The 72,089-nt window shown below is 43.3% G+C and overlaps 1 pseudogene; it reads right to left on the reverse strand.

The window, feature by feature from the left end:
* Window positions 1-8,019: 8,019 nt before the first annotated feature.
* Window positions 8,020-46,088, reverse strand: LOC137959466 (solute carrier family 40 member 1-like; annotated as a pseudogene).
* Between the last annotated feature and the right edge of the window lie 26,001 nt (window positions 46,089-72,089).

A 72,089-nucleotide genomic window follows, 5' to 3' on the forward strand; every position in this document is an offset into this window, starting at 1 on the left:
AAGCAGAAGTGATGGGGTGACAAAAGTGAAACCTTTTCTTTGGACTTTGGTTTCAAAATCGTCAGCTATGGTAACAAACTTGTGTGAAAGAGTCGGAGATAAAGAATGTAACAAAGTTTTGTTACCTGTAAGATGCTCAGAGGCTCCTGAATCAATTATCCAGGATGAAGAGGAGGCAGATAGCATACCTAAAGCAGTAGTGGCAGAGGGGCTAGGAGAAGAGCCTAGCATGGTCTTCATTTTCTGAAATAATTCTTACTCTTCATCAGTAATAATTTTCTATCCAGCTGGTGTTGGGGGATGGTCTGCTTGCGCATCACTTATGAAGGCTTGATTAGCCCTTGTTGATTCTGACTTGTCATTAGCCTTATAGCATATTTCTTTATAGTGGCCATATCTACCATAGTAAGTGCATGCCCTATAATGGCCAAGTAGTGAGGCCATATTTATCAACCAACCAATTACCAAAGTATCATTCTTCTGCCATTTCATATAAAAAATATCATCTTCATCAATAGGTGGTCCTCGGGTAGTGAGGTGACCAAGTAGGTCTTTGGTTATGATAAACCTCCTAACCGAGGTGGACCAACTCAAAAAATTTGATACCCCATGTAAGGGTATGGTGGTGATTTTCAGTATATCACCTTTGATATTCATATTCTCATCAACCATGAAAGGCTCTTCTTCTTGAAAAAACTTCAAATAATCTCACCAAGTAGCACTTCTTCAATCAACTCGGTATATGTAAATATAGCATCAATGCTAAATAATTTTTTTTTTCAGAAAACTGTTTTGATAGCTCCTTCTAGATAGAGGGGCATGCATATTAATAACATAATAAGATGAAAGCATTCACATATCCATCCTTGAATCATTATCTAAAAATTAGAACCAGTAGCATAAAAAAAAATATTTTTGAACACTAGTGTTCTTCCTTCATACAAGAGCCTTCTTTTAGTGGTGTTTATCATCACTTCTCTAGAGCATTCCTTTGTTGAGGGATCCTAAATATGTTGCTCTGATACCATGTTGAATTTAGGATCCATTTTCCATGATCACGAACAAGAGAAAGAAGAAAGAAAATGAGAAAAGGGAAGGAAAGCTCTCGGTAGAGAAGAGAAAAAAATAAAAGGAGAAGAGTGGGCTGCACCAAGTAAGGAGAGGGAGAGAGAGAACCAACTCGGGATTGAATGTGTGACTTGATTAATTTTGACTTAAAAGACCTCTCTTTATAGTAGAGGATGAATTAGAGTCCTTATACAACTTATCATTCAATCCTAATTACATTCCAACTCTAACTCCTCAATATAAGTAAGTCTAACTAAACAACTAGAACACCAACATGAGTAGAACTAGGAGTCCTTTATTATTCACGTGAGTGGAATGGATAAGCCAGCTCGTAGCCTTATCCTTGTGGGCCCTTCTTGATCTCCCAGTGCACCTTGATAAGATTGCCAGCACGTGATATCTTTGTGGGTCCCACTTGATCTTCAAGTCTTTTAAATCAATTCAGCTTGTGCTTCTTGCTTTCTTAACTTGTTCTTGCTTTGGGAGAGGACTCTTCTTGGTGTCCCACGTCCTCTAGGACTCTTCTTGATGACCTACATCCTTATGGTGGGTCCCACCAGCTGGAGCACCATGGTGGGTCCCACATTGTAACACACCTCAACACCCCTTGATGCAGATAACAATAGTGCTATTCAGATTGCTACCAATCCTATTTTCAATGAACGCACCAAGCACATTGAGGTTGATTGTCCTTCTATTCGTGACTTGAGGTAGATTGTCCTTCTATTCGTGACTTGAGGTTGATTGTCCTTCTATTCGTGACACCTTGGAGCGTCGAGTGATATCTCTTCCTCACATCTCTTCGGATCTCTAAATGGCTGATGTCTTCACCAAAGCCATGACCCAACACCGCCATAATTTTCTGGTTGGCAAATTGTTGCTCGTCGACTTAGCCACAATAATTTGAGGGGGGATGTTACCATATTTTGGAATTTGTATTAATATTATTTTTTAGATACTTACATGTATATAGGTTAATAATTAATATGGCTTAGATTGTAATTAAGCCCATGGACTGTTGTAACCTAAAACTAATCTTATGTAAAAATAGAAAGAGAAGGGAAAGAGGAGGGACGCTCTCCTCTTTCTAGGTGTCTCATTCTTGGCTGTTCCATCAAACATTGGTGGTAATCTTTGCTGCACTATCTATCAATATGTTTGAAAATTTTTGCTAAAACAAATTATTTTGTACAACTATAAGGCCTTGTTAGTGTATTGTTTTGGGAAACGTTGAAAAAATATTTCTAGTAAAAATATGTCTCTAGGGACCGTTAGTGCCTCATGTTTCCTAGAAACACTTTTCTAGCTATAAAAACTTACCAGGAAAATTTTGTGGTAAGGCATTTTATGCTAAAACAAATTACTTTCTAAAACCCCAAGGCTATGTTAGTGCATTTTTTCAGGAATAATTGGAAAAGTATTTCTAGTAAAAATATGTCTCTAGTGGACCATTAGTGTCTCATGTTTCATGGAAACACTTTTCAAGTTGAAAATTCTTATCTGGAAAATTTTCTTGAAACAAATTACTTTCTAAAACTATAAGTCCTTGTTAGTGCATTTATTTTAGTAAACGTTGGAAAACTCATTCAAGTAAAAATAATTCTCCTTAGACCATTAGTGCCTTATGTTTCCTGGAAAATCTTTTATGGCTGAAAATTCTATTATGCACTCAATAACATTATTATTTTAGTTGTTTTCTTTAATTTACTTTATTTTATTTCAGTTTTAGGTCACATGGGTATTTTTGGAATTATGTATTCATAGGATATTTTTGGAATATTTTATTCATATGGATATTTTTGTAATATTTTATTAAACCCTAACAAGGTGAACATTATTTAAGGGGTAAGAGTAATGAGAAGGATAAGCTTTCAAAATTAGGTTAAATCTAGTGTAAATAGACTTGAGATCACCTTCTTGATCTCGAGGTTAGGTTTTCCTCAAAAACCCATGTATTGTCTCATCCTCCATTGATCTTCGTCTTCCCCATCTCTTCCTACTATCCCTACAGTAATGCATGGAAGACCCGTAACCCATGGCAGATCCCAGATCCTCCCAAAGAATCCTTGTGTCAGATCCGAGACCGTAACAACTGGTATCAGAGCGGGAACACAATGGGTTATTCTATATCCCAAGAAAGATGGATTGCTATGGGTAAGGAATTGGAAGAAATACGAGCACGGTTAGATGCTTCCATTGAAAGTTATGGAAGGGAGGAACTCGCTACTATCGCAAAACAAGTCATATGACCTGAATTCTCCGAGCACGATAGTGACACAGAAGATGGAGTCAAAGCTGTCTTGGGCGGGCCGAAAAAATCACAAAGTTTGTCCAGTTTACCAGCCGAAGTCTCTGAGGAAGATTTGGGAGCAACCTCAAATCTGAACGGACAGAGAGGCTTTGCGTCACAAAAAATAAAGATTTCCACACACGAAAATCCAAAGCCGAACGATGTCGACGATTTGGGGAAATTGGAGGGGTATGCTGAGCAGGGAACTACAACGATGGGTAAACCAAAATATTTTTCTGAATCAGACAAATCAGAGTGGGTTTCTGCCAAGATCTTCTCAGTACAGGCGGATTTGGGTTCAACCTCCCAAATCCCCTTTTCACGGCCAACAGAAATTTTTTCCACTCAGCAGACGAAAGCCTTCCGATCTGTCTCAGTCATGGCAAATCAGTTAGGGTATTCCACCTCTATCTCTGAACATCTATAAGCACCAACAAAAACAAGAGTCCACCAGAAAAAGTGGAAGCGCCGTCGGAAACAATTTCGGTGGGATGTGACTTCCGGCCACCACCTCTCACGCTCTCTCTCAACCTCACTCTAGGTGTTGGCAGTGCAGTGGAAAACGAAATTCCAAAAAAAATGGGGTAAACTCTTGCGACGAATTTCTTCAAATTTCGTCTTCTCTTTTATCAACTCCATCTATGTTTTAGATAATTCCTCTCCAATGGCATTGAAATTGTTCTGTGAAAATTTTGGGGCTGAGAAACAGAGGGGTTACTCGCCTGAGCGGGAAGGGATTGTCTTTCTTCTTGTTGCATTTTATTTTGCAAATTATTTTGGCAAAGTTGATTCATTCGGTAGTTGAAGTAGCCAACGAATGATAAAATTTTGACAGAATTTCAGGTATATAGGGAAAAGGGAGGAACACGGACAGTTGTATGATGGAATGCCTAGGAGAAAGGGGGAGTACTACAATTCTACACTAAGGAGTTTTGGAATTTCGGGATTGATAGAAAAAATTGTTTGGGTGCTGTTTTATTTTTGTACTGCTGAGAACAGCAGCAGTGAGACTCTTCCTTATCAATTTGGCAATGTTGGGCTTATTTTTTTGGGTTCCATATTTGTTGCTTGGGTACTGTTAGGAGACAAGTTTCATTTCCGTGGGAGTACAGCATATGGGAAGGGAGCCATCGTGGTTTGAAATGGAGATAAAACCTTTTTGGGTGTAGTGAAGATGTTTGGTTGGTTGTATAATGATGCTATTAGTTTTGTTTGCACGAAAGGTTGTCATTATGCACTGCAAGTGAGAAAACAGAAATTCGAATCATCTTTGACCTTTCCTTTTCCATTGCTGTCCATGACTCAGTTGTTGCAGGAAATTCTGTTGGAAGATGGAGTCAGGTTCTTGCACTTGGGTTTCCACCGGGGGGCATTGCCAAGCGGTTTGCTCCAGAATGGGAGGGAGATGTGACTGTTGTTATGTACTATGGCCTCAGGCTTGCGAGCGGGAGTTATACCTTCCCTCTGGCATTTGCAAAGTTCACAGCAATACCTGCACTGCTAGGTCAAATGAAAAAGGAAGAGATCCCATTCAAAGAGTCTATACTTATTTTGATCATGAAATGGTACGGAAGGGCTAGTTTGCCTGAGCAGGTTACTCAGTTTCTGAGGTAAATGAAGGATCTCTCTAACTGCCAACCACCATTCAGATCCCATAATGTTGTTCTTGATGTATTAGTTTTCAAAAAATGCCACACACTTACTCCATCGGTTCTTGCTCCAATTCTCCCTCCAGGTATTCTTCCAACCGTTTATCCATTCTCCATTGTCATGCAAGCCTTATGTGCCATGAAAACGGTTGGTACTACAATTTTGCTTCTTGGAGATTCAGAGCTTTGTCATACCCAATACATCTTTGGTGTGGTTATTTTTGGTAGTCCAGATGCACAAGTAGTCCACCATTCTGGCCATTCCATTGGTTTTGGCTCAGTTGTTTGGTCACTGGGCTGTTTATTTGTCCACTTTCTGCAGGGGGATGATTTTCATTGAACATGTTATAGATGAGTTTTTCTTGCTTCTACCAATTGAAGAACAGGTTGATGTCTCTCTCACTTTGTATGGCATTTGGATGGAGCACGTGGCACTACCACTGACGATAATGAGGCCTTCACGTATGACTTTGGTTGGAACCAGCCACATGATGCTAATGCTCTTCGCAATGGGCTCTGTGAAGGCTTGGCGAGAGCTAGATCTGTAGTGTTGGGTATTTTTAAGCAGATGCCCTCTGCTTTAATGCAGTTTTCAAGGATGTTCAATCTAAGGTTAGTGCTATAGTTCTTGGACAAGCAACCCCTGTTGAAGAGTCCAATCCTCAATATGACAAACTGACACACTATATATATTTGAGCTTGAGGATCAGTTCGCTGAGGCCCAACAACAAGCCTTTCGACTGGTATAGAGACAAAGAGATGGGAGAATCTCTATTGGACTTTGGGAAGACAGTCATGCTATTGGGTGCTTGTGAAGGAGATTCTCTTGGTAAAGCAGTTTCTGAGCCTAGGTCAAAATCCGACGTGTTATCATTGAAACTCCTAGAGGAGGCCCATAATCTGCTAATGAATTTTGAAGAATCTTTGAAGGATTATGTCCGAGTAGTGCACTCTATAAAGGTTACAATGGCTGATCGAGCCAATGCTTTCACACAGCAATGTGAGTGGGCTGAAACAACACAGCTGCAGGAAGATTAACTTGGACACGTTGTTGCTGATACAAATCTTTCTCCCATGCAAAAGTGCTGACCACATTCTCCTTGATAGGCTTGCAGGAAATGGCAAGTTATATACGACACAAACACTGCTCTACCTATCAAATTCTGCAGAATATTGCTTGAGAACCCGGGCATTTGCATACAGACAGCTTGATTCATCCGAGTACCACATCTGGAGCTCAATCATTGCAACAGCCTAGACTATAGTTGGTGCAGAGAGAGAGAATGCACTGGCAAATGAATCTGAAATGCTTGTGGCAGTTTTGGTTCTCTTAGGTGTGGCAGTAGTTACGTACAACCTAAAAAAAAAAAAAGGGCATGCTCCAATTTTTGGGTGTCCAGCGGGCGAACATAGAGATCTCAGATGCTACTTGGGCACAGGTGGAGACGTCGGCATATAGACCCTACTTCCGAGCTTGAGGACAAGCTCGTTCTTCCAGGGGGGGTGTAATGTTATGCATGCAATAACATTATTATTTTAGTTGTTTTCTTTAATTTACTTTATTTTATTTCAGTTTTAGGTCACATGGGTATTTTTGGAATTATGTATTCATAGGGATATTTTTGGAATATTTTATTCATATGGATATTTTTATAATATTTTATTAAACCCTAACAGGGTGAAACCTATTTAAGGGGTAAGAGTAATGAGAAGGATAAGCTTTGAGAATTAGGCTAAATCTAGCGTAAACAGGCTTGAGATCTCCTTCTTGATCTCGAGGTTAGGGTTTTGCTCGAAAACCCACGTATTCTCTCATCCTCCATTGATTTTCGTCTTCCCCATGTCTTCCTACTATCCCTACATTAATGCATGGAAGACCCGTAACCGATGGCAGATCCCAGATCCTCCCAAAGAATCCTTGTGTCTGATCCAGGATCGTAACAAATTCTTACTTGGAAAATATTGTCGTAAGGCAATTTTTGCTGAAATAAATTACATTTTAAAACTATAAGGTGTTTTTTAAGACTTTTTTCAAGAAAAGTTGGAAACTCATTTCTTTTAAAGCTACGTCTCTTGGGGTAATGCCTCATTCTTCCAGGAAACACTTTTCTAGGTGAAAAATTCTTACCAGAAAAATTTTGTGGTGAGACAATTTTAGCTATAAAAAATTAGTTTCTAGAACTGTTAGGCCTTGTTAGTGCATTTTTAAGGAATCATTAGTGCCTCATGTTTCCTGGAAACACTTTTCTACTATAAATTTTTTACATGGAAAATTTTGTAGTAAGACAATTTTTGGTGAAATAAATAACTTTCCACAACTATAAACTCTTGTTAGTGCCTTGTTTTAGGAAACTTTGAAATCCTATTTCTTGTAAAAATACGTAGTTAGGGACCATTAGTGCCTCATGTTTCCTCAATACACTTTTCTTGTCAAAAATTTTTACATGTAAAATTTTGTTGTAAGGCAAGTTTTGATGAAACAAATTACTTCCTACAACTTTAAAGCCTCGTTAGTGAGTTTTTTCAGGAAACATTGGAAAAGTATTTCAAGTAAAAATACATCTCTAGAGACCATTAGTGTTTCATGTTTCCTATAAATCACTTTTCTAGCGTAAAATTCTGTTATTCCCCATTTCCATGGATGGATCCACCCGACGATCTTCTCTCGGGTCCTGATTGGAATACGTTTGAGAAGATGGGTTGAAGTTCTTGTAATTCTGGATCATATACAAGGGCTCGTAGGCAGGGTACCAAATGAACCCGTAGGGAGACATGGAGAGGAAAATGGAGATGATGAGGGATGAGGAACTCGGGATGAAGAAGGTGAAGAGGCATTGGTGGATGAGAGCTCGTGAAGAAGAAGATGAAGAAGGTGAAGAGACATGAGGATAACCAAGCTTTGAAGGAAGCTTGCACTTGGACCTCGTTGGGAGAGAGAGAATCCAATCTCATGCCTCGTGAGAGAGAGAACCCAATCTCATTTACTATGCTCAATGATTACTTTCCATCAAAATGATGCCCCTATAAATAATAGGAATGCCCCCTTACACAACCAATGTAGACCCAAGTTCTGAATGAAATTACATAAATGCCACCTAAGAGAACATTAAGAAAATTACCTAAATTATCCTCTACATCTACCTGCTACTCTAGCCATAACATTACTCCCCTCCTGGAGAACGAGATTGCCCTCAAGCTCGAAGGTAGGTGTGCTTGTCCGTGCCGATGTCTGGATCCAGGCACAAGTGTCAATTGTGGTAGATGTGTCAACCCGCTGGACTACAGAAGTAGAGCATCGCAGTATCCGATGAGCCAACAACACAAAAGCTAGAGATGGCAGCATACGACAGATTGTGTAGAGAATCCCTGTGAGCGTTGCTGAGGAAAATGAGATGATGACCAGCTTATTGAATTCCGGAGGGTTGGAAATAATTATACCAAGGATGTAAGTCATCAGATCCAGTAGGGAGTGAAGGGAGTTTTGGACTCCACCACAACACATTGATTGGATTCAAGGACTAAATCTTGCTTTAGGTGCATAATAGATAAATCAAACATCCACAGGCCATGCCGAGAAACTGCAACTTCAGACATCAACATCCACGCTGAAATATGGTCACTTTGAACCCATATTGATGCAACACATACCCCCAAAAAGCACCACTGAGGCCATATAGACCCTAGTCCTGTTCTCAGGTTTGAGCTAGGAGAATGCAGGACTGGGTATAGAAATGTTGCAATTATCCCTACAACAACACTTACACCTCGAGCTATTCCAATAACATAGGCAGGTAGCTTTTTCCATTCTAAAGTAGCTGTCATCACTGTCCCAAAACGGAGAACTGTAAAATATAGTAGAGCCAAAGCCACTCCAGGAAGCACCACTTCTTGCTTTAGGTAGACAATCCATGCATCAATACAAAAAATATTTTGTGATCAAACAAGTTACTTTTCTGACATACCCGTTTCTCAATGATGATGAAATTGTCGCAGAATAAAGCAAGTCCTTTTCCTAAGGAATTAAAGAACTCTCCCATGTGGCATCAGATGCTAGTTCCCAAGTCCTTTGGCTGGTTTCACTCAAGGCCAGATATCCATTATATACAGAAAGCAAAAGCCAATATTGTAGCCAAACAAATATAGTGTTCCAAAGAGCCAGGAATTCAGAAGCCAATATTGAAGCCTTGAGGGAGATAAAACTAACAATCAATCCAGTAAATACAGGAGCCGTTAACTTGCAGATGAGATCAATCCATCTAATAGTGGAGTTCATTTTTGTTAGGACGTTGTGAGGTGTTCTACTTGAGATCACAACCACCCATTCCCTTTCAATCATAATGGTGCTAGCCATACTTGAAAGAACAACAGTTGCTCCAGTCAGATTGGTTAAGATGAAAGAAAAATAAATGCTGAGAAAGTTGTTGACTTCAAGCTGTGATAGAACATAAGCAAAAAGACAAATAATCCAGCCACTGTAAAGGATATATTTTGCGTCAACAGCCATGCTCGATGAACCTGAATGTATGTAAATCGGTCTATGCATCTGCCAACAGTTGGACCCAATAATGCAACAGATGTGGCTTCAACGACACCATATACAGCAGCAAAGAGCAAAGAGTTCAGCTAGACATTAATCCTGTATAAACATACTGCAAATTCCCGCCTTCTGATTTGGAGCCTAGCAACCCCGAATTGAAGGTCATGTACAACACCACGAACAGGGGCCTCATCTTGTTGAAGCCATTTCAATCCGAAATCAGTTGTACGAGACCTCTCTTCTGCCACCAGAGTCACAATTTCAACTTCAAAATTGAAAGCTCTGGGTTTTTGGGGTGGCACACTGTCGTCTGTCTGTGTCCTATGGCGAACCTCGGCAAACCGGTGCTGAAGTGTTGAAAGTGGCTGGTGCTCGGCGGAATTTGTGGCCCATAAGCTGCCAAATCATCCAGTGTCATGGGTTGCATCGCTGGTGGAAGTGGGATGGCGTTCCATGAAATAGGGGTTGTAGAATACCCCTTCGAGGTCCACCAAAAGGGGTGGCCGCCGACTGATTTTGGAAATTTAGGGAGCTTTTCCGAGACAGAGAAAGCCGGGATTTCAGGCGACTTCGGTTTGGGAAGACGCATGGCTTCCAATGAGAAATTGTTTTATGACAAATCCAAAATCTTTGTTTTTCCACTCCAATTGCTAATCCCCCTCCGATTTCGAATGTCACCACCGCTAGAGAGACAGAGCGCTCGCTGATTTTTGGCTTTGCCGATTTCTCTGATTTCGTTTCTATGGCATTAGCAGAAATCCGAGCATTTTGTGCGTCAATTCGAAGATTGAATTGAAGCATAAGCTATCTTATCTCCTTAATATCGGTGCGGATTGCGGTGAAGCCGTTTTGTGTTTCAATCTGAAATTTCACCAGCAGAGTGCGGCAATCATTTCGAGAACATGAATCGTCGACAGAGGTCCGCTCTGATACCAGGTTGTTATGCCTCATTTCCATGGATCGATCCACCCGACGATCTTCTCTCGGGTCCTCATTGGAATACGTTTGAGAAGATGGCTTGAAGTTCTTGTAATTCCAGATTGGATACAAGGGCTCGTAGATAGGGTACCTACTTAACCCGTAGGGAGACATGGAAAGGAAAATAGAGATGGTGAGGGATGAGGAACTCGGGATGAAGAAGGTGAAGAGGCATTGGTGGATGAGAGCTCGTGAGGAAGAAAACGAAGAAGGTGAAGAGATGTGAGGATAACCAAGTTTTGAAGCACGCTTGCACCTGGACCTAGTTGGGAGAGAGAGAATCCGATCTCAGGCCCCGTGAGAAAGGAACCAATCTCATTTACTATGCTCAATGCTTACTTTCCATTCAAATGATGACCTATAAATAATAGGTACGCCCCGTTACACAGCAAACGCAAACCCAAGTTCTGAACGAAATTACATAAATGCGACCTAAAAAAACATTAAAAAAATTACCTAAATTATCCTCTACGTCTACCTACCACTCTAGCCATAACAAATTCTTACTACAAAATTTTGCGGTAAGGCAATTTTTTGTTGAAACAAATTACTCTCTATAACTGTAAGCCTTCTTAATGCCATTTTTTAGGAAACATTGGAAAATTATTTCTAGTAAAAATACGTCTCCAGGGACAAATAGTGCTTCACATTTCCTAGAAACACTTTTCTAGTTAAAAATTTTGAGGTTGGGTAATTTTTCCATAAACAAATTACTTCTTCAACAATAAGGCTTGTCAGAGCCTTCTTTCAAGAAACTTTGGAAATGTCTTTCCATGAAAATTCACCTCAGGGACCCTATGTGCCTCATGTTTTCCAAAAACAATTTTATGGTTGAAAATTCTTTCCAGGAAACTTTTGTGGTAAGACTTTTTTGCTGAAAATTACTTTATATTGCTATAAAGACTTATTAGTGTATTTTTTAGGAAACAATGGAAACATATTTTTAGTAAAAATATATCTCCAGGGACCATTAGTGCCTCATGTTTCCAGGAAACACTTTTCAAGCTGAAAATTCTAACTAGGAAAATTTTGATGAAACAAATTACTTTCCAAAATAAAAAGTCCTTGCTAGTGTATATTTCTAGGAAATGTTGGAAAAATATTTCTAGTAAAAATATGTCTACAGCGATCATTAGTGCCACATCTTTCTCGGAAAACACTTTTCTAGCAGAAAATTCTTTCCAAAAACATTTTGCGGTAAGGCATTTTTTGTTGAAACAAATTACTTTCTACAACCATAAGTCTAAGTTAGTGTATTTTTCAGGAAACGTTGGAAAAATATTTCTATTAAAAATAGGTCTCCAGGGTTCATTAATGCTTGATGTTTCCTGGAAAAACTTTTCTAGCAGAAATTTCTTACTAGGAAAATTTTGAGGTAGGGCGCTTTTTGTTGAAAGAAATTAGTTTCTACAACTATATGGCCTATTTGTGCATCTTTTCAGGAAATATAGGAAAATTATTTCTACTAAAAATACGTCTCCAATGGCCATTAGTGCCTCATGTTTCTTGGAAACACTTTTCAAGGTGGATTTTCTTACTAGGAAACTTTTACTCAAACAAATTACTTTCTACAACTATCAGGCCTTGTTACAACATTTTTTTTCCGTCAATCCACTTGCCAACTTTGCGTAAGACGTTAATAAGGTTCCACAACTTAACAATTTGTGTCCTTTTTCAGGAAATGGTGCAAATTATTTCTAGTAAAAATATATCTCTAGGGACTAATAGTGCATCATGTTTCCAGGAAACCCATTTCTAGCTGAAAATTCTTACCATTAAAAATTTTGTGGTAAGATTTTTTTTGCTAAAATAAATTACTTTCCTCATGAGCCATGGATCTTGTCACCCTCCTCTCTACTCTTCCTTCCATTACCTTACTTGACGTTGATATAGAATAATGGAATGATGAAGACAAAATTTCAGAAAAGGAATTGGGGAAAAACAAGAGAGAGCTTGAAGGAGCTCTCGACCTGTTTATTTAATTTAATCTAAGCTAGAGTAGACTCAATTGCTACTTTCTCATTACCCTAGTCGTCCCCTTAAATAGGTTTGAAGATGCCAAAAACACTTTAGACCCCTTGGGTCAATGGTTCAAAACAATAAATGCTAAACCAACCCAAACCAAAGATAAACCCAAACCAAAGACAATTACATGGAAATTGAAAATCACATTAATTAATTCCTATACCTGTTGGTAACTCGTGATGCTATAGAGTCCATAACATCACCCCCCTCCTAGAGAAAGAGCTTGTCCTCAAGCTCGAAGGAAGGATATAGGAGTCGAAATGGTGATAACGGCTCACATGTGGTGTCACTGGGGTCGGCATCTGACCACTGGACGAGAATTTCCCAATCACCCTAAATGTGGCGTGCTTTTAAAACCTGAACTAGAATAGAAAGGACTCTGCCCTCATGTAGTGGCGGTAGTGGAGTGTGCAGTAGGGGCGAGTCACCCTGGAATGGCTTCAATTGGGAGACGTGAAATACATTATGGATCTTTGCTTTCGTTGGTAGGTGCAAGCGGTATGCCATGGGCCCAATTTTGTCCAACACCTGAAATGGACCATAATATTTTGGAGACAGCTTATGGCGCTTGGATGCAGTCAGGGACAGCTGGCGGTAGTGTTGAAGCTTTAACCACACATAGTCTCTGGGGAAATAAGATACCTCCCGGTGGTTCTTATCATAATAGAGCTTCATAGAGTGCTGGGCCTCCTAGAGATGAGTACGTACCTCAGTGAGCATAACATCTTTTTTAGATAACGCTTGGTCCAAAGTGACGACCTTGGATGCCCAAGGTTCATATGGTAATAGACGAGGTGGATCTCTGCCATAAACTACCCTGAAAGGAGTAGTTCCCAGTGCTGTGTGGTAAGATGTGTTATAGCAAAATTCTGCCCATGAAAGCCATTTCACCCACCGTCTAGGTGCATCCCCCACAAAACAACAAAGATACATTTCAATCGTATGATTGACGACCTCGGTTTGTCCGTCCATTTGTGGATGATATGCAAACAAAAATGCCAATTGGGTGCCCTGTAATTCGAATAATTCCTTCTAAAAGATACTGGTAAAAATGGCATCCCTGTCACTGATAATGGATGTGGGAATTCCGTGTAATCGGACAATGTTGTCCATAAATAATTGAGCGACCTGAGCAGCAGTATATGGATGTGCCAAAGCAATGAAGTGACCATATTTTGAAAATCGATCAACAACGACGAATATCGCTGATTTACCTAATGAAATGGGAAGGCCAGAAATGAAGTCCATTGAAATGTCGGACCATATTTGAGTCGGTAATTGCAGAGGTTGCAGTAGGCCGGCAGGAATTAAAGATTCGACCTTGTTTCATTGACAAATCTGACAAGCAATTACATAATCAGCAATTGTGCTCTTCATGCCCTTCTAGTAAAAGTCCCGACTGATTTGGAAATATGTTTTTTGTCGACCCTCATGTGTTCTATCATGGATAGAGGACATGATGGTATGAAGAAGTGGGGACGTATGATGCATAAAAATCCTGCTTTTGTAGAGTATAAGACGATCCTAAATCGTCCAATGAGGAGCTGTTGTCCCCTGTTGAATATCCTGATACAATGACATGAGTACCGGATATTGATGTACTTCCTCATGAATAGAATCTAGCACAAGTAAACGTGGGTGACTGATAGCATAAACTTGTGTTGCTGAAATATCCCGACGTGACAAAGCATCAGCCCCCAAATTCGAACTACCTGGCTTATAGTGAACTGTCAAATCGAAGCCCATGAGTTTAGTTAACCAATGCTGCTGTGGGGATGTGGTGAGGCGCTGTTCAAGAAGATACTTGAGGCTGCAATGATCTGTACGAATGAAAAATGGTCGTCCCCATAGATAAGGTCGCCAATGTTGGAAAACCTTGGCTAACCCAATCAATTCCCTCTCATATGCAGCTAACTTATGGTGGTGTTGTCCCAACTGGCGGCTGAAGTAAGCAATGGGGTGTCCCAATTGTTGTAACACTGCCCCTATACCTCCCCCGGATGCATCACATTCCACCACAAAGTCTCCCTCAAAATATGGTAACTGTAGTACTGGCGCTGATGCTAAGTCCTCCTTTAACAGCTGAAAGGCCTGATCCGCTAAAGAAGACCAGTGGAAGGCATGTTTTTTGAGAAGGTTGTTGAGTGGTGCTGCTATCTGGTCATAAGATTGGATAAATTTTGTATAATATCCTGCTATGTCTTGGAAGGAATTGTTCGTCACAATTAAAACATAGGCCCTTGGCCTTTCTAGCCTCCATTTCCTGTTTAGTCAAAAATTTACGTGGAAGAGTGTGGGGAGGCACACTGGTAGAATGATCTACTCGGTTAGGGGTAGAGGACCCAAAACGTGGACCAGATGCAGTACCCTGTATTCTGTTGTTCCAAAATGGTTTTTGGTGTAAAGATTCTTTTAGAACTCTCTGTTTGTGTTCCACAACTCTGGCATAATTCATTGCTGAGTCCAGATCTGTCGGACCAAGTAATTCCACTTCCAATCTAACCGCCTCTGTCAATCCAGCATTAAAAATCTGAACATGTAGGTGAGGAGGAACAAATTTACTTGCTCGGGCCAACCTTTCTTGGAACATTTTTGGTACACTTCTAAGGTGCCTATCTATTTAAAGTTGATCAATTCCCCCACTGGGTTGCTGCTAGCTGGAGGTCCAAACCTTAACTGGCAAGCATGTTTAAAGAGTAGCCAATCCTGAGTGGAATGGACATTTCAGTAGTGATGGAACCACATGAGCGCTTCATCGAGGAGGTGGTAGGCGGCCAATGTAACCTTGTCCATTTCCACCATTTTTTTATGATAGAAGAATTTTTCACATTTCGTGAACCAAAGTAAAGGATCTTTAGAGCCATCATATGTAGGAAAGGTAAGTTTAAAGTACCTTGGAACCATGGTTGGTCCTTGTGCGTGAGTAGCCATGGGAACAGGTGGTTGGCGCAATGGTGGGTTTGGTGGTGGCGTGAATTGTGGGCGATGTATTGGTTGTGGTTGAATGTTGGTGGCTGGTGGTGGCGTTGGTGATTGAATTGCAGCAAGTTGTCAGATGACTATTTGGAGAGATGATTCCAGCGTATGTAATGTATTATGGATGTGAAAAATTTCAGTATCTTGAAGAGTGGATCGTTGTTGAAGTTATGAAATTACTTGACATATGTCCTCTGGAGAAGAGGAATCACCGAGGGTGGACCTATCTGATGCCACGTTGTTAGGATCCTCACGAGCCATGGATCATGTTTTCCAGGAAACCCATTTCTGGCTAAAAATTTGTAGAATTTAGGATCTCATGAAAGGAACTTTAGATCAACAAGAAAGAAGAAGAAGAAGAAGAGAGAAGGAGAAGAGAAGAAGAAGAACGTGGAAGAAGAGAGTTTGGATTAAGGGAGAAGAGGGTTGCGTCAAAAAGAAATATGAGGGCTGGACGAATTTGGGGAAAGAGGGGAGAGTGCTTCAATGCCCTACCTCTTAGCCAATGCCTTTATTTATAGTTTTACAATACCCTTAGGGCTACAACTTGATAAAACAAAAGACATAAAAGGAACACATATTTACACTTCTATGCCATCTTTATGGAAAGTACCATATTTTACACATATGCCACTCCTTTGACGTGTGGGCTTCTTGTCTTGAGCTTGTGGGCTTGAGCCCATCTTCCAACACTCCCCCTCAAGCTGGAGGAGAAAAGACATCATAAATACCCAGCTTGCCACATATAAACGATAGGATTTTAGATGTAACGGGTTTAGTGAGAATATCAGCCACTTGCTCTTGAGATGACACATGTTTGAGAGAGATTATTCCTGCTTGAAACTTCTCCCGTATAAAATGACAATCCACCTCAATGTGTTTAGTTCTTTCATGAAAAACTGGATTTCAAGTGATATGAATGGCTGCTTGATTATCAAAATGAAGATTCATGGACCCCTTTTTATAAAAACCTAGTTCGGTAAGAAGGGTCCTAATCCATAAAAGTTCACTAACGGTATGGGCCATAGCTTTGTATTCTGCTTCAGCGCTAGATCTTGCAACCACATTTTGCTTCTTACTTTTCCATGTAACCAAGTTTCCCCCAACCAAAGTACAATATCCTGATGTAGATTTTCTATCATCAGGAGATCCAGCCCAATCTGCATCTGAGAAGCCTTCTATGTTGAAGTGCCCATGTTTTTTATACAGCAATACTCTTCCTGGAGCTCCTTTTAGATAACGTAATAATCTCTCTAAAGCCTGCCAGTGGGTAATTTGTGGTTTGTGCATGAATTGACTCACCACACTTACAGCATATGATATGTCTAGCCTAGTTACCGTGAGATAAATCAGTTTTCCCACGAGTCTTTGGTATTTGCCAATATCAATATCTTCTTCATTTGTGGCACATAATTTTATATTTATATCCATAGGTGTGTCAACTGGTCTACAACCCTTCATTCCTGTTTCTTCAAGGAGATCCAAGACATATTTCCTTTGAGACAATATTATCCCATGTTTGGATTGAAGAACTTCTATACCCAAAAAATATTTAAGCATACCAAGGTCTTTAGTCTTGAATTCCCTGACATATCATCTGTTTCACCTCTTGTATGCTCAAAGCATCATCACCGGTTAAGATAATATCATCCACATATACGGCCAATAATATTTTCCCTTTGACCGTATCTTAATAATATACAGAATGATCAACTGAGCACCGATGAAAACCAAACCGTAGGAGTGTTTGACTAAATTTATAAAACCATGCCCGAGGGGACTGCTTAAGCCCATATAAAGACTTTTTTTAACTGGCATACTGACTCCCCCTCAACCACATAACCAGGTGGTTGAACCATATAACTTTCCTCACTGATATCACCATTTAAAAAAGCATTTTTAACATCCAACTGATAGACGGGCCATGAGGAGTTAGCAACAATAGATAAGATGATGCGTACCGAATTCAATTTTGCAATAGGAGAGAAGGTCTCCTCATAATCTATCCCATAGCACTGCGTATAGCCCTAAGCAACCAGTCGAGCTTTAAGATGAGCAACCGATCCATTCGGATTATGTTTCACTGAAAAATCTCATCGACAACCAACAGGTATTTTACCTTTCGGGAGTGATGTTAAGTACCAGGTTTGGTTTTCGTATAAGGCATGCATTTCTTCATCCATAGCCGCCTTCCATCCTGGATGTCTCAAGGCCTCCTGATACGACTGCGGAATGGAAGTAGAAGAAAGGGACGCAAGAAACTGAAAACACTCTGAAGACAAGCGATGGTGAGACATAAAATTTGAGATAGGATGCGAAGTAGTACAGGAGTGACGTTCTTTTCTTAAAGCAATAGGCCGAGTATCAAATTCAGGCCCATACATAGGAGGAGAAGGACTTACCTTGGGTGGATCCGACAACTCCACAGGTGAAGGTACGGCCGGTGTATCAGGGGATGGATCCACTTCAAGATTGAACGGCACAAGCGGACAAGGAGTAGAAGAAGGACAAGTCTATCCTGGAGGAGCATCATGGGAGGAGTAGAAGGGAGTGTCCTCAAAGAAAGTCACATCCCTAGAGATAAACATCCTCCGAAGGGTAGGATTGTAACAGACATAACCTTTCTGGGTGCGAGAGTATCCCAAAAAAATGCACTTCATAGACCGAGGATCAAGTTTATTTTTATGTGGAGATGTAACATGAACAAAACATGTCCGTCCGAACACTTTCAAAGGAAGAGAAAAAGAATCTTCACCACTAAATAACACAGAGTAAGGAGTTTTATGATGAAGGACTGATGAAGGTAACCTATTAATGAGAAAGCATGCTGTAAGTATAGCATGAGGCCAATAGAAATAGGGTGCCTTCATGGAGTAGAGGAGGCCCCGAGCAACTTCAAGAAGATGACGATTCTTCCTTTCAGCAACACCATTTTGTTGAGGAGTATAGGCACATGATGTTTGATGAATAAGCCCATTACTCTCACAAAATGATTTGAAGTCATGAGACATGTATTCCTTAGCATTATCATATCTAAGGGTTTGAATTTTCTTCCCAAATTGTGTCAAGACCATAGCATGAAAATTTTTAAACAAAGGAAGAATTTTGGAACGCTCTTTAAATAGATATAACCAAGTCAGTCGAGTAAAATCATCAACAAAAATGACAAAATATTTAACTTGGGAAATATTTGAGACACATAAAGGGCCCCATACATCATAATGTATTAGCTCAAACAGAGCAGTACTTGTAGTTGTAAGACGAGGAGAATATGTACTCCTGACATGTTTACTTAATTGACAAACCTCACAACTGATATTAGAAAGTCCTTTTAAAGATGGAACCAAAGAACGAAGTGAAGGGGTAGACGGATGACCAAGTCGGTTGTGCCAAAGTTGGGCCTCGGATGTAGTGGAAGATAATGCAGCTAATGGTGGAAGATTGAAGTAGTACAAACCCCCCTTTTCATGGCCACCACCAATCACCCGCTTCGTAGTGAGATCTTGAAAGACACAAGAAGACGGTGAGAAGGTGATAGAGCAATTTAATTGTTTGGTCAATTGGCTAACCGAGAGCAAATTTAAAGGAAACTGAGGAACAAATAAAACATCTTGAAGGGGAATAGATGAAGTAAGAGAGGAGGAACCTTTGCCAAGGACCTTGGTTTGGGTACCATCAGCAATAGTAACGAATTTATGAGGATAACAAGGAGATAAGGACTGCAACAAGTGTTTGTTACCTGATAGATGTTCGGAGGCCCCGGAGTCGATGATCCAAGAGGAAGAGGAAGATGAGGAAGAAAGCATACCTGAGGCAATAGTAGTGGCAGCAGTAGATGATGAGGGAATAGATGATTCCATGAAGGACTTCATTTTCTGAAATGCAACATAGTCCTCAACCATAAGAGTCACATTTCCGGATGATGATTCAGCCTTATCTTCATATTTCTCAACGTTAACTAAGACTGGGTTAGCTGTGGCCCAATCAGGCTTGCCATGAAGTTTCCAGCATGATGCCACAAGGTGGTTCTGACGGCCACAATAAGTGCAAAGTTGAGGCTCAGTACGAAAAGAATTCTGACCCGTTCTACCACCTCTATTTTCAGCCCCTCTCATAGGTCGACCCCCTCTCATATTTCTGCCCCATCCTCGGAATGAGGAAGATGTTCCCCGATTGCCAGAGAACATCGCCGATGGAGAATCAATAGGAGAAGGAGGGGATGGATCTGGTATCCTAAGTAATGTAGCACTAATATCATCAAATGATGGAAGAGCAGAAGAACTTAGAAGTTGAGTTTTGGCCACCTCAAGGTATGGTTTAATATTCAATAAGCAAATGGTTGCTGCCAAAGCTTCTCTTTGTCGTTCTTGAACGACAATATCAGTGGAATATGGCTGAGCTAGTTTCCATTCTTGAAGAAGACCGCGAAACCGGGCCAAAAATTCATGAATATTATCTCCATGTTTTGTATGCAGCATGTTTTGTAAGACATCATATATTTTTTGTAATGAAGCAGTGCTTGAGTAAAGCTTGGCACACGTGTCCCATATGTTCTTGGCGGTTTCCAAGTGGACCACATTGTTGGCCACCTGCTCTTCCATGCTATTAATGAGCCAACTTATCACCATGTTATCATCCTTAACCCACTTGTGGTAGGACACATCTTCTTCATCAATCGGAGAAAAGTTAACAACATGGCTCAAGAGGTCACGAGTAATAAGAACCCTCCGAACCGATTGTGACCAGCTCATGTAATTGGAGATACCTCTAAGTGGAATTGTAGTAATATGGAGTATATCACTCTTATTACTATTGTATCCAATCTTCATAATGAGGCAAGTAAAATATGGAGGTCAAGGGAAAAAGGCCTTCTTCAAAGAACAATTACTCTATGTAATTTGAAGAACCCATAGACCAAATCAATCACCAACAAAAGAGAACAAGAACCAATTTCTTTCACACAGGAAAGCACCAAATTATCAACAAATTTGTGCCTTTAGAAAGTGATAATAACATCCAACCATCACTCAACTTCTCTTGTATTCATAAGAACAAAGAGAAGAAAATAGATGCAACCGATTAGGCCTTAATCCAAACTCCAACACAAACGAGCAATAGACAAAAATTTAGAAAAGATTTAACGACAAACCAAGACACTAGGAAGAGATTTATCTTCAGCTCATGGGAGACTTCAACGTAAGAAAAAATTCAATTGTTGAAGTTAAAAAAAAACGGAACTACAAAGGGTAAATGGCTGTTGGCATTTCATCAAACATATAATGGGCATCCAACAACATAACACAAACCCATGGGCAACCTTAAGTAGGAGAAGATACAACAACATGTGCTAGAATTCTACCTCAAATGAGATGGATCCAAATTACATAAAGGTAATTGAATTTCACCCATCAATCTTAATAAGAAGCAAACAGCAAATGATCTTGATCACTCTTGTAATTGATTTACAAGGAGTCAAGATTATAACATCAATTTAGTCATAGAAATAAATCTTTACAACATATAAAGATTTATCTTGACTTGATGTGACTCAAAATTCAAGAAGTAAAGAAAAACAGTAAAAGGAGTATGTAAATAAGAAAAGGAAACAAAAAAAAACGTAAGTAAGAAGATGATGAACTTATCTCTTTATGACTGAACTCCTTTTACAACTTCTTGAATAGATTTCATAATAACTCCATGAAGAGATTCTAAACTCCTTGCTCTGATACCATGTAGAATTTAGGATCTCATGAAAGGAACTTTAGATCAACAAGAAAGAAGAAGAAGAAGAAGAGAGAAGGAGAAGAGAAGAAGAAGAACGTGGAAGAAGAGAGTTTGGATTAAGGGAGAAGAGGGTTGCGTCAAAAAGAAATATGAGGGCTGGACGAATTTTTGGAAAGAGAGGAGAGTGCTTCAATGCCCTACCTCTTAGCCAATGCCTTTATTTATAGTTTTACAATTCCCTTAGGGCTACAACTTGATAAAACAAAAGACATAAAAGGAACACATATTTACACTTCTATGCCATCTTTATGGAAAGTACCATATTTTACACATATGCCACTCCTTTGACGTGTGGGCTTCTTGTCTTGAGCTTGTGGGCTTGAGCCCATCTTCCAACAAAATTCATACCATTAAAAATTTTGTGGTAAGATTTTTTTTGCTAAAATAAGTTACTTTTCTCATGAGCCATGGATCTTGTCACTCTCCTCTCTTCTCTTCCTTCCATTACCTTGCTTGACGTTGATATAGAATGATGGAATGATGAAGTCAGAATTTCGGAAAAGGAATTGGGGAAAAACGGGAGAGAGCTTGATGGAGCTCTCGACTTGTTTATCTAATTTAATCTAAGCTTGAGTAGACTCATTGCTACTTTCTCATTACCTAGCCATCCCCTTAAATAGGGTTGAGGACGCCCAAAACACTTTAGACCCCTTGGGTCAATGGTTCAAACCAATAAATGCTAAACCAACCCAAACCAAAGACAATTACATGGAAATTGAAAATCACATTAATTAATTCCTATGCCTATTGGTAACTCGTGATACTATAGAGTCCATAACAGTGCATTTTTTCAAGAAATGTACACAAAATATCGGTAGTAAAAATACGTCTTTAGGGACCACTAGTGCCTCAGGTTTCATGGAAACACTCTTCTAAGTGAAAATTCTTACCTGAAGGATTTTGTGGTAAGGCAATTTTTTTTTTAAACAAATTACTTTCTAGATCTAAATGTCCTTGTTAGTGCCTTTTTTAAGGAAACAATGGCGAAGTATTTTTAGTAAAGTTACGTCTCCAGGGACTATTAGTGCCTCATGTTTCCATGAAACATTTTTTTAGTTGAAAATTCATACCAGGAAACTTTTGAAATAAGACAATTTTTGGTGTAACAAATTACTTTCCACAATTAAAATGCCTTGTTAGTGCCTCTTTTCAAGGACCATCAAGCCTTCAGTTTGCTAGGAAACTTTCTTAGCTCAAAATTGTTACCAAGAAGATTTTGTGATAAGGCAATTTGGTCTAAAACAAATTAAATTCTACAACTTGTTAGTGAATTTTTTAGTAAACATTGGAAAAGTATTTCTAGTAAAAATTTGTATCCTAGGGACCATTAATGTCTCATGTTTCCTGAAAGCTCTTTTCTAGCTGAAAATTATAACCAGGAAAATTTTGTGGTGAGGCAGTTTTTGCTAAAACAAATTATTTCCTACAACTTTTTGGACTTGTTAGAGCAGTATTTTCAGGAAACGTTGAAAATTTATTTCTAGTAAAAATACGTCTGCATGGACCATTAGTGCCTTATGTTTCTCAAAAATAATTTTCAAGCTAAAAATTCTTACCAAGAAAATTTTGTGGTACGAATATTTTTTCAGAGACAAATTACTTTCTACAACTATAAGGCCTTGTTTATGTAATTTTTCAGGAAACATTAGAATATTATTTCTAGTAAATATTGGTCTCGAGGGACCAAAAGTTTTTTTTTAGGAAAATTTGGAAAAATATGTCAAATAAAAATACGTCTCCAGGGATCATAACTGCCTCGTGTTTCCTAGAAATAATTTTCTAGCAGAAAAATCATACCTGAAAAAATTTGTGATTAGGCAATTTTTGCTTAAATAAATTATATTTTAAAACTATAAGGCCTTGTTGGAGCTATTTTTTTTTTGAAAACGTTGGAAAAATAATTTTAATAAAAATACATCTCCAAGGACCATTAGTGCCACACGTTTCCTGAAAATAGTTTTTTAGCTGAAAATTCTTACCAGGAAAATTTTGTGGAAAGACAATTTTTTGCTAAAACAAAATACATTTTACAACTAGAAGGCCTTGCTGGTGCTTTTCTTCAGGAAATGTTGGCTACATATTTCTAGTAAAAAATCATCTTCTGGGACCATTAGTGTCTCATGTTTCCTAGAAACACATTTCTAGTTAAAAATTCTTAACAAGAAAATTGTGGTGAGGCAATTTTTTCTAAAAATAATTATTTGCTAGAACTGTAAGGACTTGTCAGTGCATTTTTTTAGGAAACATTGGAAAAATATTCCTTTAAAAATAATTCTCCAAGGACCATTAGTGCCTCATGATTCTCGAAAACACTTTTCTAGTTAAAAATTCTTACTAGGAAAAATTTTTGGTAACACAATTTTTGCCGAAACAAATTACTTGCTAGAACTATAATGCCTTTTTGGTATAAATACACCTCCTGGGGCAATTTGTTCCACATGTTTCCTAGAAACACTTTTCTAACTGAAAATTCGTGGCAAGATAAATTTGTGGTAAGTCAATTTTTGCTGAAACAAATTATATTTTACAACTATAAGGCCTTGTTAGTGGCCTTTTTCAGGAAAATTTGGAAAATTATTTCTAGTAAAAATTTATCTCTTGGGATCATTAGTGGCTCATGTTTCCTAGAAATACTTTTCCAATTGTAAATTCTTTCTAGGAAATGTTTTTGTTAAGGCCATTTTGGATTAAACAAATTACTTTCTAGAATTGTAAGGCCTTGTTAGTGCCTTTTCAGGAAACATTGGAAATGAATTTCTAATAAAAATAGGTCTCCACAGACCATTAGTGCCTCTCTTTCCCTTGGAACACTTTTCTAGCTCAAAATTCTTCCCAAGAAAATTTGTAGGTAAGACAATTTTTTGTCAAACAAATTATTTTCTACAACTTTAAGGCTTTCTTAGTGCCTTTTTACAGCAAACGTTGGCAAAATATATCTAGTAAGAATACGACTCGAAGGACCATTAGTGCCTCATGTTTCCTGTAAATACTTTTCTAGCTGAAAATTCTTACTAGGAAAATTTTGAGGTAAGGCAATATTTGAATAAACAAATTATTTTCTACAACTATAAAAGGTCTCGTTTGTTCATTTTTTCAAGAAACATTGGATAAAAAATTCTAGTAAAAATACGTCTCTAGCGACCTATAGTGACTCATTTTTCTTCGAAACACTTTTCTAGCTCAATATTCTTTCCGAGAAAAAATTGAAGGCAATTTGTGCAAAAAAGAAATTACATCCTACAACCATTAGGCCTTCTTAGTGCCTTTTTTAGGGAAATGTTGGAAAAGAATTTCTAGAAAAAAATTCGTCTACCGGGGCCATTAGTTCCTCATGTTTCCTGTTTCCTGGAAACATTTTCTTGAGAAAAATTCTAACCAGGAAAACTTTGAAGTAAGGCAATTTTTTTTAAATAGATTACTTTCTATGACTATGTTATGGACTCCATAGCATCACTAGTTATCCACAGGCATAGGAATTAAATTATGTCAATTTAATTTATGTAATTTCATTTGGTTTGGTTTGGTTTGGTTTAGATGTAATGTGGCGTGAACCACATGACATATGGGTCACTTTTGTAATTCCGTCCTCAACCCTATTTAGGGGGACGTCAAGAAAAGGAGAAATTAAGTATTGAAAAATTAGAATTAAACAGGTCAGATTCTTCCTCAGAGGTCTGGGTCGGATTCTCCCTCTGAGGTCTAGGTCGAGCTTCCTTCAAAGCTCAATCATTCCATTCCTATTTCCATCATTCCACGTTCAAGAAACAAGAAACCCCTTCCAACGTCAAGATTCAATATGGAGGGAAGAGAGGAAAGAAGGGTGACTCGATCCATGGCTCGGGAAGAATCTAACATCTTGGTATCAGACAGGTCCACCCTTGGGGATTCATCTTCCCCTGAGGATTTGAGGCAATTAGTTGAAGATAATTGGCAGAGGACAGACCTTCAGGCTCAATCCCTGGAAGAAGTGCATCAGAAAACCTCTGACCTACATGAAGCCATAAAATCCATGGATGTCACCATCCAAGCTCTCCTCCGGCGACAAAATGACAATGGTACATGAGCACAACCACCGACAGCCTACTCTCCACCAGTCGACCACAATCAATTCCACCCACCACCTCCCCCCCCCCCCCCCCCAACCACCAATGCGTCCTCACAATCCCCATCTGGGGCTTGCCATTCAGGGACCAAATACGGTTCCCAGGTATTTAAAACTAGACTTTCCTATGTATGATGGGTCTAAGGACCCCTTGATTTGGTTAACCAAGTGTGATTAGTTCTTTTATCATCAAAAAACACCTACGGATGAGAAATTTTATTTGGCCGCCTACCACATGCTCGATGAAGCGCTTCTATGGTACCACCAATTCCGAAATGACCAATTGGTTCAGGATTGGGCAACCTTTGGGCAGTCTTGCATGATGAGGTTTGGTCCTCTAGCTAGTAGCAACCCATTGGGTGAATTAATCAATTACAAGCAAACTGGATCACTAGAGGTGTACCCAAAGACCTTCCAGGAAAGGTTAGCCCGAGAAAATCAATTTGTCAGTCACACCCAATATGTTCACATTTTTACTGTAGGTTTGACAGAAGCTCTGAGACTGGAAGTTGAATTACATGGTCCTACAGATTTGGACCACGCTATGAATTTAGCCAGGTCAATTGAGCACAAACAGCGTGTTCTAAAGGAGTCACTGGTCAGAAAACCAGCTTGGCCAGGAAGGCACAATGCCACTGCGCCAACCCCTTATTATGGACCTCCACGTTCTGGAGCCAGTGCAGCTCCACGCCCAGACAGCTCTAACTCGGCTCCACCTACTCCTTCAAAAAACTAAAAAGACAGGAAATGGATCAGAGAAAGGCCAAGGGCCTTTGTTTTAACTATGATGAACAATATGTATATGGTCACCAATGCAAAAGATTATTTAGTATATGTCTGTGGGAGGATGGTGACGACATACTACCAGAGGAGGAGATTGTGGAGACAAACCAAGAGGGTCCAGAGATTTCCCTTCATGCCATGACTGGTCTACGCAGTTCTAGTACCATGCTGGTTAAAGCCCAGTTACATCATCTACAGTTACTGGATTTAGTTGACTCGGGCAGTACACATAATTTCATCAGTCAGCCGGCGGAAGAACAACTTGGGTTAGTAGTCCAGCAACAGACTGACCTTTCTTTATTAGTAGCCAATGGGGCTAAAATTAAGTGTGTAGGCATCTCTCCAGCCGCACATTTTGATATTGAGGGACACACATTTATTGCAGATTTTCTAGTGTTTCCACTTTCAGGATTCGATTTGGTACTGGGAAATAAATGGCTACCACTGTTAGGGCCAATACTATGGAATTTTCTAGCTCTGACTATGTCCTTTACAGAGGACCACCATCAGATTATATTGCGTGGCACCCAAGCACCAGTGCCCTACACACTATAGGTTGTTCAGGTTCAGACCACGGCCAACTATAAGTTATCTCAATTACTTACAGACTTTGAGGATATCTTTCAGGAACCTACTGGTCTACCACCAATTAGGCATTGTGATCACCGTATCCGTTTGAAAATGGGCACTGAACCTGTAGTAGTGCGTCCTTATCGTTACCCCCACTTACAGAAGGATGAGATTGAAAGGCAATGCCAGAAGATGCTAGCCCAGGGTATTATTCGGCCCAGCAGGTCTCCTTTTTCCTCACCGGTATTACTGGTCCGCAAGCATGAAAAGTCATGAAGGTTTTGTGTGGATTACAGGCAACTCAATGCATATACCATTAAAGATAAATTTTCCATCCCAGTGGTGGACGAGTTTTTAGATGAGCTACATGGAGCTACTATTTTTACCAAAATCGATTTGAAATCTGGCTATCATCAAATCCGAGTTCACCCATCAGATGTGGAGAAAACAGTGTTCCGCACGCATCACGGCCATTTCGAGTTCCTCGCAATGCCATTTTGTCTCTCAAATATGCCTCCCACATTCTAGGCCCTCATGAATGAGGTATTTTCCTCTCTCTTGAGGGAATGCATTTGGTATTTTTTGACGATATTTTGGTCTATAGCAACAGTTGGGAAGAGCATCTTCAGCACCTTGACTAGGTATTTTCTCTTATCCGCTCACATAATTTGGTTTTAAATCAGTCCAAATGTTCTATGGGAACTTTAGAACTGGCATACTTGGGCCATGTTATTTTAGCAGTTGGGTGAAAGTAGACCAGAGTAAGATACAGGCCGTCATAGATTGGCCTCCTCCCACATCCATTGCAGCCTTAAGCAGATTTTTGGGCCAAGCTGGGCATTATAGAAAATTTATTCGCAGCTATGGCCAAATTGCAGCTCCACTCAACAACCTACTCAAGAAAAAAGCCTTTACCTGGTCAAAGACAGCGGGTCATTCCTTTCAGAAGTTGAAAGAGGCCTTATCATCCGCCCCAGTTTTGAAGCTACCCGACTTTAATGAGTCATTTGTTGTGGAAAGTGAAGCTTCGAGGGGCAGTATTGGTGCAGTGTTACACCAACAGGGACACCCGATTGCTTATTTTAGCCGCCAACTTAACCAGCACCACCACAAGTTAGCAGCATATGAGAGGGAGCTGATTGGATTAGCAAAAGTCATACAGCATTGGCAGCCTTATCTCTGGGGACGCCCATTTCTGATTCGCACTGATCATTGCAGCCTCAAGTATCTGCTTAAGCAGTGCCTCACTACCTCACCGCAGTAGCATTGGTTAAGTAAACTTATGGGGTTTGACTTTACTGTATAGTATAAACCTGGGAGTTTGAATGTAGGGGCTGATGTTTTATCTCGCTGGGACATTCTAGAGCCACAATTGAATGCCATAAGTCAGCCCAAAGCTCTCTTGTTGGATTCTATACGGGAAGAGGCACAACAGTACCCAAAAATTATTGCTTTATATCATGAGATCCAACAGGGGACAGCGGCAACCCATTGGATGGTTCAGGACAATCTGGTCCTCTTCAAAAACAGAATCTTTCTACACCACACGTCCCCACTGATTCACAAAATTTTAGCCTCCTTCTATGACAGCACACATGAGGGCCGACAAAAAACATATTCCCGGATAAGTCGGGAATTTTATTGGAGGGGCATGAAGCGCAGTATAGTCGATTATGTGGCGGCTTGTCAGATTTGTCAAAGGAATAAAGCTGAATCATTAAGTGCACCTAGGTTGATCCAACCACTTCAGCTACCGTCATAGGTCTGGTTTGATATTTCCATGACTTCATAGATGGACTTCCCTCTTCGTCAGGCAAATCCATTATCTTTGTAGTGGTTGATCGTTTCTCAAAGTATTGTCACTTCATCCCTCTGGCGCATCCTTACACTGCAGCTCACGTCGCTCAACTCTTTATGGATAATATTGTACGCTTACATGGGATGCCTAATTCCATTACCAGTGACATGGATGCCATCTTTACCAGTACATTCTGGAAAGAACTATTCAAGCTGCAGGGCACAACGTTAGCATTCTCTTCAGCATACCATCCGCAGACAGATAGGCAGATATATGTTGTCAATAGGACAATTGAGATGTATCTTCGTTGTTTCATGGGGGACTCACCTAATTGGTGGGTTAAGTGGCTCGCCTGGGCTGAATTATGTTACAACACCTCCTACCACAGCGCACTCGGAACAACCCCATTCAAGGTAGTATATGGTAGAGACCCGCCCAACCTTTTATCATATGAACCGGGTGCCTCCAAGGTCATCATTTCCGTGCAAGCATTAGCCGAAAGAGGCACTTTGCTCACCGAGGTGCGTACTCATCTCCAGGAGGCTCAACATACTATGAAGTTGTATTTTGACAAGAATCACCGGGAAGTCTTCTTTTCTCCAGGAGATTATGTATGGCAGTGGCTCCAACAGTACAGGCAGCTGTTGTTGATAGCCTCCAAATGCCACAAGGTCTCTCCGAAGTATTATAGTCCCTTTCAGGTTATGGACCGCATTGGTACAGTTGCCTACCGCTTGCAGCTTCCGCCAGAGGCCAAGATTCACAATGTGTTTCATGTCTCCCAACTGAAGGTCTTCCAAGGTGACTCTCCCTTGCTGCACACACCTCTACACCCACTACATGAGGGACGTGTCCTTTCTACTCCAGCATAGGTATTACAGGCTCATTGCATTCAGGGTGATTGGGAGATCCTAGTCCAATGGGCTGATGCGGATCCCAATGACACAACATGGGAGCCAATGGCTGTGTTCTGCACCCTCTACCCCTACTTCGAGCTTGAGGACAAGCTCTTTCTCTTGGTCCTGGGTTAAGTACCTATGTCTTCCTCTCCTAACCGGCCGGTCTTTTGGGTAGTATTGGCTAGGTGCATAACATTTGGTATCAAACAGCCACCCTTGGGAATTCCTCTTCCCCTGAGGATTTGAGGCAATTATTCGAAGATAATAGGCAGAGGACAGACCTTCAGGTTCAATCCCTAGAAGAGGTGCGTCAGACAACCACTGACTTCCATAAAGCCATAAAATCAATGGATGCTACCATCCAAGCTCTCCTCCGACAACAAGAGGACAATGGTACACGAGCACAACCACCAGCTGCCTACTCTCCATCGGCCGACCACCATCAATTCCACCCACCACCTCCCCCACAACCACCAATGCGTCAACACCATCCCCATCTGGGGCCTGCCATTCAAGGACCAAATACTATTCCCAAGTATTTAAAACTTGACTTTCCTACTTATGATGGGTCTAAGGACCCTTTGATTTGGTTAGCCAAGTGTGATCAGTTCTTTTATCATTAAGAAACACTTGCGGATGAGAAATTTTATTTGGCCGCCTACTACATGCTCGATGAAGCGCTTCTATGGTACCACCAATTCCGAAATGACCAATTGGTTCAGGATTGGGCAACCTTTAGGCAGTCTTGCATGATGAGATTTGGTCTTCCAGCTAGTAGCAATCCATTGGGTGAATTAATCAATTACAAACAAACCGGATCACTAGAGGTGTACCAAAAGACCTTCCAGGAAATGTTAGCCCAAGCAAACCAGTTTGTCAGTCACACACAGTATGTTCATATTTTTACTGTGGGTTTGACAGAAGCTCTGAGACTGGAAGTTGAATTACATGGTCCTATAGATTTGGACCATGCTATGAATTTATCCAGGGCAATTGAGCACAAGCAGCGTGTTCTAAAGGAGTCACTGGTCAGAAAACCAGCTTGGCCAGGAAAGCACAATGCCTCAGCACCAACCCCTTATTATGGACCTCCACATTCTAGAGATAGTGGAGCCCCACGCCCACACATCTCTAATTCGGCTCCACCTGCTCCTTACTGCAAAAAACTCAACTGACAGGAAATGGATCAAAGAAAGGCCAAGGGCCACTGTTTTAAGTATGATGAACAATATGTCATTGTCACAAATGCAAACGATTATTCAATATATGTATGTGGGAGGATGGTGATGACATACTACCTGAGGAGGAGATTGTGGAGACACACCAAGAGGGTCCAGAGATTTCCCTTCATGCCATGACTGGTCTACGCAGTTCTAGTACAATATAGGTTAAAGCCCCGTTACATCATCTACAGTTACTGGCTTTAGTTGACTCTGGCAGTACACATAATTTCATCAGTCAGCCGGCGGCAGAACAACTTGGGTTAGTAGTCCAGCAACAGATTGGCCTTTTCGTAGATGTAGTGAATGGGGCTAATATTACTAGTGTGGACATATCTCCAGCCGCACACTTTGATATTGAGGGACATGCATTTATTGAAGATTTCATGGTGATTTCACTTTCAGGATTTGATTTGGTACTGGGAATTAAATGGCTACAACTGTCGGGGCCAATACTATGAGATTTCCAAGCTCTGACCATGTCCATTATAGAGGATCAACATCAGATTATATTGCATGGCACACAAGCACCAGTGCCCTGTGCACTACAGGTTGTTCAAGTCCAATCCACGGCCAACTGTAAGTTATCTCACTTACTTATAGAATTTGAGGATATCTTTCAGGATCCTACTGCTTTACCACCAATTAGGCACTGTGATCACCGTATCCATTTGAAAATGGGCACTGAGCCTGTCGTGGTGCATCCTTATCGTTACCCCCACTTACAGAAGGATGAGATTGAAAGGTAGTGCCAGAAGATGCTAGCCCAGGGTATTATTCAGACCAGCAGGTCTCCTTTTTCCTCACCAGTATTGCTGGTCCGCAAGCATGATAAGTCATGTAGGTTTTGTATGGATTAAAGGCAACTCAATGCCCATACTATTAAAGATAAATTTCCCATCCCAGTGGTGGATGAGTTGCTAGATGAGCTACATGGAGCTACTATTTTTACCAAACTCGATTTGAAATTTGGCTATCATCAAATCCGAGTTCACCCATCAGATGTGGAGAAAATAGCATTCCGCACGCATCACGGCCATTTCGAGTTCCTCGTAGTGCCATTTGGTCTCTCAAATGGGCTTTCCACCTTCCAGGCCCTCATCAATGAGGTATTTTCCTCTCTCTTGAGGACATATGTATTGGTATTTTTTGACGATATTTTGGTCTATAGCAACAGTTGGGAAGAACAACTTCAGCACCTTCACCAGGTATTTTATTTGGTTTTAAATCGGTCCAAATGTTCTATGGGAACGTCAGAAGTGGCATACTTGGGCCACGTTATTTCAGCAGTGGGGGTGAAAGTAGACCAGAGTAAGATACAGGCCGTCACAGATTGGCCTCCGACATCAATTACAGCCTTAAGGGGATTTTTGGGCCTAGCTGGGTATTATAGAAATTTTATTTGTAGCTATGGCCAGATTGCCGCTCCGCTCAACAACCTCCTCAAGAAAAATGCCTTTACCTGGTCAGAGACAGCAGCTCAGTCCTTTCTGCAGTTGAAAGAGACCTTATCATCCGCCCTAGCATTGCAGCTACCCGACTTTGATGAGTCCTTTGTAGTGGAATGTGATGCTTCAGGGGTGGTATTGGTGCAGTGTTGCACCAATTGGGCCACCCGATTGCTTATTTTAGCCACCAACTTGGACAACACCACCATTTAGCAGCTTATGAGAGGGAATTGATCGGATTGGCGAAAACTATACAGCATTGGCGGCCTTATCTCTGGGGACGTTCATTTTTTATTCGCATTGACCATTGTAGCCTCAAGAATCTGCTTGAGCCGCGCCTCACTACCTCTCTGCAGCAACATTGGTTAAGTAAACCTATGGGGTTTGACTTTACGATAAAGTATAAATCGGAGAGTTTGAATGTAGGGGTTGATGCTTTATCTCGCCAGGACATTCCAGAGCCGCAATTACATGCCATCAGTCAGCCCAGAGTTTTCTTGTTGGATTCTATACGGGAAGAGGCACAACAGTACCCGGAAATTATAGCTTTATGTCATGACATCCAGCAAGGGACAACGGCAAACCATTAGAGGGTTAAGGACAATCTGGTCCTCTACAAAAACAAAATTTAATTTTTCTACACCACACATCCCCTCTGATTCATAGCATTTTAGCCTCCTTCCATGACAGTACAAATGAGGGCCGACAAAAAACATATTTTTGGATCAGTCCGGAATTTTGTTGGAGGGGCATGAAGCATAGTATAGCCGATTATGTGGCGGCTTGTCAGACTTGTCAATGGAATAAAGCTAAAACATTAAGTCCATCTAGGTTTCTCCAACCACTTCAGCTACCGTCACAGGTCTGGTCTGATATTTCTATGGACTTCATAGACGGACTTCCCTCTTCGTCGGGCAAATCTGTTATCTTTGTAGTGGTGGATCATTTCTCAAAGTATGGGCACGTCATCCCTTTGGCGTATCCTTACACTGCAGCTCAGGTCGCTTAGCTCTTTATGGATAACATTGTCCACTTACATGGGATGCCTAATTCCATTACCAGTGATAGGGATGCAATCTTTACAAGTACCTTCTGGAAAGAACTCTTCAAGCTGCAGAGCACAATGTGAGCCTTCTCTTCAACCTACCATCTTCAGACTGATGGTCAGACAGAGGTCATTAATAGAACAATTGAAATGTATCTTCGCTGTGTCTTGGGGGGACTCACCTAAAAGGTGGGTTAAGTGGCTCGCCTAGGCTGAATTCTGTTACAACACCTCCTACCACGGCGCACTCGGCACAACCCCATTCAAGGTGGTATATGGTAGAGAACCGCCTTGCCTTTTATCATATGAACCAGGGGCCTCTAAAGTTGCCACTTTGGACCAAGCATTAGCCAAAAGAGACACCTTCCTCATTGAGGTGCATACTCATCTCCAAGAGGCACAACAATCTTTGAAGTTGTATTATGACAAGAAGCACCGGAAAGTCTTCTTTTCTCCAGGAGATTATGAGTGGTTGCGTCTCCAACACTACAGGCAGCTATCACTGACAGCCTCCAAATGCCACAAGCTCTCTCTGAAATATTATGGTCCCTTTCAGGTTATGGACCACATTGGTACAGTTGCCTACCACTTGCAGCTTTTGCCAGAGGCCAGGATTCCCAATGTGTTTCATGTCTCCCAACTGAAGGCCTTCCAAGGTGATTCTCCCTTGCTACACACACCGCTGCCCCCACTACATGAGGGACATGTCCTTTCTACTCCAGCATAGGTATTATAGGCTCGTCGCATTCAGGGTGATTGGGAGATCCTACTGCAATGGGCAGATGTTGATCCCTATGACACGACATGGAAGCCATTAGCTGCGTTTCGCACCCTCTACCCATACTTCGAGCTTCAGGACAAGCTCTTTCTCCAGGAGGGGGGTGATTTTATGGACTCCATAGCATCACGAGTTATCCATAGGCATAGGAATTAAATTATGTCAATTTACTTTTCATGTTATTTCATTTGGTTTGGTTTATTTTGTTTGGTTTGGTTTACTTTGCGTTGGTTTAGATGTAATGTGGCGTGAACCACTTGGCCTATGGGTCACCTTTGTAATTCCATCCTCAACCCTATTTAGGGGGACATCAAGGGAAGGAGAAATAAAGTATTGAGAAAATTAGATTAAATAGGTCAGATTCTCCCACAGTGGTCTAGGTCGGATTCTCCCTCTGAGGTCCAGGTTGAGCTTCCTTCAAAGCTCATTCGTTCTATTTGATTTCCATCATTCCACATTCTAGAAACAAGAGTTCTCTTCCAGTGTCAAGAGCATCCATGGAGGGAAGAGAGGAAAGAAGGGTGACTCGATCCATGGCTCGGGAAGAACCTAACATCTTGGTATCAGAGCTTTGACTAGGTCGTGAGTTCGATTCCTGGAAATGGTGCAGAGGCTGGATTTAAATACTGGTAGGTCGCGCAGCTTTTGGGTCAGTGCCACTGCATCTTGCGCAAAGGTTGGATTAAAATACTGGTAGGTCACGTCGCTATTGCGATGCTGAGGTTGGGCCAGTGTCGTTGTGCCATCGTGGTCGTCGGCTCGTGAAGGTGGGGTGTGATGTTATGGTTCTGGGTTAAGTACCTATGTCTTCCGCTCCTAACAGGCCAGTCTTTTGGGTAGTATTGGCTAGGTGCTTAACAGAAAACCACATTAAATAATTCCTACGCCTGCTGGTAACTCGTGATGCTATTGAGTCCATAACATCACCTCCCCTCTTGGAGAAAGAGCTTATCCTCAAGCTCGAAGGAAGGGTAGAGAATTCAAAATGCTGATAAGGGCTCCCATGTAGTGTCACTGGGGTCTGCATCTACCCACTGTACGAGAATTTTCCAATCACCTTGAATGTGGTGTGCTTTCAATACCTGAGTTGGAGTAGAAAGGACTTGGCCTTCATGGAGTGGCGGCAGATGGGTGTGCAGTAAAGGCGAGTTGCCCTGGAACGACTTCAGTTGGGATACGTGAAATACATTATGTATCTTTGCCTCGGGTGGTAGCTGCAAGCGATAGGCCACGGGGCCAATTTGGTCGGACACCTGAAATGGACCATAATATTTCGGAGAAAGCTTATGGTGCTTGGAGGCAATTAGTGACAACTGGCGGTAGTGTTGGAGCTTTAACCACACATAATCTTCTGGTGAATAATATACCTCACGGTGCTTCTTATCATAATAGAGTTTCATAGAGTGCTGGGCCTCCTGGAGATGAGTACGGACCTCAATGAGCATAGCGTCTCTTTCAGCTAACGCTTGATCCAAAATGATGACTTTGGATGCCCTTGGTTCATAGGATAACAAATGAGGTGGATCACTGCCATAAACTACACTAAAAGAAGTAGTTCTCAGTGCGTTGTGGTAAGAGGTATTATAGCAAAATTCTGACCAGGAAAGCCACTTAACCCACTGTTTAGGTGAGTCCCCCACAAAACAACGAAGATACATTTCAATCATACGATTGATGACCTCAGTTTGTCCGTTAGTTTATGGATGATATGCAGAAGAGAATGCCTATTGGGTGCCCTGTAACTTGAATAATTCTTTCCAAAAGGTACAGGTAAAAATGGCATCCCTGTCACTGATAATGGATGCTGGAATCCCGTGTAATTGGACAATGTGGTCCATAAATAACTGAGCTACATGAGTAGCAGTATATGGATGCACCAAAGCAATGAAGTGACCATATTTTGAAAAATGGTCAACCACAACTAGTATCACTGATTTACTTGATGAAGAGGGAAGGCCATCAATGAAGTCCATTGAAATGTCAGACCAGATTTGAGATGATAGCTGCAGCGGTTGTAGTAGGCCGGCAAGACTTAATGATTTGGCCTTGTTTCGTTGACAAATCTGACAAGCAGCTACATACTCAGCAATCGTGCACTTCATGCCCCTCCAATAAAATTCCCGATTGATTTGGAAATATGTTTTTTGTCGACCCTCATGTGTGCTATCATGGATAGAAAACAGAATGGTGTAAAGAAGTGGGGACGTGTGATGCATAAAAAGCTTGTTTTTGTATAGGATAAGACGATCCTTAATCATCCAATGATGAGCTGTTGTCCTTGCTGAATATCCTGATATAATGAAATAAGTTCTGGATATTGATGTGTCTCCTCTCGAATAGAATCCAACAAAAGTCAACGTGGGTTGCAAATAGCATAAACATGTGGTTCCGGAATGTCCCGATGAGACAAAGCATCAGCCCCCAAATTCAAACTGCCTGGCTTATATTGAACTGTAAAATCAAAGCCCATGAGTTTAGTCAACCAATGTTGGTGTGGTGATGTGGTGAAGCGTTGTTCAAGAAGATACTTCAGGCTGCAATGATCTGTATGAATGAGAAATGGTCATCCCCAGAGATAAGGCCGACAATGTTGGACAGCCTTGGCTAACCCAATCAGTTCCCTCTCATATGAAACTAACTTGTGGGTGTCCCAATTGTCGTAACACTGCACCAATACATCCACTAGATGCATCACATTCCACCACAAAGCCTTCATCAAAATATGGTAGTTGTACTATAGGCACTGAGGCTAAGGCCTCCTTTAACAGCTAAAAGGCCTGATCCGCTGAGGAAGACCAGTTGAATGCATGTTTCTGGAGAAGGTTGTTGAATGGTGCTGCTATCTGGCCATAAGAACGGATAAATTTTCTGTAGTATCCCGCTAGGCCAAAAAATCCCCTTAATGTGGTAAGGGAGGTGGGAGGAGGCCAATCTGTGACTGCTTGGATCTTACTCTGGTCAACCTTCACGCCCACAACTGATATAACATGGCCCAAATATGCCACTTCTGAGGTGCCCATAGAACATTTGGATTTATTCAAAACCAAATGATGGAAGCATAGAATGGTAAATACCTGATGGAGGTGTTGGAGATGTTCGACCCAATTTTTGCTGTAGACCAAGATGTCATCGAAAAATACTAACACATAGTGCTGCAGAAGTGAGGAAAACACCTTATTCATGACGGCCTGGAAGGTGGAGGGAGCATTGGAGAGACCGAAAGGCATGACAAGGAACTCAAAATGATCATGGTGCATGCGGAACGTAGTCTTCTCCACATCTGCAGGGTGAACTCTAATTTGATGATAGCCCTATTTCAAATCTAACTTGGTAAAAATTGTAGCACCATGTAATTCATCCAGCAACTCGTCCACTACTGGGATGGAAACTTTTCTTTAATTGTTTGCAAATTGAGTTGCCTATAGTCGACACAAAACCTCCATGATTTATCCTTTTTGCGCACCAGTAAAATAGATTATGAGAAGGGAGACTTACTGGGCTGGATAACTCCCTGAGCGAGCATATTCAGGCATTGTCTTTCAATTTCATCTTTCTATATATGTGGGTAATGATAAGGGCGTACCACCACTGGATTGGTTCCCAACTTCAAACGAATGCGGTGATCACAGTGACGCACTGGTGGTAGACCAATAGGGTCATTAAATAAATCCAAAAATGTTGTAAGTAATGGAGCTAACTTACATTCACCAGTGTTCTGAATTTTTAAAGTGTGAAGTGCGTTAGGCACCTGTGTCGTAATACCCTGTAATGTAATCTTGCCCTGTTGTGCAGTAAATGTCATAGTTCGAGCCTGAAAGTCCCACAATATAGGGCCTAATAACTGAAGCCATTTTACCCCGAGCATCAAATCAAATCCAGCCAAAGGAATAACCAGTAAGTCTGCCTTAAATGAATGTCCCTCAATGGTAAAAGGGGTGTTGGCACATAACCCCACACTGGCAATTTTAGCCCCATTGCCCACTGAAACCGAGAGACCCTTTTGTTGTTGAATTTCTAATCCCAATTGTTTCGCTGCGGGCTCACTGATAAAATTATGTGTGCTGCCAGAATCAACTAAAGCAAGTAACAAGAGATGGTGTAAATTGGCCTTTACCTGCATGGTATTAGAACTATGCATGCCATGCATGGCATGGAGGGAGAGCGATGGGTCTTGTTGTTCCTCTTCAACCAAATCAGTTTCAGGAGGCTCTTCTGGACCTTCTTCCCAAAGTTCAATACTGAATAATCATTTACAGGTATGTCCTGGGAGATATTATTCATCACAACTAAAACAGAGGCCCTTGGCCTTTCTTGCCTCCATTTCCTGTTTAGTCAAGAATTTACGTGGAAGATTGAGGGGGGGGGGGGGGGGGGGGGGGGGGGCACACTTGTCGACTGGTCTGCACAATTAGGGGCAGAGGAGCCAAAACGTGGTCCAGGTGCAGTACCCAGTAGTCTGTTGATCCAAAATGGTTTTCAGCCTAATGATTCCCTCAGAACTCTTTGTTTCTGTCCCACAGCTCTGGCATAATTCATGGCTGAGTCCAAATATATCGGACCAAGTAATTCTACTTCCAATCAAACCACCTCAGTCAAGCCTGCATTAAAAATCTGAACATGTAGGTGAGGAGGAACAAATTCACTTGCTCGAGCCAACCTTTCTTGAAATTTTTTCTGGTACAATTCTAAAGTGTCAGTCTGTTTATAGTTGATCAATTCCCCCACTGGGTTGCTACTAGCTGGAGGTCCAAACCTCATCTGGAAAGCATGTTTAAAATGTAGCCAATCCTGAGTGGAATGGACATTTTGGTAGTGATGGAACCACATGAGCGCTTCATCGAGCAGGTGGTAGGTGGCCAGTGTGACCTTTGTCCACATCCACCATTTGTTGATGATAGAAAAATTGCTCACATTTTGTGAACCAAAGTAAAGGATCTTTAGATCCATCATATGTAGGAAAGTTGAGTTTAAAGTACCTGGGAACCGTAGTTGGTCCCTGTTCGTGAGCAGCCATGGGAACAAGTTGTTGGCGTAGTGGTGGAGGTGGTGGTGGCATGAAGTGTGGGTGATGTGCTGTCGGTGGTTGAAAGTTGGTTTCTGGTGGTGGCACTGGCGATTGAAGTGCAGCAAGCTGGCAGATGACAGTTTAGAGAGATGATTCTAGCGTGTGCATTGTATTATGGATGTTAGTAATTTCATCACCTTGAAGAGTGGACCTTTGTTGAAGATCTGAAAGCACTTGAAGTATGTCCTCTGGAGAAGAGGAGTCGCCGAGGGTGCACCTATTTGATACCATGTTGTTCGGATTCTGACGAGCCATGGATCTTGCCACCCTCCTCTCTTCTCTTTCTTCCATTGCCTTGCTTGACGTCGATGTAGATTGAAGGAGTGATGAAGAAAGAATTTCGGAAAGGGGAATTGGGGGAAAACTGGGAAGAGCTTGAAGGAGCTCTCGACCTGTTATCTAAATTACTCTAGACTAAATTATAACTCAATCGCTACCTTTCATCAACCTAGCCGTCCCCTTAAATAGGGTTGAGGATGCCAAAAACAATTCAGACCCTTGGGTCACTAGTTCAAGCCAAATAAATTCTAAACCAAACCAAACCAAAATCAATTACATGAAAATTGAAAACCACATTAATTAATTCCTATGCCTGCTGGTAACTCGTGATGTTATTGAGTCCATAACATGGTGTAACTTGGCCTTTACCTGCAGGGTATTAGAACTACGCAGGCCATGCATGGCATGGAGGGAGAGCTCTGGTTCTTGTTGTTCCTCTTCAACAATATCAACTTCAGGAAGCACTTCTAAACCCTCTTCCCAAAGTTCTATACTGAAAAGGTATGTCCTGGGAGAAATTGTTCATCACAATTAAAATAGAGGCCCTTGGCCTTTCTTGCCTCCATTTCCTCTTTAGTCAAGAATTTATGTGGAAGATTGCGGGATGGGGGGGGGGGGGGGGGGGGGGGGGGGGGGGGGGGGGGCGCACATTTGTAGACAGCTCTACACGGTTAGGGGCTGAAGAGCCAAAACATGGCCCAGGTGCAGGACCCGATAGTCTATTGGTCCAAAAGGGTTTTTGGCCTAATGATTCCCTCAGAACTCTTTGTTTTTGTTCCATAGCCCTGGCATAATTCATGGCTGAGTCCAAGTCTGTAGGACCAAGTAATTCCACTTCCTATCAAAATGACTCGGTCAAGCCCACATTAAAAATCTGAACATGCAGGTGAGGAGGAAAAAATTCACTCGCGCGGGCCAACCTTTCCTGAAATGTTTTCTGGTAAAATTCTAAAGTGCTAGTTTATTTATAGTTGATCAATTCCTCCACTGGGTTGCTACTAGTTGGAGGTCCAAACCTCATCTGGCAAGCATGTTTAAAATTTAGCCAATCCTGAGTCAAATGGACATTTCGGTAGTGATGGAACCACATGAGGGCTTCATCAAGCAGGTGGTAGGTGGCTGTTAGGATCCTCACGAGCCATGGATCTTGTCACCCTCCTCTCTTCTCTTCCTTCCATTACCTTGCTTGACATTGAGATGGAATGAGGGGTTGAAGGGAATTGAATTTCGGAAAGGAGAATTGGGGAAAAAATGGAAGAGAGCTTGAAGGAGCTCTTGACCTATTTATCTAAATTACGTTAACTAAAGTGAACTCAATTGATAATTCTCATTACCCTAGCCGTCCCCTTAAATAGGGTGGAGGACGTCCAAAACCCTAAAGACCTCTTGGGTCAATGGTTCAAACCAATAAATGCCAAACCAACCCAAACCAAAGACAAAACCAAACCAAGAAACAATTACATGGAAATTGAAAAACACATTCATTAATTCCTACGCCTGTTGGTAACTAGTGATGCTATAGAGTCCATAACATCACCCCACTCCTGGAGAAAGAGCTTGTCCTCAAGCTCGAAGGAAGGATAGAAAAGTCAAAATGCTGATAACGGCTCCCATGTGGTGTCACTGGGATCGGCATCTGCCCACTGGACTAGAATTTCCCAATCCCCTTGAATGTGGCATACTTGTATTACCTGAGCCGGAATAGAAAGGACTCTACCCTCATGTAGTGGCAGCAGTGGAGTGTGCAGTAGGGGCGAGTCACCCTGGAAGGGCTTCAATTGGGAGACGTGAAATACATTGTGGATCTTTGCTTCCGGTGGTAGCTGCAAGCGGTATGCCACGGGCCCAATTTGGTCCAATATCAGAAATGGATCATAATATTTTGGAGACAGCTTATGGCGCTTGGCTGCACTCAGGGACAGCTGGCGGTAGTGTTGAAGCTTTAACCACACATAGTCTCCAGGGCAATAAGATGCCTCCCGGTGCTTCTTATCATAAAAGCGTTTCACAGAGTGTTGGGCCTCCTATAGATGTGTACGTACCTCAGTGAGCATAGTGTCTCGTTCAGCTAATGCTTGGTCCAAAGTGACGACTTTGGATGCCCCCGGTTCATATGGTAACAAACGAGGTGGATCTCTGCCATAAACTACACTGAAAGGAGTAGTACCCAGTGCTGTGTGGTAAGATGTGTTATAGCAAAATTCTGCCCATGAAAGCCATTTTACCCATCTTCTAGGTGCGTCCCCCACAAAACAACGAAGATACATTTCAATCGTGCGATTGACAACCTCTGTTTGGTCGTCCGTTTGTGGATGATAGGCAGACGAAAATGCCAATTGGGTGCCCTGTAATTTGAATAATTCCTTCCAAAAGAGACTGGTAAAAATGGCATCCCTGTCACTGATAATGGATGAGGGAACTCCATGTAATCGAACAATGTTGTCCATAAATAATTGAGCGACCTGAGCAGCAGTATATGGATGCGCCAAAGCAAAGAAGTGCCCATGTTTTGAAAACCGATCAACGACGATGAATATCACCGATTTATCTGATGAAATGGGAAGTCCAGCAATGAAGTCCATGGAAATATCAGACCAGATTTGAGATGGTAGTTGCAGAGGTTGCAGTAGGCCGGCCAGACTTAAAGATTCGGCCTTGTTTCTTTGACAAATCTGACAAGCAGCTACATAATCAGCAATTGTGCTCTTCATACCCTTCCAGTAAAAGTCCCGACTAATTCGGAAATCTGTTTTTTGTCGACCCTCATGTGTGCTATCATGGATAGAGGACAGGATGGTGTGAAGAAGTGGGGATGTATTATGCAAAAAGATCCTATTTTTGTAGAGAATGAGACGATCCTAAATCGTCCAATGAGGAGCAGCTGTCCCCGTTGAATATCCTGATATAATGACATGACATCCGGATATTGATGTACTTCCTCACGAATAGAATCTAATAGCAGTGCATGTGGGTGACTGATAGCATAAATTTGAGTGGCGGAAATATCCCAACGTGATAAGGCATCAACCCCCAAATTCGAACTACCTGGCTTATAATGAACCGTAAAATTGAAGCCCATGAGTTTAGTTAACCAATGCTGTTGTGGGGAAGTGGTGAGGCGTTGTTCAAGAAGATACCTGAGGCTGCAATGATCTATACGAATGAGAAATGGTCAACCCCAAAGATAAGGTCGCCAATGTTGGACAACCTTGGCTAACCCAATCAATTCCCTCTCATATGCAGCTAACTTATGGTGGTGTTGTCCCAACTGACGGCTGAAATAAGCAATAGGGTGTCCCAATTGTTGTAACACTGCCCCTATACCTCCCCCGAAGGCATCACATTCAACCACAAATTCTGCCTCAAAATTTGGTAATTGTAGGACTGTCGCTGAGGCTAAGGCCTCCTTTAACAGGTTAAAGGCTTGTTCTGCTAAAGAAGACCAGTGGAAGGCATTTTTTTTAGCAGGTTGTTGAGTGGTGCTGCTATCTGGCCATAAGATTGGATAAATTTTCTATAATATCCCGCTAAGCCCAAAAATCCCTTTAATGCTGTGGTGGAAGTGGGAACCGGCCAATCTGTAACTGCCTGTATCTTGCTCTGGTCAACTTTCACACCCACAGCTGATATGACGTGGCCCAAATATGCCACCTCAGATGTACCCATAGAACATTTTGATTTATTCAAAACCAAATGATGAGAGAGTAGAATGGTAAATACCTGATGGAGATGGTGGAGATGTTCTTCCCAATTTTTGCTGTAGACCAGAATGTCATAAAAAAAGACTAACACATAGTGGCACAGAAGTGATGAAAAGACCTCATTCATGAGGGCCTAAAAGGTGGATGGTGTATTGGAGAGACCGAAGGGCATGACAAGGAACTCTAAATGACCGTGATGTGTGCGGAAGGCAGTCTTCTCCACATCCGCCTGGTGAACTCGTATTTGATGATAGCCCGATTTCAAATCTAATTTGGTAAAAATTGTAGCACCATGTAACTCATCCAGAAACTCGTCCACGACTGGAATGGGGAACTTGTCCTTAACTGTGTGCAAGTTGAGTTGCCTATAGTCAACACAAAATCTCGAAGATTTATCTTTTTTATGTACAAGTAACACTGGTGAGGAGAAAGGAGATCGACTGGGCTAGATCACACCCTGAGCGAGCATATGCATGCACTGTCATTCTATTTCATCTTTCTGGATATGCAGGTAACGATAAGGCCGCACCACTACTGGATCAGTTCCCAACATTAAATGAATGCGGTGATCGCAATGACGCACTGGTGGTAGACTTGTAGGGTCATTAAATAAATCCGCAAATGCTGTAAGTAAAGGAGCTAACTGATCATCACCCGTGTGTTGAATATGCAAAGTGTGAAGTGCGTTAGGGACCTGTGCCACAATGCCTTGTAATGTAATCTGGCCCTGTGGTGCTGAAAATGTCATAGTTCGAGCCTGAAAGTCCCATAATATCGGTCCTAATAACTGGAGCCATTTGACCCCAAGCACCAAATCAAATCCAGCCAATGGAATGACTAGTAAATCTGCCTGAAAGGAATGCCCCTCAATGGTGAAAGGGGTGTTAGCACATAACCCCACACTAGCCATTTTGGCCCCATTGGCCACTGAAACTAAGAGTCCCCTTTGTTGTTGAATTTCCAATCCCAATTGTTGCGCGGCTGGTTCACTGATAAAATTATGTGTGCTGCCCGAGTCAACTAAAGCAAGTAGCATGAGATGATGTAACCTGGCCTTTACCTGCATGGTATTAGAACTACGTAGGCCATGCATGGCATGGAGGGAGAGCTTTGCTTCTTGTTGTACCTCTTCAACAATTTCATTTTCAAGAAGCTCTTCTGAATCTTCTTCCAACAATTCAATACTGAATAAACGTTTACAGGCAGGAATTGTTCGTCACAATTAAAACATAGGCCCTTTGCCTTTCGAGCATCCATTTCCTATTTAGTCAAAAATTTATGTGGCATAGAGTGTGGAGGCACACTAGTAGCCTGATTTGCTCGGTTAGGGGCAAAGGACCCAAAACGTGGACCAGATGCAGTACCCTGTATTCTGTTTTGCCAAAATGGTTTTATTTGTAAAGACTCTTTTAGAACTCTCTGTTTGTGTTCCACAACTCTGGCATAATTCATTGTTGAGTCCAAATTCGTCTGACCAAGTAATTCCACTTCCAATCTGACTGCCTCTGTCAATCTAGCATTAAAAATCTGAACATGTAGGTGAGGAGGAACAAATTCACTAGCTCTGGCCAACCTTTCTTGGAACGTTTTTTGGTAAACTTCTAAGGTGCTGGTCTGTTTGTAGTTGATCAATTCCCCCACTGGGTTGCTGCTAGCTGGAGGTCCGAACCTCAACTGGCAAGCATGTTTAAAGTGCAATTAATCCTGAATGGAATGGACATTTCGGTAGTGATGGAACCACATGAGCGCTTCATTGAGCATGTGGTAGGCAGCCAAAGTAACCTTGTCCATTTCCACCGTTTGTTGATGATTGAAGAATTGTTCACATTTTGTGAATCACAGTAAAGGATCTTTAGAGCCATCATATGTAGGAAAGTTAAGTTTAAAGTACCTGGGAACCGTTGATGGTCCTTGTGCGTGAGTGGTCATTGAACCCATTGGTTGGCGCAGGGGTGGATTTGGTGGTGGCGTGAATTGTTGGTGGGGAACTGGTTGTGGTTGAAAATTGGTTGCTGGTGGTGGCGTTGGTGCTTGAAGTGCAGCAAGTTGTCGGAGGATGGTTTGTAGAGATGATTCCAGAGTTTGTAAGGTAGTATTGATGTGAGATATTTCAGTACCTTGAAGAGTGGATCGTTGTTGAAGTTTTGAAAGGACTTGACGTATGTCCTCTGGAGAAGAGGAATCACCGAGGGTGGACCTGTCTGATACCACGTTGTTAGGATTCTCACGAGCCATGGATCTTGTCACCCTCCTCTCTTCTCTTCCTTCCATTACCTTGCTTGACGTTGAGATGGAATGAGGGGTTGAAGGGAATTGAATTTCGGAAAGGAGAATTGGGGAAAAAATGGAAGAGAGCTTGAAGGAGCTCTTGACCTATTTATCTAAATTACGTTAACTAAAGTGAACTCAATTGATAATTCTCATTACCCTAGCTATCCCCTTAAATAGGGTGGAGGACGTCCAAAACCCTAAAGACCTCTTGGGTCAATGGTTCAAACCAATAAATGCTAAACCAACCCAAACCAAAAACAAAACCAAACCAAGAAACAATTACATGGAAATTGAAAAACACATTCATTAATTCCTACGCCTGTTGGTAACTCGTGATGCTATAGAGTCCATAACAGCGGCCAACGTGATCTTGTCCACATCCAACGTTTGTTGATGATAGAAAAATTGCTCACATTTCGTGAACCAAAGTAAAGGATCCTTTGAGCCATCATATGTAGGAAAACTGAGTTTAAAGTACCTGGGAACTATAGTTGGCCCATGTGCGTGAGCAGCCATAGGAACAGTTTGTGAGCGCAGTGGTGGTTGTGGTGGTGGTGGCGTGAAGTGTGGGTGGTTTGCTGCCGGTGGTTGAGAGTTTGTAGCTGGTGGTGGCGCTGCCGATTGAAGTGCTGCAAGCTGGTGGATGACGGTTTGGAGAGAAGATTCCAGCATGTGCAATATATTATGGATGTTTGTAATTTCAGCTCCTTGATACATGGATCTTTGTTGAAGATCTGAAAGCACTTGACGTATGTCCTTTGGAGAAGAGTCACCAAGGGTGGACCTGTTTGATACCACATTGTTAGGATCCTCACGAGCCATGGATCTTGTCACCCTCCTCTCTTCTCTCCCTTTCATTGCTTTGCTTGACATAGGGATAGATTGATGGAGTGATATAAGAAGAAAATAGGAAAGGGGATTTGGGGGAAAAGGGGGAGAGGTTGAAGGAGCTCTCAACCTGTTACTCTAATTTACTCTAGGCTAATTTGCTAATTCAATCGCTACCTTTCATTAACCTAGCCATCCCCTTAAATAGGGTTGAGGATGCTAAATACACTTCAGATCCTTGGGTCACTGTTTCAAGCCAAATAAATTGTAAACCAAACCAAAACAAAATCACACCAAAATAAATTACATGAAACTTGAAAACCACATTTATTAATTCCTATTGAGTCCATAACAGATTATTCTATCCCAAAGAAAATATGCCTTTGATCTACTAGAAGAAACAGGTATGATGGGATGCAAACCGGTAGACACTCCTATGGATGCAAATACAAAATTATGTGGAAGCACTGGAGAAGATGTAGATATTGGCAAATATCAAAGGTTAGTGGGATGACTTATTTACTTATGTGTAACGACGCCAGACATTTCATATGCAGTAAGTGTGGTAAGTCAGTACATGCGCAAGCCACAACTTAGTCATTGGCAAGCTCTTGAGAGGATACTACGTTATCTTAAAGGGGCTCCTAGAAGGGGGCTCCTCTATAAAAAACATGGCCACTACAACATTGAGGGATTCGTGGATGTAGACTAGGCTGGATCCCCAGATGACAGAAAATCTACTTCTGGTTTTTGCACTATGGTTGGAGGAAATCTAGTTACGTGGAAAAGTAAAAAACAAAATGCAGTAGCATGGTCAAGTGCAGAAACAAAATACAGAGCCATGGCACACACTGTAAGTGAACTCTTATGGATAAGATCTCTTATCACTGAATTGGGATTTTATAAAGAAGCTCCAATGGATCTATACTATGGTAACCAAGAAGCAATACATATCACATCGAATCCAGTCTTCCATGAGAGGACAAAGCACATTGAGGGAGATTGCCACTTTATATGAGAAAAATTCAAAGCTGGTCTCTTATCCCTGAAGCACATATCATCACACAATCAAGTTGGTGACATCCTCACCAAACCAGTCACTCACAAGATTATGTCTACCATATGCACCAAGCTGGGCATCTAGCTTGAGGGGGAGTATTATAATGTGGGACCCACCATGGTGTTCAAGCTGGTGGGACTCACCATAAGGACGTAGGTCATCAAGAAGAGTCCTAGAGGATGTGGGACACCAAGAAGAGTCCTCTCCCAAAGCAAGCACGAGTTAAGGAAGCATGAACTTGAAGATCAAGTGGGACTCACAAAGATCTCACAAGCTGGCACTCTTATCAAGGTGCGCTGGGAGATCACGAGGGCCCACAAGGATAAGGCTACGAGCTGGCTTATCCATTCCCCTCACGTGAATCATTAAGGACTCCTAGTTCTACTCATGTTAGTCTTCAAGTTGTTTAGTTTAAATAGACTTATATTGAAGAGCTAGAGTTGGAATGTAATTAGGATTGAATGATAAGTTGTATAAGGACTCTACCTCCTCCTCTACTATAAATAGAAGTCTTGTAAGTCGAAATTAATAAAGTCACACATTCAATCCCGAGTTGGTTCTCTCTCTCCCTCTCCTTGCTTGGCACAACTCACTCTTCTCCTTTTTATTTTTTTCTTCTCTACCGTGAGCTTTCCTCCCCTTTACTCTTTTTTCTTTCTTCTTCATCTTGTTTTTGATCATGGAAAAGGGATCCTAAATTCAACAATTCCCCTAATGAACTAGACCTCAGCCTACTAACTAGCTATGTGAAGGTGACCCTCCACAGCCAGCTTCTTAGAGGGACTATGACCATTTAGGCCACATAAGTTTGAGGTCATAACAGGTTTGTAATGCCCTTAGATGTTCTAGGCTGCCCACGCACTACACTGATGTATTCAACGAGTCTATAGCCTTGGCTGATAGGTGTTATGGTCCTGGGGTTAAGTACCTATGTCTTCCGCTCCTAACAGGCCGGTCTTTTGGGTAGTATTGGCTAGGTGCTTAACATTTGGTATCAGAGAGGACTCCCATGTCGCAAGTTCAAGTCCCAGGGCACACAAAGGCTGAATTAAAATTATTGGTAGGTTCGGAAGGGGCGACCTAGCAGAGGGGGCAACCTGGAGAACTGCAAAGGGGCACTAGGAGTAGGCCGCCACTAGAGTAGGCCACCAGGTTGGGCCAGTGTCATTGCGCCTCTGTGGTCGTCGGCTCGCGAAGGTGGGGTGTGATGTTATGGTTCTGGGGTTAAGTACCTATGTCTTCCGCTCCTAACAGGCTTGTCTTTTTGGTAGTATTGGCTAGGTGCTTAACAATAGGCCTGGGTAATCTTTGAAAATTTCATTGTGATGGGGATAGATCATTGCAATTGTTGGTCTTCTCCTAGTAAGTACGAGCCATCAGCTCGTGTTGACTATGTCCCTACCCTTTGTACACACGGCCCATCGCTCCTACCGATTGATTGGTCTGGTGAAGTGTTCAAATCGCGGTGATGTGGGTGGTTTGCCACTGATGACATCGCGATAAGTCCACTGAACCTTATCATTTAGAGGAAGGAGAAGTCGTAACAAAGTTTCTGTTGGTGAACCTTTGAAAGGATCCTTGTCGATGCCTCGAAATCATAATGACCAGTGCAAACTCTGTCCATCTCTACGTTAACTCGGGCGCGAGGGTTTGGGGGCGTCACCCCCCTCCCCTCCCGGCGGGTCCCCAGTGGCAATGCATCGCTGGCTGCAGGAGACCATGTTATGGACTCTATAGCATCACAAGTTACCAACAGGCGTAGGAATTAATTAATGTGATTTTCAATTTCCATGTAATTGATTTTGGTTTGGGTTGGTTTAGAATTTATTTAGTTTGAACCATTGACCCAAGGGGTCTGAATTTTAGTTGGTGTCCACAACCCTATTTAAGGGGACGGCTAGGTTAATGAAAGGCAGCAATTGAGTCTACTTTAGCCTAGAGTAAATTAGCTAAACAGGTCGAGAGCTCCTTCAAGCTCTCTCCCATTTTCCCCCCAATTCCTTTCCAAAATTCCCTTTCTGAAATTCTTCTTCAGCACACCATCAATATGCCTCAACGTCAAGCAAGCAATGGAAGGAAGAGAAGAGAGGAGGGTGACAAGATCCATGGCTCGTGAGGATCCTAACAACGTGGTATTAGACAGGTCCACCCTCGGCGACTCCTCTTCTCCAGAGGATATACGTTGAGTGCTTTCAGAACTTCAACAATGATCCACTCTTCAAGGTACTAAAATTACTAACATCCACAATACATTGCACACACTGGAATCCCCTCTCCAGACAGTCATCCGCCAACTTGCTGCAATTCAATCGCCAACGCCACCACCAGCCCCCAACTTTCAACCCCAGCCAGTACATCACCCACACTTCACGCCACCACCACCCCCACCACTACGCCAACAACCTGTTCCCATGGCTAATCACGTAAAAGGACCAACTACGGTTCCCAGGTACTTTAAACTCAACTTTCCTACATATGATGGCTCTAAAGATCCTTTACTATGGTTCACAAAATGTGAACAATTTTTTATCATCAATAAATGGTGGATATGGATAAGGTTACACTGGCCGCCTACCACCTGCTCGATGAAGTGCTCATGTGGTTCCATCACTTCCGAAATGTCCATTCCACTCAGGATTGGCTACACTTTAAACATTCTTGCCAAATGAGGTTTGGACCTCCAGCTAGTAGCAACCCAGTGGGTGAATTGATTAACTATAAACAGACGGGCACCTTAGAATTGTACCAAAAAATGTTCCAAGAAAGGTTGGCCCGAGCTAGTGAATTTCTTCCTCCTCACCTACATGTTCAGATTTTTAATGCTGGATTGATTGAGGCGGTGAGATTGGAAGTGAAATTACTTGGTCCGACAGATTTGGACTCAACCATGAATTGTGCCAGAGCTGTGGAACACAAACAAAGAGTTCTAAAAGAATCCTTAGGCCGAAAACCCTTTTGGAACAACAGAATACAGGGTACAACACCTGGCCCATGTGTTGACTCCTCTGCCCCTAACCGAGCAGACAAGTCTACAAATTTGCCCCCCCACATTTTTCCACATAAGTTTTTGACTAAACAGCAAATGGATGCTAGAAAGGCCAAGGGCCTATGTTTTAATTGTGATGAACAATTCCTTCCAGGACATACCTATAAATGTTTATTCAGTATTGAACTCTAGGAAGAAGGTTCAAAAGAGCTTCCTGAAAATGAATTTGTTGAAGAGGAATAGCAAGAACCGGAACTCTCCCTCCATGCCATGCAGGGTCTGCATAGTTCTAATACCATGCAGGTAAAGGCCAAATTACACCACCTCATGCTACTTGCTTTAGTTGATTCTGGCAGCACACATAATTTTATCAGTGAGCCCGCAATGAAACAATTGGGATTGGAAATTCAACAGCAAAGGGGTCTCTCGGTTTCAGTGGCCAATGGGGCTAAAATTGCCAGTATGGGGTTATGTGCAACCACACCTTTTACCATTGAGGAACATTCATTTTAGGCGGACTTACTGGTCATTCCTTTGGCCAGATTTGATTTGGTGCTTGGGATCAAATGGCTTCAGTTATTAAGGCCTATATTGTGGGACTTTCAGGCTCAGACTATGACATTTACAGCACCACAAGGCCAAATTACTTTACAGGGTATTGTGGCACAGGTACCTAACACACTTCACACTTTACAACTTCAAAACACTGCTGATTGTCAGTTAGTTCCTTTACTTACAACATTGGTGGATTTATTTAATGACCCTATGGATCTACCACTAGTGCGTCACTGTGATCACCGCATTTGTTTAAAGTTGGGAACCGATCCAGTAGTGGTGCGCCCTTATCGTTACCCACATATACAGAAAGATGAAATAGAAAGACAGTGCATGAATATGCTCACTCAGGGACTGATCCAGCCTTGTCGGTCTCCCTTCTCCTCACCTATTTTACTGGTACGCAAAAAGGATAAATCATGGAGGTTTTGTCTCGACTATAGGCAACTCAATTTGAAGACAATTAAAGACAAGTTCCCCATTCCAATGGTGGACGAGTTTCTGGATGAGTTACATGGTGCTATGATTTTGACCAAGTTAGATTTGAAATTAGGCTATCATCAGATTAGAGTTCACCCGACAGATGTGGAGAAGACTGCGTTCCGCATGCACCACGGTCATTTCGAGTTCCTTATCAGGCCCTTCGGTCTCTCCAATGCACCCTCCACCTTTCAGGCCCTCATGAATAAGGTATTTTCCTCGCTTCTGCGCAATTATGTGTTAGTATTTTTTTATGACATCCTGGTCTATAGCAAAAATTGGGTCGAACATCTCCAGGACCTCCAGCAGGTATTTATCATTCTACACTCTCTTCATTTGGTTTTGAATAAATCCAAATGTTCTATGGGCACCTCCGAAGTGGCATATATGGGCCACGTCATATCAGCTGTGGGCGTGAAAGTTGACCAGAGCAAGATACAAGCAGTAACAGATTGGCCGCCTACGACCTCCCTCACAACATTAAGGGGATTTGGGCCTAGCGGGATATTACAGAAAATTTATCCAATCTTATGGCCAGATAGCATCACCACTCAACCACCTTCTAAAAAAACATGCATTCAACTGGTCTTCTTCAGCGGATCAGGCCTTTCAGCTGTTAAAGGAGGCCTTAGCCTCAGCGCTTGTACTACAATTACCATATTTTAATGAAGACTTTGTGGTGGAATGTGATGCATCTGGGGGAGGTATAGGGGCAGTGTTACAACAATTGGGACATCCCATTGCTTATTTCAGCAGTCAGTTGGGACAACACCACCACAAATTAGCTACATATGAGAGGGAACTGATTGGGTTAGCCAAGGTTGTCCAACATTGGTGACCTTATCTATGGGGATGACCATTTCTCATTCGTACAGATCATTGCAGCCTCAAGTATCTTCTTGAATAGCACCTCACCACATCACCACAACAGCATTGGGTAACTAAACTCATGGGCTTTGATTTTACTGTTCAATATAAACCAGGTAGATCGAACTTGGGGGCTGATGCTTTCTCACGTCGGGACATTCTAGACACACACATTTATGCTATCAGAAACCCACGTTCACTTTTGCAGGATTCCATTCATGAGGAAACACATCAATATCCGGAACTCATTTCATTATATCAGGATATTCAGCAGGGGACAACAGCTCATCATTGGACGATTCAAGATCGTCTTATACTCTTCAAAAACAAGATTTTTATGCAACATATGTCCCCACTTCTTCCCACCATCCTATCTTCTATCAATGATGGCACACATGAGGGTCGATAGAAAACATATTTTTGAATCAGTCGGGAATTTTATTGGAAGGGCATGAAGAACACAATTGCTGATTATGTTGCTGCTTGTCAGGTTTGTCAACGAAACAAGGCCGAATCTTTAAGTCCTGCCGCCCTACTACAACCTTTGACCTATGGGTCAACTTTGTATTTCCGTCCTCAACCCTATTTAGGGGGACGTCAAGGGGAGGAGAAAACAAGTATTAAGAAAATTAGATTAAATAGGTCAGATTCTCCCTCAAAGGTCTAGGTCGGATTCTCCCTCTGAGGTCCAGGTTGAGCTTCCTTCAAAGCTCCTTCATTCTATTTGATTTCCATCATTCCACGTTCCAGAAACAAGAATTCTCTTCCAGAGTCAAGAGCATCCATGGAGGGAAGAGAGGAAAGAAGGGTGACTCGATCCATGGCAAGGGAAGAACCTAACACATCGCCCTCCATTCTTCTAGGGATATTTCTTTGTGCATCGCCATCCATTGTTTTAGGGATATAGAATGGCTCATTGTGTTCCTGCTCTGATACCAGTTGTTACGATCCCGGATCTGACACAAGGATTTGTAGGGATTCGTTGGGAGGAAGAAGAGAAAACGAAGATCAAGCCAAAAGGGAAGCTTGAAAACCCTAGAACTCATCAAGGAGAGCTTCAAGCCTATTTGACCTAAGATTAACCTAAAATCAATGTTTGTCTTTCTGATTACTCTTACCCCTTAAATAGGGTTTACCCTATTAGGGTTTAAGATAAAATATTAAAAAAATACCCTTATAAATAAAATATTCCTAAAATACCTATGTGGCCTAAAACTTAAATAAATAAAGTAATTTAAAGAAAAAAATTTAAATAATAATGTTATTGTGTGGATAACAGAGGGTGCGTGGGGTTATGGTCTAGGGGTTAAGTACCTTAGCCTTCCGCTTCTAACAAACCGGCCTCTCAGGAGCAGAAGGCCGGTACTTAACCCCAAGACCATAACAGTACACCCCACCTTCCTGGGCCGACGACCACGGGGGCCTTAACACAGCAACGGGGACCGAGTCAGGAGCCCATACTCCCTATGGTCCACCTGCGCACGCGGGGACTCGAAGTCGGGACATAGTGCCTGCTCTGATACCAAATGTTAAGCACCTAGCCAATACATCCAAAAAGACTGGCCAGTTAGGAGCGGAAGGCATAGGTACTTAACCCCAGGACATAACAAGGGGGTGTCCCATGGTGCGAGTAGACTGGCTGCCCGTGCCTCCCGGGTGCGGTTGGCTGAATGCCTGGCCCGACGGAAGCGTGCGGCACGTCAAGTGGTGGTTCGACCCTCCCAGGCCACGAGTGTCTCAAGGTCGTGTTTACGGATTTGCCGCTCGAGGCCGTTGAGGACCCTAACCGTTGGTCAGACTGCCACCCCAGGTCAAGTGGGATCACCCGTTGAGTTTAAGCATATCAATAAGCAGAGGAGAAGAAACTTACAAGGATTCCCCTAGTAACAATGAGCGAACAGGAAAGAGCCCAGTGTGAGAAGTGGGCGGCGCTGCCGTTCGAATTGTAGTCTGTAGAAGTGTCCTCTGCGACGGACTAGGGGCAAGTTCCATGGAATGGAGCGCCGGAGAAGGTGACAGCCCGTCATGTCGGGACCTTTTCGCATCACTAGGCATTGTTGGCGAATCGGGTTGTTTGGGAATGCAGCCCAAATAGGGCGGTAAATTCCGTCCAAGGCTAAATAGCGACGAGAGACCGATAGCGAGCAAGTACCATAAGGGAAAGATGAAAAGGACTTTGAAGAGAGAGTCAAAGAGTGCTTGAAATTGCCGAGAGGGAAGCGGATGGGGGCTGGCGATGTGCCTCAGTCATATGCGGGATGGAGAAAGCTGGTCCGCCACTCTACTCGGGGAGTGGACCATTGTAGGTCACGACGGCAACCCAATCCCATGAGGTTGATCCTACCAGTGGATATGTCATCTCTGTGACCGAGGTAGGTGGTACACATCCGATCAGATGCACCCTCGAGGTGCTTGCATTCTCTCAGCGTCAGCCTGCGGGCTCCCCATTCGATCAGTCTTGAAACACAGACCAAGGAGTCTGACATGTGTGCTAGTCAGTGGGTGGCCAAACCCGTAGGCTACAAGGAAGCTGACTGGTGGGATCCCCCCCAGCGGGTTGCACCGTCGACCGACCTAGATCTTCTGAGAAGGGTTCGAGTGTGAGCATACCTGTCGGGACCCGAAAGAAGGTGGACTATTCCTAAGTGGGGTGAAGCAAGAGGAAACTCTGGTGGAGGCCCGCCATGATACTGACGTGGAAATTGTTTGTCTGACTTGGGTATAGGGACAAAAGACTAATCAAACCATCTAGTAGCTGGTTCCCTCCGAAGTTTCCCTCAGGAAAGTAGAAACCCGGCGTGCAAGTTCTGTAAGGAAAAACCAATGATTAGAGGCATCGGGGGTGCAACGCCCTCGACCAATTCTCAAACTTTAAGTAGGTAAGATAGTGCTGCTGCTTAACGCATGAGCCACGCACGAGGGTCCCAGTCCCGAACCTGTCGGCTATCGGTGGACTGCTCGAGCTGCACCCACGGCGAGTGCGGGTCATTGCGTCCCAACTGGGGGACGGACAGGGAATGGTCCCCTCAGTGGCCTTCCTTGGGGGTCGAACAGTCGACTCAGAACTAGTACGAACAAGGGGAATCCGACCGTTTAATAAAAGCAAAGCATTGTGATCGTCCCTGCAGATGCTCATTCAATGTGATTTCTGCCCAGTGCTCTGAATGTTAAAGCGAAGAAATTCAACCAAGCACGGTAAACGGCGGGAGTAACTATGACTCTCGTAAGGTAGCCAAATGTCTCATCATCTAATTAGTGATGCACATGAATGGATTAACGTGATTCCCACTGTCCCTGTCTACTATCCAGCGAAACCACTGCCAAGGGAACGGACTTGGCATAATTAACGGGGAAAGAAGACCCTGTTGAGCTTGACTATAGTCCGACTTTTTGAAATGATTTGAGAGGTGTCCGGATAAGTGGGAGCCGCTTCGGTGGCGCAAGTGAAATACCACTACTTTTAACGTTATTTTACTTATTTCATGAGTCGGAGGCGGGGCATTGCCCCTCATTTTTGGTTCCAAGGCTCGCCTTGGCAAGCCGATCCAGGCGAAAGACATTGTCAGGTGGGGAGTTTGGCTGATTTGGCACATCTATTAAAAGATAACGCAGGTGTCCTAAGATGAGATCAACGAGAAAAGAAATTTCGTGTGGAACAAAAGGGTAAAAGCTCATTTGATTCTGATTTCCAGTAAGAATACGAACAATGAAAGTGTGGCCTATCGATCTTTAAGACCTTCAGAATTTGAAGCTAGAGTTGTTAGAAAAGTTACCACAGGGATAACTGGCTTGTGGCAGCCAAGCATTCATAGAGACGTTGCTTTTTGATCCTTTGATGTTGGCTCTTCCTATGTAACAAGCCTCTGGGCTTTCTTTGTTCCATCTTATCTTGTTCATAGATAAGACATGTGCGCACAAATTCCTCCACTTCGCTCTCCATGTCCGGCCAATAATACTGGCCAGAGAGCAAGGCCAACATCCGTCTCTGGCCTGGTTGTCCTCCCCACAAGGTATCATGGCATTCCCTCAAGAGGTTATGCCATAGGTTATCATACTTAGGCCCATCAAGTCGATTACCTTTGGTCTTGAGCAATCCGTCGTCAAGCCATAGTCATCTCGTCTCACCCAAGGTTGCAGCTTGCACAATGTTGTAGGCCTGGGTGTCTTGGTGAAGTCTAGTGTGAATCCGGTCTAGCAACGAAGCACTAACCTGTGTAATTGCTTCTAAGGCTCATAATCGCCAACTCACATTTTTTGTTTCTGTGCCAAGATGGTCTTGCATGTGCGCAGGCACGCCTTGCACAAAGCACATGTCTCCTATGCCTGCACGTGTATCATGTACCTCATTAGGTTCTGCTGCTACCGCACCGCGTGTGGTACGCGTGAAGCAAGTGCTGACACATGTGCTGCGCATATATCCATCTCACGTAGCCGCTACCGCATCTCGCGTGATGCGTGTAAAGGGTCCACCGCTTGCTGCATCACACATTGAGGTTACTGAGCTTGCATAGCGCCACACGCGCCTCTGCCTCTGCTGCACGCCCGTGTTCGGTTTTTGAGCGTGTTCCAGCAATGCAATTTGGTGTCGTGCACCGTATATGTGCCAATACACTTGTGCCCTTTTCTCCATCAAAAGGCGTAGCAGAATCAGTCTTTCTACTTAAGGTATCTGCAGTGACATAGGCTTTCCCCACCTTGTACCTCATCTCAAACTCAAACTCGGCCAAGAAAACTTGCCACCGAGCTTGCTTCGGGCTGAGCTTGCTAGCATGGAAGTATCCGTCGTTGACCCAGAATCTTCTCATCTCATACTCCCACCGCTATAATGCAGACGTCCTCGTAGGACGTGATCAACATACGCCACCCACTCATGGTTGGCTTGCTACTTCTTCCAGCAGTTACTAGAACGCAACACCGGATCTGGCGCCTTTATTCTGTCTCTCCCTGCAGCACCAGATCTAGCATCTCCATGTTGCCTCTCCCAGCAGTTCCTAGAAAGCAGCACCGGATCTGGCGCCTCTCTGCTGTCTCTCCCAGTAGTACCGGAACTAGCGCCACCCTGTTGCCTTTCGCAGTAGTTCCTAGAAAGCAGCACCGGATCAGGCGCCTCTCTGCTGTCTCTCCCAGCACTACTGGAACTGGCGCCTCCCTGCTGCCTTTCCCAGCAGTTCTTAGAAAGCAGCACCGGATCTAACGCCTCTCTATTCTCTCCCATCAGTATTGGAACTGGCGCCTCCCTACTACCTTTCCCAGTAGTTCCTGGAAAGTAGTACCAGATCGGGCGCCTTTCTGCTGTCTCTCCCAGTAGTACCGGAACTGGCGCCTCCTTGCTGCCTCTCCCAGCAGATCCTGATCTTGGCACCTCCTTGCTAACCTTCTCCATTCGCAAGGTCTCTCTCACATAGGGTGAGTCTTGCCCCAACTTCTTCTTCGATGGTCTTAACATCTCCGTCCACTCTCTGGATTTCAGCTCGCATCACTGCCATAGCACTAAGTATGTTGTCCTCAAACCCTTGGAACCAGTCAGGGATAGGGTATAGGCCATGCGCAATGTCACGTACGAACTCCTCCAGTCTTGAAAGCTGATTTTCCAAACTAGCAAGCTTGGACTTGAAATCACCAAAACGTAAATCGTTTTCAAAGAGTGTCTCCTTACCTCTTGTTGCTACATCTCCACTTGTGGATGCCATAGATGGAATGCTGCTCTGATACCAGTTGTCACGTGATTATATTAGGGGGTGAAACGCCCTCAACCTATTCTCAAACTTTAAATAGGTAGGATGGTGCGGCTGCTTAACGCATGAGCCGCGCATGGGGGTCCCAGTCCCGAACCTGTCAGCTGCCGGTGGACTGCTCGAGCTGCACCCACGGCGAGAGCGGGTCATCGTGTGCCAACTGGGGGACGGAAATGGAACGGCCCCCTCAGGGGCCTTCCCTGGGCGTCGAACAGTCGACTCTGAACTCGTACGAACAAGGGGAATCTGACTATTTAATTAAAACAAAGCATTGTGATGGTCCCTGCAGATGCTCACACAATGTGATTGTTGCCCAATGCTCTGAATGTCAAAGTGAAAAAATTAAACCAAGCACGGGTAAACGGCGGGAATAACTATGACTCTCTTAAGGTAGCAAAATGCCTCGTCATCTAATTAGTCATGCACATGAATAGATTAATGTGATTCCCACTGTCCCTGTCTACTATCCAGCGAAACCACTGCCAAGGGAACAGACTTGGCAGAATCAGCGGGGAAAGAAGACCTTGTTGAGCTTGACTATAGTCCAACTTTTTGAAATGATTTGAGAGGTGTAGGATAAGTGGGAACCGCTTCGGCGGCACAAGTGAAATACCACTACTTTTAATGTTATTTTACTTATTCCGTGAGTTGGAGGTGGGGCATTGCCCCTCCTTTTGGTTCCAAGGCTCGCCTCGGCGAGCCAATCTAGGCGGAAGACATTGTCAGGTGGGGAGTTTGGCTGGGGTGGCACATCTATTAAAAGATAAAGTAGGTGTCCTAAGATGAGCTTAACTAGAAAAGAAATGTCATGTGGAACAAAAGGGTAAAAGATCATTTGATTCTGATTTCCAGTATGAATAACAACCATGAAAGCGTAGCGTATCGATCTTTAAGAACTTCAGAATTTGAAGCTAGAGTTGTTAGAAAAGTTACCACTGGGATAACTGGCTTGTTGCAGCCAAGCATTCATAGCGATGTTGCTTTTTGATCCTTTGATGTTGACTCCTTCTATCATTGTGAAGCAGAATTCACCAAGTGTTGGATTGTTCACCCACCAATAGGAAACATGAGCTGGGTTTAGACCATCGTGAGATAGGTTAGTTTTACCCTACTAATGACCGTGCCATGATAGTAATTCAACCTAGTATGAGAGGAACCGTTGATTCACACAATTGGTCATCGCGCTTGGTTGAAAAGCCAGTGGTGCGAAGCTACCGTGTGTTGGATTATGACTAAATGCCTCTAGGTCAGAATCCAAGCTAGACCAATGCCACCTTCGCCGCGGAGGCTTCACCAATGACACGGGCCCATGGGGCTGGGTGGCCCCTACTGCGGGTGGGCAAGCAAGTGGTGAAGGTGGCATTGGTCTAGCTTGGATTCTGACTTAGAGGCATTTAGTCATAATCCAACACACGGTAGCCTCTGCGGAGGACGACGCGTGGGGTGCGACCATGAATTACAGTTCCGAATGAGTTGCAACTTGAATCCTTTGCAGACGACCTAAATATGTGACAGGGTGTTGTAAGTGGCAAAGTGGCCTTGCTGCCACGATCCACTGAGATTCATCCCCATGTCGCACTAATTCGTCCCTTCCCCACACCGACTAGGGAACCAACGATTTTTGTGAACGGGGTTGTTGGCAGCCCGAATAACTATACCCAAGTATTTTAATGCGAGAGATCTGGATTCCATGACAAGTCCCAAAAATGGCACTCCAAGACGTCAAAAGCTCTATTTGCCTCGGCCATTTTATGAGACCATTCCCATTTTTACGTATGGCATCGCCACTCCCTTTGGCAGAGTCCACCAATTGGGAACTTGATTTAAAATCCTTCTTTCAATGCGGACGTGTTTGGGATGCCCCTAAATAACCAACAAAAGGCAAGTGCTTTTACCTTGTGTAAATCCTATTTAAATGGGGACTCGATGAGTCGATCTGGCCAACACGTCTTGTAGCTTAGAGTCCATCGGCATCCCTGCGTTGGCGAGGAAGCGGCACCTGACTCACCGCTGTTAGGTTCTTCCCGAGCCATGGATCGAGTCACCCTTCTTTCCTCTCTTCCCTCCATATTTGTTCTTGATGCTTGAAGAGGATTCTTGTTTCTTTAACGTGGAATGATGGAAATCGAATAGAATTATGGAGCTTTGAAGGAAGCATGACCTGGACCTCAGAAGGAGAATCCGACCTAGACCTCTGAGGGAGAATCTGACCTATTTACTCTAATTTTCTCAATACTTGATTTCTCCTTCCCTTGATGTCCCCCTAAATAGGGTTGAAGACGGAATTACAAAAGTGACCCATAGGTCAAGTGGTTCATGCCACATTACATCTAAACCGAACCAAAGTAAACCAAACCAAACCAAATGAAATTACATTAAAACTAAATTGACATAATTTAATTCCTATGCTTGTGGATAACTCGTGATGCTATGGAGTCCATAACATCACCCCCCTCCTGGAGAAAGAGCTTGTCCTCAAGCTTGAAGTAGGGGTAGAGGGTGAGGAACGCAGCCACTGGCTCCCATGTTGTGTCACTGGGATCCGCATCTGCCCATTGGACTAGGATCTCCCACTCACCCTGAATGCGGCGAGCCTGTAATACCTGTGCTAGAGTAGAAAGGACACGTCTCTCATGTAGTGAGGGCAGAGGTGTGTGTAGCAAGGGAGAGTCACCTTGGGAGGCCTTCAATTGGGAGACATGAAACACATTGTGAATCCTGGCCTCTGGCAGAAGCTGCAAGCAGTAGGCAACTGTACCAATGCGGTCCATAACCTGAAAAGGACCATAATACTTCAGAGAGAACTTGTGGCATTTGGAGGCTATGAACGACAACTGCCTTTAGTGTTGGAGATGTAGCCATACATAATCTCCTGGAGAAAAGAAGACTTCCTGGTGCTTCTTGTCATAATACAACTTCTTAGTATGTTGTGCCTCTTGGAGATGAGTACGCACCTTAGTGAGCAAGGTGTCTCTTTCGGCTAATGCTTGGTCCAAAGTGGCGACCTTGGAGGCACCCGGTTCATATGATATAAGGTTGGGTGGGTCTCTACCATATACTACCTTGAATGGGGTTGTTCCGAGTGCATTGTGGTAGGAGGTGTTGTAACAGAATACAGCCCAGGTGAGCCACTTAACCCACCTTTTAGGTGAGTCCCCCACGAAACAATGAAGATACATCTCAATTGTCCTGTTGACGACCTCGGTCTGACCATCTGTCTGCAGATGGTAGGCGAAAGAGAATGCTAACGTTGTGCCCTGCAGCTTGAATAGTTCTTTCCGTAATGTACTGGTAAAGATGGCATCCCTGTCACTAGTAATGTAATTAGGCATCCCAAGTAAGCGGACAATATTATCCATAAAGAGCTGAACGACGTGAGCTGCAGTGTAAGGATACGCCAGAGGGATGAAGTGGCCATAATTTGATAAACAATAAACCACTACAAAGATAATGGATTTGCCTGACGAAGAGGGAAGTCCATCTATGAAGTCCATGGAAATATCACACCTGATCTGTGATGGCAGCTGAAGTGGTTGGAGCAACCCAACTGGACTTAATGATTCAGCTTTATTCCGTTGACAAATCTGACAAGTCACCACATAATTGGCTATACTGCGCTTCATGCCCCTACATTAAAATTCCCGACTGATCCGAAAATATGTTTTTTGTCAGCCCTCATGTGTACTGTCATGGAAGGAGGCTAAAATGTTGTGAATCAGTGGAGACGTGTGGTGTAGAAAGATTCTATTTTTTTAGAGGAGCAGATTGTCCTGAACCGTCCAATGGGTTGCCACTGTCCCCTGCTAGATCTCATGATATAAAGCAATAATTTCCAGGTACTGTTGTGCCTTTTCCCGTATAGAATTCAACAAGAGAGATTTGGGCTGACTTATGGCATGTAATTGCGGCTTTGGAGTGTCCTGGCGAGATAAAGCATCAGCCCCTACATTCAAACTCCCAGGTTTATATTCTACAGTAAAGTCAAACCCCATAAGTTTACTTAACCAATGTTGCTGCGGTGAGGTAGTAAAGTGTTGCTCAAGCAGATACTTGAGGCTGCAATGATCAGTGCGAATCAGAAATGGGCACCCCCAGAGATAAGGCCACCAATGCTGTATGGCTTTGGCTAATCCTGTCAGTTCCCTCTCATAAGCTGCTAACTTGTGATGGTGCTGGCCAAGTTGGCGGCTAAAATAAGCAATCGGGTATCCCTATTTGTGTAACACTACACCAATACCGCCCCGCAAAGCAGAACATTCCACAACAAATGACTCATCAGAGTCAGGTAGCTGCAAAACTGGGGCGGAAGATAAGGCCTCTTTCAACTGCTGAAAGGAATGACCCGTTGTCTCTGACCAGGTAAAGGCATTTTTATTGAGTAAGTTGGTGAGCGGAGCTACAATCTGGCCATAGCGGCAAATAAATTTTCTGTTATACCCAGCTAGGCTAGAAAATCCCCTTAAGGCTGTAATGGATGTGGGAGGAGGCCAATCTGTGATGGCCTGTATCTTACTCTGGTCTACTTTCACCCCAACTACTGAAATAACATGGCCCAAGTATTCTAAAGTTCCCATAGAACATTTGGACTGATTTAAAACCAAATGATGTGAGCGGATAAGAGAAAATACCTGCTGAAGGCACTGAAGATGCTCTTCCCAACTATTGCTATAGACCAAAATATCGTCGAAAAATACTAAAACATATTTACTCAAGAGAGAGGAAAATACCTCATTCATGAGGGCCTGGAATGTGGAAGGCGCATTTGAGAGACCAAATGGCATTTCGAGGAACTCGAAATGGTTTGATGCATGCGGAACGCTGTTTTCTCCACATCTGATGGGTGAACTCGGATTTGATGATAGCCAAATTTCAAATCGAGTTTGGTAAAAATGGTAGCACCATGTAGCTCATCTTGCAACTCGTCCACCACTGGAATGGGAAATTTATCTTTAATGGTATGCGCATTGAGTTGCCTGTAATCCACACAAAACATCCATGACTTATCATGATTGCGGACCAGTAATACCGGTGAGGAAAATGGAGACCTGCTGGGCAAGCATCTTCTGGCACTGACTTTCAATCTCATCCTTCTGTTAGTGGGGGTGACAATAAGGATGCACCACTATAGGCTCGGTGCCCATTTTCAAACAGATACAGTGATCATAGTGCCTAACTAGCGGTAGAGCAGTAGGTTCCTGAAAGATATCTTCAAAGTCTGTAAGTAATTGAGATAACTTACAGTTTGTAGTGGTCTGAACCTGAACAACCTATAGTGCGCAGGGCACTGGTGCTTGGGTGCCATGCAATATAATCTGATGGTGGTCCTCTGTAAAGGACATGGTCCGAGCTTCAAAATCCCATAGGATTGGCCCCAACAGTTGTACCCATTTAATTCCCAGTACCAAATCGAATCTTGAAAGTGGAATCACCACAAAATATGCAATAAATGTGTGTCCCTCAATATCAAAGTGTGTGGCTGGAGAGATTGCTACACTAGTAATTTTAGCCCCATTGGCTACTGATACAGAAAGGCCAATCTGTTGCTGGACTACTGACCCAAGTTCTTATGCCGCCGGCTGACTGATGAAATTATGTGTACTACCCGAGTCAACTAAAGCCAATAACTGTAGATGATGTAACTGGGCTTTAACCTGCATGGTACTAGAACTGTGTAGACCAGTCATGGCATGAAGGGAAATCTCTGGACCCTCTTGGTCTATCTCCACAATCTCCTCCTCTGGTAGTATGTCGTCACCATCCTCCCACAGAATTATACTGAATAACCTTTTGCAATGTTGACCATATACATATTGTTCATCACAGTTAAAACAAAGGCCCTTGGCCTTTCTCTGATCCATTTCCTATCTGTTTAGTTTTTTGAAGTAAGGAGCAGGTGGAGCCGATTTAGAGTTGTCTAGGCATGGGGCTGCACTGGCTCCAAAATGTGGAGGTCCATAATAAGGTGTTGGCGCAGTGGCCTTGTGCCTTCTTGGCCAAGCTGGTTTTCTGATCAATTGACCTAGCTAAATTCATAGCATGGTCCAAATATGTAGGACCATGTAATTCAACTTCCAGTCTCAGAGCTTCTGTCAAACCCGCAGTAAAAATATGAACATACTGGGTGTGACTGACAAACTAGTTTGCTCGGGCTAACCTTTCCTAGAAGGTCTTTTGGTACACCTCTAGTGATCCAGTTTGCATGTAATTGATTAATTCGCCCAATGAATTGCTACTAGCCGGAGGACCAAACCTCATCATCCAAGACTGCCTAAAGGTCGCCCAATCCTGAACCAATTGGTCATTTTAGAATTGGTGGTACCATAGAAGAGCTTCATCGAGCATGTGGTAGGCGGCCAAATAAACTTTCTCATCCGCATGTGTTTTTGGATGATAAAAGAACTGATCACACTTGGTTAACCAAATCAAGGGGTCCTTAGACCCATCATACGTAGGAAAGTCAAGTTTTAAATACCTGGGAATCGTATTTGGTCCCTGAGCGGTAGGCCCCAGATGGGGATTGTGATGACGCATTGGTGGTGGTGGGGGAGGTGGTGGGGAGAGTAGGCTGCCGGTGGTTGTGCTCATGTACCATTATCATCTTGTCACCTGAGGAGAGCTTGGATGGTGGCATCCATGGATTTTATGGCCTCATGCAGGTCAGAGGTTGTCTGACGCACTTCTTCCAGAGATTGAGCCTGAAGGTCTATCCTCGGCCGATTATCTTCAACTAATTGCCTCAAATCCTCAAAGGAAGAGGAATCCCCAAGGGTGGACCTGTCTGATACCAAGATGTTAGGTTCTTCCCGAGCCATGGATCGAGTCACCCTTCTTCCCTCTCTTCCCTCCATATTTGTTCTTGACGCTGGAAGAGGAATCTTGTTTCTGGAACGTGGAATGATGGAAATCGAATAGAATGATGGAGCTTTGAAGGAAGCTCAACCTGGGCCTCGGAGGGAGAATCCGACCTAGACCTCTGAGGGAGAATCTGATCTGTTTACTCTAATTTTCTCAATATTTGATTTCTCCTTCCCTTGACGTCCCCCTAAATAGGGTTGAGGACGAAATTACAAAAGTGACCCATAGGTCAAGTGGTTCACGCCACATTACATCTAAACCAAACCAAAGTAAACCAAACCAAATGAAATTACATTAAAATTAATTTGACACAATGTAATTCCTATGTCTGTGGATAACTCGTGATGCTATGGATTCCATAACAACCGCCACCTCCACAAGAAGCCATCCGCTACCCCTCTGACCCTACCCGTCCACCTTCACCTGCCACTGTGATGAGTTGAATCACCAAAGCCTCCATGCATGCCTGAAACATTATTCGATTTGGCTCAGGGGCCAGTCCTCGAAGGAACAACAATGCAAAGCCATGAAACATGATGCTTGGTCTCGAGGAAAAACTCGACCCGGGAGCCCCATGCCCCAAAGGCCCCTTGCCCCTGAGCAGTGATGCTCCCAGACAGCCCAGGCACACATGCGAATAGTAGAACAAATGTCAAGGTGCCTAGGTGCACATGCAATCAATCGAACAGGCGCACAGGCGAAAAGGAGTCAAGGCACACGCGCGCGCGCATGGGGAGGGTGAGGCGCCAATCTCCTTGCCGCGCAGGTTGGGGCAAGGCGCTAGGCACGCGTGCTCGCAGGGGTAGTAGCCACGCTCACGCGCGCATGGGGGGTGAGGCCAGGTGAGCCTATGTGCTCTGGGAGGGGTCCTGGCAAACGATGGGGTTGCACATGTGAGAGCCTTATGACAGTACAAACACTTTGGCAAAACCTCATGGCTAAAGCGATTTTTTGCGTTCTTCTAGGAAGGTGACTCATTTTTTTTGTGTTTCTCATACGCACGCCCATTTTTTTGTTTACGCGTTCACGTGTGTTGGCGAACACGTGCCGCGTGCATGGCTCGTCTCTACTAACCATCACCCCGCTCTTGTCCATCTTTCATGTTCGTGTGGCCCCTGGGCATCTACTACCCTACCTGAACAGTGGGCCCCCTGTCCCATGTTCCATTGCTAGCTGGCAGCCAGGTGCCTAGGCCCCCGTGCCATCAGGTTTCCAGTGTCCCGGGCTCCACTCCCCCAGCCACCCATGCCGCCAGGCACCCAGGCTGCCAGGGGGCGCATTCGTAAGCCGCTACACGTGCTGCGGAAGGCCATGGTCGTGCTATCGTCCCTGTGTGATAGTACAAACACTTTGGCAAAACCTCCTAGCTGACGGGATTTTTGCGCCCGCCTAGGTAGATGAACCCCCTTTTTTCGTGTCGCCTGCGCATATGCCCCTCTTTCTCCTTTTTTGCGTTCATGTTTGTGGGTGCTGGCAAAGGCAAGCCATGCACTCATCCCGTCACGCTAGACTCGTGCCCCCGCATCTCGTCCCCTTTCATGTTCGTGTCGCTCCTGGGTGCCTCTACCCTCCGCCAACAATAGGCCCATTCCCCAAAGATAGATTCCCCCATGATGCCAGGAAACTTGGGCACACGCGCATCTGGTAAGGAAAGCTACCACGTGCTGGCGTGCCAGGGTGCCATGCGAAAAGCGAGCGAGCGCGCATGGGCAGCTGGCCAGGTGAGTGCGCATGGGGTACAAGAAGCTGGACAAGTCTTGGTGCACCGACGGCAATCGAAACGTTTGCGGGTGCTGGCAGCTGGCCAAGCCTGGGTGTGTGGCCGCCTGGCGAAGCGTGCACAGGAGAGCAAAAGGCCAAGTGCACGAACCGGTGCATGGCAGGCCCTTTGCGTGTGCCAGCAGGCCTGTCGCTATTATGGTCCTGGGTTATGTACCTATGTCTTCCTATCTTACTCTCCTAACAGGCCGGTCTTTTGGGTAGTATTGGGTAGGTGCTTAACATTTGGTATCAAAGCAGCCTTGGCTCATGTTGATTGTTGTCCTTGCTTTGTTTCCGTGCTGAATTCCTAGCAAGAAGAGTTGTTCTAACCCTTCATGTGAAAGAACCAGAATTCTTCCTCTTTTGCTGCTCATCAAGAGGTAACTGAACCCTACTTGTTGTTGATGCTGGTGATGAGGGAAGACCCTCTCTTTGGGCTCGGAAAAGGGGCGAGAAGCTCATTTTCCTTGTATGGATGATGAGGGATGAATTTGGGTGAAGATGGATAGCAATGGAGGTGAAGGATAGGTTGGATTTTTGGAGGAAACCCTAAACTCGAGATCAAGAGGTGATCTCAACCTGTTTAGACTAGGTTATTCTAAAATCTCAAAGCTTACCTATTTCATTCATACCTTTCCTTTAAATAGGTCACGTCATGAGTTTTAGGGTTAGGGTTACAATAATTCCCCATAATGCCTTTACATATAAAGTAATTAGAAATAAATCCTACTTAAAACAATATAAGAAATAAATCCTACTCAAAGAAATAAAAGAAATAAATCCTATTGAGTGAGTTGTTGTTGTCTCCTTCCTTGTGTGACTCGGTGTGCTATTGAGTCCACAACATCTGCCTCCCCATGGAGAAAGAGCTTGTCCTCAAGCTCAAAAGCTGGGTAGACTTGTTTGAAGATGTCCACCCGTTCCCATGTTGCAGCGCTGGGGTCAGTGTCCGACCACTGAATGAGAATCTCCCAATGGTTATTGGTCAGCCGCGCGCGTAACACCGCAAATGGGTTAAGAATAACCTCGCCATTATCCACCGATGTTAGGAATGAAGTGGATGTAGGCTATGCTCCGGAATGTAGCTTCAAAAGAGAAACATGAAACACATCATGAATTTTTGCTGTGTCCGGTGATTTGAGTTGATAGGCGACTGGTCCCACGCGTCTAAGGATGGAAAACGGCCCGAAAGATCTGGGTTAGAGCTTATGACGTAGAGGTCCCGCATGAGATTGCTAACGGTAGGGCTGGAGCCATAGCCACACATACTCCCCAACCTCAAAGGAGACCTCATGGTGGCCTTTGTCATAGACATCATTCATCCGAGCTTGGGCGTGTCGTAGCCGTTCTGTGATATTCTGCTGCAGCAGATCCCGGTCTATGAGTGCCTGATCAATCGTGTCCATGCGGGTGGAACCTAGGTTGTACGAGAGAAGGTGAGGTGGATCCCAGCCATATATAACCCAGAAAGGAGTAGATTGCAAGGTAGAGAGGAATGAAGTGTTGTAACAGTATTCGGCCCACAGGAGCCATTGAACCCATTGCCGCGAATGATCCCCCACCAAGCACCCTAGATACATATCGATGGTGTGGTTTGCCACCTCAGTCTGCCCATCAATTTCATCCCACTCAAGCGAAAGAGTTCCCGCCAAAAGGTGCCCGTGAAAATTGCATCTCTGTCACTCACAATGAATTCTAGAATGCCATGTAAGTGGACAATCTGCTCCAGGAAAGTCTGAGCAACCCGTGTTGCTGTATACAGATGAGCCAACGGTATAAAATGTCCATACTTGGAGAATCTATCAACCATAACAAAAAGTATGGATTTTCCAGCGGACAGGGGTAGGCCTTCCACAAAATCCATTGAAATGTCAGCCCAAACCTGCGTACGAAGGGCCTGAGGCTAGAGAAGACAGACTGGACTCAAGTGTTCGGATTTGTTGCACTGGCATAGCTGACGATCGCCCACATAAGTCACAATAGAGGGTTTCATGGCTTTCCAGTAAAAATTAGCTTGAATTCTGTGCAAGGTCTTCTGGATCCCCTCATGTGTACTATCATGGTAGGCTGAGAGAATAGCTGGAATCAACTCGAACTCAGGTGGAAGGAAAATCTGTTGCTTGTAATAAATAAGTGAATCCTGGATGGACCGCTTCAAATTCATTGTCCCTTCTGAAATATTCTGATGCAGTTCCTGCAGTGCAGGGTTATTGGCATGTGCGTCTCTCACCAAGTCCAGAATGAGAAATCTCAGCTGGCTTATCGCATAGACCGACTATTGATGTTCAAAACACCGTGACAAGGCGTCTGCCACCTTATTTAATCTCCCTGCACGATACTCCACTGAGAAGTTAAACCCCAACAGCTTACCGATCCAGTGCTACCGTGGCGACATCGTCAAACACTGTTCTAGTAGGAATTTAAGGCTGTAGTTATCCGTACGTATGAGAAAAGCCCGGCCCAAGAGATAAGGCCTCCAATATTGGACCACTTTGGCGAACCCAATCAATTCATGAAAAACCCGGCCCCAAAGATGAGGCCTCCAATGTTGGACCGCTTTGGCCAACCCAATCAATTCGAGCTCATAGGCTGCTAGCTTGTGATGACGAACTACCAATAGTCTACTAAAATACGCAATGGGATGGCCCAACTGCTATAAAATGGCCCCAACGCCCACGCCCGAAGTGTCACACTCTACCATGAACAATTTGTCAAAGTTGGGAAGTTGTAATACTGGCGCGGATGCGAGGGCAGCTTTCAGTGCCACAAACGACGTGGTGCCCCCCCTCATTCCAAACAAAGGATTTTTTCTTGAGTAGACTCATCAATGGTGCTGCACTGGCCCATAGTTCTGAATAAATCTGCGGTAGTAGCCCACTAGACCCAAAAAACCCCATAATGCAGAACATGACTATGGCTGTGGTCACTCGTGAATAGCTCGGATCTTCTCGGGATCCACCGTAACCCCCTCATGTGAGATAATGTGTCCCAGATACCCCACATGTGAAGCCGTAAAAGAACACTTGGAATGTTTCAAATAGAGCTGATGTGCTCGTAACAAGTCAAAAACAATCCTCAAGTGTGCCAAGTGCTCCTTAACCGACTTGCTATATATCAAAATATCATTGAAAAATAGAAGAAAAGTTTTTCGAAGATAAGGGCTAAATACCTCGTTCAACAAAGCTTGACAAGTGCAGGGTGCATTGGATAACCCGAACGGCATGACGACAAAGGCAAAGTGGCCATGGTGCGTGTGGAACGCCGTCTTCTCGATATCAGAGGGGTGCATCCGGACATGATGGTATCCCGAACGGAAGTTGAGCTTAGTGAATAACCACGACCCATGTAACTCATCCAGGAATTCATCCACTACTGGAATCAGGAACTTGCCTTTTACTGTCTCCATGTTCAACTCCCAATAATCCATGCAGAACCTCCATGTCCCATCATGTTTCTTCACAAGTAAGACGGGTGAAGAGAACAGGGAGCGGCTGGGACGAATAAGACCCTGTTTTAACATCTCATGGCACTGGCGCTCTATCTCATCCTTCTGAAGGTGTGGGTAATGGTATGGTCACACGACCACTACCTCAGAACCTGGTTCAGACAGATCCTATGGTCAGCGTGCCTCATGGGAGGCAACCTTGAAGGCTCCTGGAAGAGGTTAGAGAACTATTCCACCAGACCATCACTCGTACTATCAGGTTGATCCTATGTTTTCAAAGTGTGCTTGAGGTGGGCTCTATCCACCTGACAGCCCTGTAAGAGCACCCGACTTCCAGCCAAATCCAAGTTCATGGTTAAAGCCGAAAAGTCCCATAGAATGGGCTCCAATATTTGTAACCATTTAATTCCTAATACCATATCAAATTCCGCCAGGGGAATAACAAAACATTCCGCATAAAATGAAGTAAAGCCAATGGAAAAAGTTACCGCCTTATGATAGATGTTAGATTCTGACATGAGAACTAGGTTAATTATAATAGAATAGCCCTTATAATTGTGTTATAGGTGGTTATTTATCGGTTTTCAAATGAAACGTGCATTTATTGAATTTGGCATTAATCACTGTCTATATTGCATATTTTTTTCTCCTGAATTATATGTCATTGCTTTTAGGGTTTATTTATCCCTGAATTGATTTTTATGGACTCAATTATGGAATTTTAGGAGAATTTTTGTGGAGAAGGAGATAATTACCAAAATGCCATTAGTGAAAGGGAGACAGATTTTTAGGGTAAAAATCATTTTGGAAGGGGTCGTCGACGGAGAGGAGTTCACAAGGGGAAAAACAGGGGAGGCCACCGACTGTTCGGAGGGAAGACCCGAGAGGGCTCCCTCCGAATGCCGTTCATCACCGTCGTTCACCCCCATCCTACAACCGAGAACAGACCCGAGGAGAGCTCGAGAGAGTCTCCATTGCGGCGAGTTCGGTGCTGCCATTTTTTGCTTGCCAGGTCGAGATGTGACCCGAGAGGGCTCCTCCGATAATGATTCCACATTTTGATCATCCTCCGACGTCGATTACCCATTTTCGACCATTTTCGGAGCTATTCCGACTCCGCCCGAGACTCAAGAGAGCCGGTCAGATGACTTTGGCTCCATTCCATTGAATGCCAGTCGTCACCTCCATCCGTGGGTTTCTATCCCTCTTCGCCGGCGTTGTCTCTACCTCCGGCCACTCGCTCTTGTAACCCGAAGCCATCAATTTCTGGAAATTGTAGCACCCGTGAGAATGAGCCTATGCTTCCCGAGCGAGAGGAAGCAGAAGGGGAGTAATCCGTCATTTTGAAATTTAATTTTCCTATAGTTTGAACTTAGGTTTTGAATGTTTATTAAATTTGATTTGAGAATTAATGTTTATTGAATATTTTTTTTTCAGATATTTGATTAAATTAGCTAGTTAGGGTAGGATTATAATTTAGGTTGGATTTTGGTATTATAATTTGATTTCTGTCTTTCACTCTATGCGCCCGAGAGGGGCTAGACGCAAGGATTGAGAAATCGGATTCGTGATTACGTGGCGCTCGAGAGAGGCATGAATCATGATAAAATCCAGAGTTGATAATTTTAGCATCATCACAATAAGAAATTGATTCTCTGCATTCTATTGTAATCCGATCTTTGTCATTAACTCTAGGCGCCCAAGAGGGGCTAGACGCAAGGATTGAGAATACGGATTCGTGGTTACGTGGCGCTCGAGAGAGGCACTAATCACGGTAAAATCCAGAGTTGACATTTCCTGTTGTGCAAGTAGTTAATTAGATTATTGCTTGATAATTTAGGATATAATTAGTATTTAGTTTAGATTAATTCATCATATTTGGTTAGGCTAGTTGACTGAAGAATACACAAAATTCAGTCCTCCCTGTGGATATGACCCTCGCTTCCCACTAGATTACATGAATAATTTGTACGCTTGCGAGGTATAAAAGCCGATGTAATTAAATTTCACATCACCTTACTAATCCCATAGCTAGGGACCTTCTCGCCATTGGCCACAGAGACGGTGGTTGTCGAATGAGTGTGTATCTGGAGCTGGAGATGTTGTGCGGCTGTCAAACTCAGAAAATTGTGTGTACTCCCCGAGTCGACTAGTCCCACCAGTTCTCAGTCAATGACATGAGCTCGGACTTGCATTCTAGTAGGAGATTTCTGCCCAGTAATAGCATGCAAGGATATCTCTAGTGGTTCTT

This window comes from Aristolochia californica, unplaced genomic scaffold, assembly GCF_029961685.1.
Source record: "Aristolochia californica isolate CCGP_79_NKW_82.1479 unplaced genomic scaffold, dmAriCali1.0.hap1 SCAF_3, whole genome shotgun sequence".
Taxonomy (NCBI): domain Eukaryota; kingdom Viridiplantae; phylum Streptophyta; class Magnoliopsida; order Piperales; family Aristolochiaceae; genus Aristolochia; species Aristolochia californica.